This window comes from Dama dama, chromosome 30, assembly GCF_033118175.1.
Source record: "Dama dama isolate Ldn47 chromosome 30, ASM3311817v1, whole genome shotgun sequence".
Lineage (NCBI taxonomy): Eukaryota > Metazoa > Chordata > Mammalia > Artiodactyla > Cervidae > Dama > Dama dama.
In genome coordinates this window covers 21,699,837-21,771,925 of record NC_083710.1, presented here as the reverse complement: position 1 = coordinate 21,771,925, position 72,089 = coordinate 21,699,837, and the positions used below count along the sequence as shown (strand labels likewise).

At 39.2% G+C, this 72,089-nt stretch overlaps 1 protein-coding gene across 7 annotated transcripts; it reads left to right on the top strand.

Moving 5' to 3' along the window:
- The first annotated feature begins 23,570 nt into the window (after positions 1 to 23,570).
- On the top strand, positions 23,571 to 64,421 carry SUCLA2 (succinate-CoA ligase ADP-forming subunit beta). Of its 7 annotated transcripts, none has more exons than XR_009691408.1 (12): positions 23,571 to 23,724; positions 31,153 to 31,333; positions 37,869 to 37,968; positions 38,145 to 38,307; positions 45,798 to 45,926; positions 48,460 to 48,598; positions 56,022 to 56,183; positions 56,270 to 56,412; positions 57,910 to 58,030; positions 58,530 to 58,618; positions 62,353 to 62,582; positions 63,486 to 64,421. XR_009691408.1 is itself a non-coding variant. In XM_061133708.1 (12 exons), exons 1-12 carry the CDS (start codon positions 23,638 to 23,640, stop codon positions 63,558 to 63,560), a joined length of 1,446 nt encoding a protein of 481 aa, XP_060989691.1. In that variant the 5' UTR covers positions 23,571 to 23,637; the 3' UTR covers positions 63,561 to 64,421. The 7 variants fall into 7 exon arrangements, 6 of the variants coding, with proteins under 6 accessions (XP_060989691.1, XP_060989695.1, XP_060989692.1 ...); XM_061133708.1 differs by lacking the exon at positions 62,353 to 62,582 and adding an exon at positions 63,096 to 63,152; XM_061133712.1 differs by having other exon boundaries at positions 62,545 to 62,582.
- The last annotated feature ends 7,668 nt before the right edge of the window (positions 64,422 to 72,089 follow it).

The following is a 72,089-nucleotide window of genomic DNA, read 5'->3' as shown; positions in this document are numbered from 1 at the left end:
GAATGTCAGGTCCGGATAAAGACTATTCCTTCAGCGCAAGTCCTAGAGTGAGAGGCAAAATGGATGAGAGCCATAGCCGACCTGCAGCCCTTCGCATGTAATATGAATGAGAAATACACTTGTTGTAAGCCATTGAGACTTGCGGGGCTGTTTGTTACTGCAGCATGATCTAGTGAAATCAAGTACATATTTCTTGTTCTTAGTTGGAATAAAGGATGTAGCCTTGTAGCTACTTCAAGTAAGGAAAAATTTGATTTAATTTCAGAATTTCTTATCTAGTTTCAAACTTGTATCACTCAGACTATTTATAATAATAATTAATTTAGCTATTTTCCCTTGGGTAACTTGTCATTACCTGAGATTAACTAAAATGTGTCTTTCTCCCATTATAAGTAGCAAACTTTCTTGTAGCCTTGACTTTTCCTTCTTCTGTACTGTAGATCAATATCAATAGTAAGCCACACAGCTGGTGTTTTGCAAGTTGTTTACTTTTCTAACACATTTCATTTTATTAAATTGGTATCTATTGATTCTTCACATTTGCACCACTGCTGAAATGACTAGAGATTGTTTCATTTGAAGTCTTATAATCCCTTTAGCTTGCAGCCAATTTTGCCCTAAGAGTAGATAGTCTGAGCCTGTGAGAAATTTAGAAAAGACATAATATTTTTCTACAGTTTTTCTAAAAAAAAAAAATCAGTCAGGTATATTCAATATAGAAGATGTAGCCATGAAGAAATGTACAAAGAGGAAAACCAAGCCTACTGGCCAGAGATGACTGGAGTGAGCGTTTATGTCGTGTATCTCCAGTTCCTCTCCTAGGACACTGCTGCAAAATTAATAAGCATCTTATCTATCTATTCTCCTTCTTTCTTCATAGAAAACAGGGTAAGATCAATTGGGGCTTGAATCTCCACTTTTGAATTTACACCCTCTTCTAATAGAGACAACTCTCCTTTTCTCTCCACCCTCCCTCTCTCTCCCCCACTTTAGCTACCGCTCACCTCTACTGTAGTACTTGAAAACTCATCTTGGGTGGAGGTATCCGGGGTACAGCCTATTTCAGGAACAATGACTTTGGCCTGGAACAAGGGCACTTGCCAGAGCTTCTCTTGAGGGCAGAGACTTTCCATTTCCTTTGCACTCTATGTCCACACCTTATTTCTACTGATGGAGGTGTAACGTGTGTACCACTATTTTTGCTCACCCATTTCCCTTCCTTTTTAAAATTTTTATCTGTTTATTTGGCTGTGTGGGGTCTTCTTTGTGGCACAAGGGATCTTGAGCTGTGGCTCGTGAACTCTTAGTTGTGGCAGGTGGGAGCTAGTTTCCTGACCAGGGATCAAACCCCAGGCCTCCTGCACCAGGAGCTTGGAGTCTTGGCCACTGGACCACCAGGCGAGTGCCCCATTTCCTTCCATACTACAACTGTAGTAACAGGAAATTCATTCCTACTTTTAACAAACATATTTCAGGAACTTGCTATCTGCTCGAGATAGTGCTGGGCCCTGGGGTTAACAGGATGCAGCCTGTCCATCCAGGTTTCAATCGAGAGATAAAACCTTAGAGAGAGCTAGTCTTAAGTTTTCTCTTAAGTGAGTGAGTGACTATTTATTAGACTGTACCCTGGGCTAAACCCTAATCAGCGTTTCTCTGCCATCCCTTCCATCTCCTTGTCTTAACTGAAATCTGACTCTTCCTTAGGTCAGCACTTTCCCAGCCAAGGTCACAGTGAACCTGGAGGGTGCGTTTGGCAGACCTGAAAGGCATGCCTTTTGGGCTGATACAGTCCACTGGGTCACAGTTTAGGGAATGATTCTTCTCATGTGTCCCTTTGCCTAGATTAAATGTTGGCTGTTTATGCCTTATACTCCACTGGCCTCAGGAACCAGCATTCCCAGTGCTAAAGAATCCACCTGCCAATGCAGGAGACACCAGCTCAATCCCTGGTTCGATCCCTGGAGAACGAAATGGCACCCCACTCCAGGACTCTTGCCTGGAGAATCCCATGGGCAGAGGAGCCTGGCGGGCTACAGTTCATGGGGTTGCAAAGTTGGACCCACTGAGTGACTAAGTTTCTGTCTGTCTTCTGTTCACTGCCTCTTCCAGACCATTACTCCTTCACTCTCCTGCAAAAAAAATTTCTCCTTTACTAAGGTTCATGCCTTTTGATCTGCTCTCCCGTCTGTCTTCAAGTCCCTGTCATATGCCCACCTTGTAGTTGTACTCTGTCATTCACTGAAGACTTTGATGCTCAACTCACAGCCTTCTCTACCACATGTGCCATCACCCTCCATGGATGACCCTCCAAGACTCTGGCTTCCTCATTTTCAGTGGCCTTTTCTCCATTTATGTCACAAGCTCCTATAGCCACACCCCAAATCTTACCATCATTTGAAACTATTTCGAAAGTAACAAATTTAAGCACTGATAAATGTGTGTATGCTCAGTCACTTCAGTTGTGTCTGACACCAGGCTCCTCTGTCCATGGGATTCTCCAGGCAAGAATACTGGAGTGGGTTGCCATGCCCTCCTCCAGGGGATCTTCCTGACCCAGGGATTGAACTTGGGTTTCCTGCGAATCCTGCCTTGCAGGCAGATTCTTTACCACTGAGCCACCAGGGAAGCCCCCTGATAAATGTGTAAGGACCTGTAATTGTGTCCTTCCCTCTTCAACAGCCTAGTCAGGCTCAACACTGGGGAGAAGAAACCTGGGAGTGGGTAGTGTGTGAGCTGAGGTCTGGGGCTTATGCTCATGGTTGACAGAGAAGCAAAATCGAAGCTAAATAAGTACAACTCTTAACCACTTTATTGATATCTTGGCTCTCTGCCTTGTTTTCATGCTGTTTCCTCTAGTATTGTTTTATTATCTCTTAGTGACTATGTTTTGTGGAAGAGGTTCTATGTTTGGAGGATGTGATCAAGGGTAGCTCCCCCATCCCACCGTCTTCCAGGTCTGCCCCATCCTTCCTTCCAGCCTTCTGTTCAACCACTCTCACTGTAGTTGTTCTTCTTCCTCCTTGGGACCTCTGGTCCACTGACACCCCTCCCCCTTTCTAATCCACCAGGCTTCTCTTCTTGGATTCCATGGTTCCTTAGTTCCATAACATTCTTAACATTATACTAAACTCCCTTCACCCACTCGCACTTTCTCATCTCCACGTGGCAAAAACCCAACCTGGAGTGAAACCAACTGTATGCTGTCTCTGTGGTTGCCCCTGAGCCTCCATGTCTGCTGGAGAAAATGCCACAATAGGCAGCCTGTTGTCAGTGTCTAGTCACCATCGCCTCCTTCAGATGGGTTCTTCTTAACACAGCCCAGCCATCCTGAGGCTTCTCACTTGACTTGCTTTCCTACAGTCCATGATGAAAGCTTCAGACCCTCTCCAGTCTCTTCAGATCTCCGACTTTCTCACCTTCTGCCTTTTTTTTTTGTTTCCAGTAGACAACTGTGACTCCTCTCCCTCAGAAAATCCAAGCTTTTGGATCAAACCTCATTCAATTTTCTGGTACAAAACCTGCCACCCTGCTACTTCCGTATCCACTCTCAATGTTCTCTCTTGTGGCTTCAGAAGAGGCCAGTCCCTCCACGAGGGTTGTAAGATACCCTCTCCAGAAGTGTGATGTTATTGAATTGTCTTCTCTCCTGTATATTATTTAACCTCTTTCACTCAGCTGAATTGTTCCCATCCAATCTAAATATATTCACATCTTTTCCATCTAAAACCACACACACAAATATGAACAGAACATAAAAGACAAATAGTCTAGATCATGGTCCTTTTTAACTGCTCTCATTAAGCTGTGCTCCTCATCTTCAAAGCACACATTTTAGTTTCAGTTATTTATTCATTACTGTGGGTATTTAGCTCATGCCTGCTCCTCCAACAGAGTATAAGCCATATGAGAGGTGATGCCATGTTAATTTTTTGCTCTCCATTGTCTTCCCAGGTGCCCAGATCCACAGCTGCTTGAACAGAGTTGACATTCAATCAATAGTTATTTTGTGTTGAATTCCTTCATCCATTCAACACTTAATTTTTGACTAGCTGCCAGGCACTGAATGAAGCACCAAAGATAAAAATTTGCCTTGCCTCAAAGAATTCAAGTGCAGTGAGGAAAAAAGATCAAACCCTTGAGTGATTTCAGTATAATGTGATATGTACCATGAAGAGTCATACACAGCGCAGCAGCTGCAGCTTCAGCCTGGGTGGGAGTGGAGAGGGAGAAAAGGCAGGTAAAGGCAGTTGAGAAAGGGCTCCAAGAAGAGGTACCCACTCTACTGAGTTCTAAGGGCCAATGAGCAGGCAGTTGCCCAGTGAGTGATGAGTAAGACAGGGAACAGCATGTACACTGGCCCTGGTGCCATGACCTTTAATTGCAAAATACCTCTAACTGTAAGTAGTTCAGTGAGTCTCCAGAGTGTGTAAGAATGTGGAAGGAGCTGGGAGATGAAAAGGTTTGGAATGCCAAGGAACCACTGGTGGTCTTTATACTTGGAAACACAACCACACCCATAAAGCTTTTGTGATGCTGTATTTGCTGTATTTGGGCTTCCCAGGTGGCTCAGTGGTAAGGAATCTGCCTACCAAGCAGATTCGATCCCTGGGTTGGGAAGATCCCCTGGAGAGTGAAATGGCAACCCGCTTCAGTATTCTTGCCTGGGAAATCCCATGGACAGAGGAGCTTGTTGGGCTACAGTCCATGGCATCAAAAAAGAGTCAGGATGGACTGAAGAGTGACTGGGAGAATCTAGAGACACCTCTCGGGTTCCTCTTCCTTTTAAATTTATTTATGTATGTGACTGTGCTGGGTCTTAGCTGGTTGTGACATGAGAACTCAGTTGTGGCCTGTTCAATCTCTTAATCATTCCTTGACCAGAGATGGAACGCGGGTCCCCTGCTTTGGGAGCATGGAGTCTTAGCCACTGGACCACCAGGGAAGCCCTAAATTGATCTTTAACTGGCAACATCAGACTAGCTTCTTTCAGGGTCACAGTTAAATCTTCAGCTTGCCGTCTTTTAAAATTTATTAAAACCTTAAATGAGAGATAAATGATGTTCCAGGTCAAGAGATAAAAAGACCTATATTCAGTTCACCTCCTAATCCAGGCTCCAAAGTATATCTCTGTACTAGTCTGGGTATTTACATTATCAATGTATTATTCTCCCCACCTCTCCAATGTCTACTTATTTTTTGTTCTATTTTGTTTTTATTTCTTAAGCTAAATTGACCTTTGAATTGAGGGCTACATGAAACAGCTCTATGGGAGTATTAACACTATACTTACTTTAGTTCAGTTCAGTTCAGTTCAGTCACTCACTTGTGTCCCACTTTTTGCAACCGAATGGACTGCAGTATGCCAAGCCTCCCTGTCCATCATCAACTCCCAGAGTTTACTCAGACTCATGTCCGTTGAGTTGGTGATGCCATCCAACCATCTCATCCTCTGTTGTCCCCTTGTCCTCCTGCCTTCAATCTTTCCCAACATCAGGATCTTTTCAAATGAGTCAGTTCTTTGCATCAGGTGGCCAAAGTATTGGAGTTTCAGCTTCAGCATCAGTCCTTCCAGTGAATACTCAGGACTGGTTTCTGTTTGGATGGAGTGGTTGGATCTCCTTGCAGTCCAAGGGACTCTCAAGAGCCTTCTCCAACTCCACAGCTCAAAAGCATCAATTCTTTGGCACTCAGCTTTCTTTATAGTCCAACTCTCACATCCATACATGACTCCTGGAAAAACTAGCCTTGACCAGACGGACCTCTGTTGGCAAAGTAATGTCTCTGCTTTTTAATATGCTGTCTAGGTTGGTCATAACTTTCCTTCCAAGGAGTAAGCATCTTTTATTTTTATTTATTTTTTATTTTTTTTATTAGTTGGAAGCTAATTACTTCACAACATTTCAGTGGGTTTTGTCATACATTGATATGAATCAGCCATATTCCCCATCCCGATCCCCCCTCCCACCTCCCTCTCCACCCGATTCCTCTGGGTCTTCCCAGTGCACCAGGCCTGAGCACTTGTCTCATGCATCCCACGTGGGCTGGTGATCTGTTTCACCATAGATAATATACATGCTGTTCTTTCGAAACATCCCACCCTCACCTACTCCCACAGAATTCAAAAGTCTGTTCTGTACTTCTGTGTCTCTTTTTCTATTTTGTAAGCGTCTTTTAATTTCATGGCTGCAGTCACCATCTGCAGTGATTTTGGAGCCCCCCAAAATAAAGTCTGTCACTATTTGCATAGATTCCCCATCTATTTGCCATGAAGTGATGGGACCAGATGCCTTGATCTTAGTTTCCTGAATGTTGAGCTTTAAGCCAACTTTTTCACTCTGCTCTTTCACTTTCATCAAGAGGCTTTTTAGTTCTTCTTCACTTTCTGCCATAAGGGTGGTTTCATCTGCACATCCGAGGTTATTGATATTTCTCCCAGAAATCTTGATTCCACCTTGTGCTTCATCCAGCCCAGCATTTCTCATGATGTACTCTGCATAGAAGTTAAATAAGCAGGGTGACAATATACAGCCTTTCCCTATTTCGCTCATACTATATACTCCTATTCACCTATATACTCCTTTCCCTATTTCAAACCAGTCTGTTGTTCCATGTCTAGTTCTAACTGTTGCTTCTTGACCTGCATACAGATTTCTCAGGAGGCAGGTCAGGTGGTCTGGTATTCCCATCTCTTGAAGAACTTCCCACAGTTTGTGGTGGTCCACACAGTCAAAGGCTTTGGCATAATCAATAAAGCAGAAATAGATGTTTTTCTGAAACTCTCTTGCTTTTTCAATGATGCAACAGATGTTGGCAATTTGATCTCTGGTTCCTCTGCCTTTTCTAAATCCAGCTTGAATATCTGGAAGTTCATGGTTCATGTACTGTTGAAGCCTAGCTTGAAGAATTTTGAGCATTACTTTACTAGCGTGTGAGATGAGTGCAACTGTGTGGTAGTTTGAGCATTCTTTGGCATTGTCTTTCTTTGGGATTAGAATGAAAACTGACCTTTTCCAGTCCTGTGGCCACTGCTGAGTTTTTCCAAATTTGCTGGTATATTGAGTGCAGCACTTTCACAGCATCATCTTTCAGGATTTGAAATAGCTCAACTGGAATTCCATCACCTCCACTGGCTTTGTAGTGATGCTTCCTAAGGCCCACTTGATTTCGCATTCCAGGATGTCTGCCTCTAGGTGAGTGATCACACCATCATGATTATCTGGGTTGTGAAAATCTGTTTTGTATAGTTCTTCTGTGTATTCTTGCCACCTCTTCTTAATATCTTTTGCTTCTGTTAGGTCCATACCATTTCTGTCCTTTACTGAGCCCATCTTTGCATGAAATGTTCCCTTGGTATCTCTAATTTTCTTGAGGAGATCTCTAGTCTTTCCCATTCTGTGGTTTTCCTCTTATTTCTTTGCACTGATCGCTGAGGAAGGCTTTCTTATCTCTCCTTACTATTCTTTGGAACTCTGCATTCAAATGTGAATATCTTTCCTTTTCTCCTTTGCCTTTTGCTTCTCTGCTTTTCACAGCTATTTGTAAGGCCTCCTCAGACAGCCATTTTGCTTTTTTTTTACTTACTCTAAGGATATTGTAAAAAATGATTTTCAGAAACAAGCAACAACCAACCCCCACTTCACACACACATACACACCAAACTCATAGAAAAAGAGATCAGTTTTGTGATTTTCAGAGGTGAGCAGTGGGATAGGGCCGGGGTAGGGGGGATTGGAGGAAGGTGGTTGAAAGCTACAAACTTCCAGTTAATGTTAAATAAGTACTAGGGCTGTAATACACAATATGATGACTATAGTTAACCCTACTATATGGTATATCGGAAAGTCATTAAGAGGGTAGATCTTAAGGGTTCTCATTACAGGGAGTGTTTTTTCTTTTTATGGTATCTATATGAGATGATGGATGTTAGCTAGACCTTTTGTGATATCATTTCACAATATATGTAAATCAAACCATCATGCTCTACACTTAAACTTATACAGTGATGTATATCTATTTCTCAGTAGAACTGAAAAAATATGTTTTCCAGTATGTCCCATGTGACCTTACAGTGATCCCTGTAAGAAACTCTTGCCTGATCTTAATATCAGATATAAAGGCCCTGAGCAATGGCCTATTTATGTATCTGCAATCAAATTACATAACTCACTAGTTGCCTACAGAAAGGCTTATGGATCTGGTTTGGGTCCATTCTTAATAGGTATTATTATTGCCAACATACTTTCAGTGCTGTTCCTGACCCAAATGTTGACCTCTCCACTCCTCTTCTTACATTTCACTTTAAGGTGAGAGAGTGAGTCCGGCAGCTTATGGGTGGAGAGCACTCTCAGCGGAAGGAATGACAGGTGTCTAAAGCTCCAGGCGGAAACAAGCCTGATGTGGAGGCTGGCATGCTTGGAGTGGAAAAAACAAGGGAGAGGAACAGGAGATTCAGTCTTAGTGGTTAGTAGGTCTGGACCATGGCTTTGCAGGCCATTTCGAAGAACTCTGGCTTTTATTCTAAGATGCGCAAAGTGGCATGATCTAACTTGTATTTTAATAGGACCACTTTGGCTGCTGAGAACAAGGGTGGAGCTGGGTTATTAGTTAAGAGGCTGTTGCAATAATGCAGGTAAGAGATGATGGTGACTTAGACAACAGTGGTAGTTCTTTTTTTAATTTTAGCTATTTGTCTGTGCTGGGTCTTTGTGGCTGCATTGACTTTTCTCTAGTTGCAGCAAGTGGGGTATACTCTCTAGTTGCGGTGTGCAGACTCCTCATTGTGGTGGTGCTTTGTGGCCAAGCACAGGCTCTCAAGGAGTTGGGCTTCAGTAGCTGTGGCACTATGGACTCAGTAGTTGCGGCCCCCTGGGCTCTAAAGTGTAGGCTCAGTCGTTGTGGTTCACGGGCTTAGTTGCCCCATGGCATGTGGAATCTTTCTGGGCTGAGGGTTGAACCTGTGTCTCCTGCATTGGCAGGTAGATTCTTTATCACTTGACCCCAGAGAAGCCCAACAGTGGTATTAATGGAAGGATTGAGAAGTGGTGGGATTCTAGATGTATTTCAAAGCGGGGAGTCAACAGAATTTGCTGATGGATTGGATATGCAAGAAAATGTGGGATGTGAGCAACTAGAAGAGTATACTTGACATTAACTTTCAGGAGGAGCAGGCTTGGGAAAGAAACCCAGGAGTTAAGTTTTGAATGTGGCAAATGCTACATAACTTGGTGAACCAGTACTTTTTTTCAAATGGTCAATACATGCTGATACAAAATCATGCATAGGTAAAGATTCATTCAACATTCACAATAGATCAGTGGATTTCAAAATAACAGGCTGAGAAATTTACTGATACAGTTTCAGATTCTACATTACAGCACATCATTAAGGAACTATCATCCTTTGAGTTTCAGGGTAGTTTTAAAGACAAATATCCATAATTATTTGAAAATAATAAAAATAACAAAATATTCCCCTCCTTCCCCAATTACATATCTGTACATATTTTCTTCATACACTTGAACCAAAACACATATTGCAGTAGATTGAATCCAGAAATACATACGAGAATCTTACTGTTTAACATCTACTGTTAAGCCAGACATTAAAGAGATTTGCAAAAATGTAAAACATTGCCACTCTTCTCATTAATGCTTTTTGTTTTGGAAATAATTATTTTTCATAAAAGTATACTATTTATGTTAATATGTGATAGGTTATTTTAGTTATTTTTAAAGTAAATAAATCTAAATTTTCTCAATCCAAATTAAGATGGCACAGAACATTGAGAGATAAAACCACACAAACAAAAATTCTTTGGAATCCTCAACAAGTCTCAGGGTATAAAAGCATTTTGAGACCAGACAGTTTGAGAACTGCTGGTTTTGTCTGCTTTGCATAGCTAGCCTAGATTCTTACAATGATTGTAAACTTACCTCCTTTGGAATTCTTAGTTCTCATCAGGACCAGAGCCAAAGAGTTAGGGTTCACACCAGCTGGCTCTGTTACTATTCATAGGTGACAGAGTGGACGCCAGAGACTTTTCCTTCACTTTGGTATCCTTCACTTAGGGTGCAATGGAGCAAAGAATACAACAGCACTTGATCATGTCCAAGAGCCAAAGGGAAGCCGTTCTTCATGTTTATGAGATGGATTTCAAATATTCAAACTATTTGGAATTGTCTTATGAAGCAATTTTAGATAAAGTTTCCTAAACAGAATTAATTTAAAGGCTCATTTAGAATAGGATATAGGTACAATTTTAATATCCTATACTCCACTGAGAGTTAAGTAAACCTCTTTTGTCCACTTTTCAACTGAGCTGTCTTTTTCTTTTAGTGCATTAATTACCTATAATATTTGTAACTGTCACGTAAGTACCTTTATAGTTTGTAATATAAATGTGTTATGTTTCTACAGGTCAATCTACATAATTAAAGTTAAATTTAAGGTCTGAATGGGTTTATTTTCAAATGCTGGCTGATATCAACTGTACAGGAGACAATTCATTTATCAAGTTAGATACAACCTCAGAAAAGTAACACAGGAGATGCAACAATTAATGCAGGCATATACTATCTTGTGTAGATTTGTCATAGAAATGAGACTTCTGTTTCATTTGATGCATAAATTCTATGATCAGTTCTTGAGCAATATATAGGATGGCTGCAAACCATTTCTTATCAGTTTTCACAATGCTTGGATCACACTCTGAAATACTTTGGTTATAATGCACCTGCCCAAGATTTTGTAATTCCATGCTAAAAGTGAAAGTTGCTCAGTCATGTCTGACTCTTTGATCCCATGGACTATACAGTCCATGGAATTCTCCAGGCCAGAATGCTGGAGTGGGTAGCCGTTCCCTTCTCCAGGGGACCTTCCCAATCCAGGGATTGAACCCAGGTCTCCCACATTGCAGGCAGATTCTTTACCAGCTGAGCCACAAGGGAAGCCTAAGAATACTGGAGTGGGTAGCCTATCCCTTCTCCAGTGAATCTTCCCAACCCAGGAATTGAACCGGCATCTCCTGCATTGCAGGCAGATTTTTCACCAGCTGAGCTATCAGGTCAACATCCCCATGCCGAAATGTCCTGCTACTTACTAGAATAAGCTTTATAAACTTCTTGCTCAGATAATAAAAGGACAAGAAATTAAAATGACAAATTTCTGTTACCAGTTTCATGATAAAATTCTTAAACTCAAAATTGATATTTATGTTCAAATCAACAATCTGAAAATTACATGCAACCTGGCTAACCTGCTATTTAGATTAATTTCATTAATTAAGTCACTGACTTATTCAGTGAGCATTTATTGAGTGTCTAAAATATGTAATTGACAGTTAAAGGTCCTTTGTGCGGGCAGATGTGCTCAGTTGCTCAGTTGTGTCTGACTCTTCACTACCCCATGGACTGTAGCCTGCCAAGTTCCTCTGTCCATGGGGTTTCCCAAACAAGAATACTGGAGTGGGTAGCCATTTCCTTCTCCAGGGGATCTTCCCAACCCAAGGATCGAACCTGTGTCTCCTGCTTGGCAGGCAGTTTCTTTACCACTGCACAACTTGAGAAGCCCTGTTAAAGGTCTGAAATGAAAAAGCGTAATGAAAAAGACAAAATTCTTATGCTTATATTCTATATTCTAAGTATAATCATGTAATTCCTAAGTGGGGTATTTATTTGGAAACTGAAGAACTATAAATGAGAATAATGACAACAGCAATAAGTAATATATTTTGAGAGCCATGTACCAGGCACTGTTCTAAATGCTATGTATTTCTGACAAGGAAATTCTTCTAACACATCACTGCTCTCTCCTAGTTTCAGCCTCTTTCTAGAGTAACACCCTCATTAAGTTAGGGTGAGGAATGGAGGAAAGACAGTGACTTCTTGCTGCTCTTGTTCAGTTGCTAAGCTGTATCTGAGTCTGACCCTACCATTTACCTTGTTGTGTGTGTGTGTGTGTGTGTGTGTGTGTGTGTGTGTTGGGCAGGGGTTGGAGAGGAGGGAGACTAGACTTTCTTCTTGGTAATTTTTGGTATTGTATGTTTTTCACCACGAACTTACATTTCTGGTTTTACTAGTCACCTGGTTCCTTGGGCTTCTCTATTACAGGAAACCCCAAATTAAATTGCTCTTAACACTGCCTAGGGGAAGGGCAAAGAGCTCTCAAGACAATGGGAGTACAGTTGTTTGTAACAGGCAGCTCCACTTAATAACCAAACACAGAGAAACAACAGCATTGTTCAATCTTGTAGTATCCTGGTACCATACCAGTCTTCTGTTTTGGGGTAGGAACTAAAATATAATCAATTTTTCAGTGAAAACCATCCTAAATGAAATAAATCTGGATTCCAGAACTATTAACTTTATATTTTCTTTATGTTCCTTCACAATTTGGGCTAACATTTGTTGAGCACTTATTCCAGGCACTGTTTCAAGAACTTTTATACAGTTTCAACTCATTTTCTACGCATGATGACTTTAGGGTTGGTTTTGATGTACATCTATTTCAAAGGCAGAGAGATTGGACTTCCCTGGCAGTCCAGTGGTTAAGACTTCATGCGCCCATGCAGGACTCACAGGTTTAATTCCTGGTCAGGAAACTAGGATTCCACATGCCACATGGGCAGAATAAATGAATAAACAGTAGAGAAACTGAGGCATGAACAGTTGAAGAAATTTCTCAGAGTTACAGAGCACGCAAATCGTACAGCCAGGATTTGGGTCCAGGCAGTCTAGCTCTACATCCCATCCTTTTACCCACCTGATAGATGCACTGTATAATTGTGTTCTTTTCACACGTGTAATTAATGCACTGACAAAAGGTGCATGTTCAGAAGACAAACTGAAGTTATCATGGAGTAATCACAGAGTAGGCAGACAAAAATGGAGTGGGGAGGCCAGTTCTTCCAGTTCACAAAGTCTTTGTTCTGTTCCCATTCTGCTGTTGAGCCTACTGCCGAACTTCCTTATTTCAGTTACTGTATTTTTCATTCCTAAAATTTCCATTTGGTTCCTCCTTATATCTCCAATGGTTTGCTGAGGGTTTTGATTTTTTCATCTGTTTCAAGCATGTCTATAGTTGCTCACTGAAGCATTTTTTTATCATGGCCACTTTAAAATCTTTGTCAGGTAATCTGATGTCGGTATCATCTCTGTGTTGGCATGTATTAATTGTCTTTTATTCATTCAGTTTGAGACTGTGTGGTTCTTCATAGAATGGATGCCTTCATATGGGAATCTGGACATTTTGTATGATGTTATGAGATTCTGGATTTTATTAAAACCTTCTGTTCAGCTGTTTTTTTGACACTGCTCTGTCAAGGAAAGGGGGGTGCTGCCTAGATACAGCCAGATAAAGGGAGAAGCCGAGGTTCTCCTCTAGGCCCTCACTGACCCCCAAGGTGGGGGAGCTCCTTATTATTGCTGGGTGGGAATGGGAGTACTGAGCACCCACCAGCACCAGAGAGGAGGTGGTTTTGTTAGCACTCTACAAGGGTCAAAGTACTGGCTGTCTATCGGGTCTCTTCTGACGCCACCCCAGTGGGGAAGGAGGGAAGAAGCTCGTTACTTCTGGGTTGGGGCAGAAGACCAGGTTCCCCAGATGATCTCCACTAAAATTGAGGGCTGAGGGGTCTCACTGTCAGTCAGTGAGAATAAGGTTCTGTGTTCTTTTCTGACACCACCCTTAGTGGGGTGCTGGGGCACCCAGCTATAGGTTGCAAGGATGGAATCCTCCCCCCGCCCCCCCCCCCCCATATTTATTTATTTAGTTGGCTGCGCCAGGTGGGATCAAACCCAGTCCCCCTGCATTGGGAGCATGGTGGGGTCTTAGCCACTGGATGGCCAGGAAAGTCCCAAGGATGGAATCGTTGAAGCTCCACTCAGACTTTGTTGGCATTGGTGGACGTGGGGCCACAGTTTTTCTTGTGGTGTTTGGCCAGAGCAGAATGTTGTCTGAAAATTTTCTATCTTGTTAGGCTGTACATTGCCTTTTAGTTACAGGGAACAGATTTGATGGGGGTGCTTTTTTATTTTTGGTCTGTACCCAATGGCATTTCTGGCTTGCTAGCTTCTTTAGCACCAATTTGGGATATACAGGACAGAGAAGAAAATCCAGGGAACTCACAGTCATGTTGTTCCTTGGTTCTGGAGATCCCTGGTTGGTTTGTCTTCTTCTCTCCTGCTATCAGAGTCTTGTTTTGATTGTTTTATATATAATGCCTACAGTTTTTAGTCGAACTAATTGGGAAGAATAGGAAAAGTACTCGCCCTCCATATTCCCCACTGTTATTTATTTTGTTGTTCAAATTGTCTCATAACTGGCTACTGGGAGACTCTTCAAACTGGCTTCTGTATATTTCTAATGCATTTCCATCATTCTTTGAATACACCCTAACTTTCTGGGCTAACAGAATATTCCAGGCTCATCATATACTTTCACTGCTCAATCCTTAAGCAGCCATTTCTCTAAGAAATTCGAGTTCCTTCCAGTGGAGAAGGGCAGTTATACATGGGCACTAGATGGGCTTGCTGTTACTGGTGGTTGCTGCTCCCAGGCCTTCTCGGTGGACACAGCACACATACGTATTTATATCTGTGATGGTCAGTCTTATGTGTCAATTTGGCTGGGCAATGGTCCCCAGATACTTGGTCAACCACTATTCTAGATGTGTCTATGAGGGTGTTTTTGTATGAGATTTACATTTAACTCAGTGGACTTTGAGAAAAGCAGACTGTCCTCCATAGTGTGGGTGGGCCTTACCCCATCATCTAAAGGCGTGACTAGAACAAAAGACTCAACACTTACAAGAAAAAGGGAATTCTCCAACTTAATGGACTTTGGACTTGAATGAAACATTATCTCTTTCATGTGTCTGCTGTCTGATGGCCTTTGAACTTGAACCACCACATCAGCTCTTCCTAGGGTTTCCTGCCTCATGACTCACTCAGTAGATTCTGGTCAAATCCAGAATCTAGCTCCATTATTGAATGAGCCAGCTCCATTATTGAATGAGCTAGCTCAAATGGTAAAGAACCTGCCTTCAGTGCGGGAGACCTGGGTTCTATTCCTGTGTTGGGAAGATCCCCTGGAGAAGGGAAAGGCTACCCACTTCAGTATTCTTGCCTAGAGAATACCGTGGACAGAGGAGACTGGTGGGCTGCAGTCCATGGGGCTGCAGAGAGTCAGACACGACTGAGTGACTAACACTTTCAATTTACCAAAATGAATCTCTTGTTCTATATTCATATCCTATTGGTTCTGTTTCTCTGGAGACTCCTAACACTATATCTTTGGCGACTCCTAACACTATATACTCCTAACACAATATTTATACTTATTTATGTATCTATATATTGAAAATCATGAGTTTATGCTAACAGTTAATTCCAATTGAGAGAAAACTCTTTCCTTCTATATTTTAACTTTCTTCTTTGATAGAGAAAAACCTGGATCCTGCTATTTTTAATATATCCACTTATTTGCTTAATTCCTCTTACAAGTCTTTGAGAGATGGCGGGATAGAGAAAAACCTGGATCCTGCTATTTTTAATATATCCACTTATTTGCTTAATTCCTCTTACAAGTCTTTGAGAGATGGCGGTATGTATTTTGTTAATTTTCCAACAGGCAGAAGCGAAGTGTCCTGAGGATGGGGTCACTTTGCTTTCTAATTCTGCAGGAGACTATAGACATGGGGTGATGCTGGTTGGACCTCCAGGGAAGATGTCCCAGGAGAGGGGCTGGGAGATTGCCAGGGGCACAGCACACGTCCCTGGGGGTTTTAAAAGCCAAGTCATGGAAACTGGCAATAATGATTACAGGTTGTACAATATTTGTGTAACATTTTAAAGGAAATTTCACATATTTATTTTTAGTTTGCTCCTAACTGCCTTTACCTTACATATTTTTTTTTACCTTACATGGCAAAAAGTACTTGGCCAATATGATTAAACTAGGGTTTTGAGATGAGATCATCCTGGACTGTGGTTGATTTTCAATGTACCTGTGTCCTTGTAAGAAAAGAGCGGAAGGAGATTTGACACGGATTGAAGAGAGGGAGGCAGAGGTTGAAGTCAAGTGGCTACAGGCTAAGGAGAGCTAGCATCCACGGGAAGCTGGAAAAGGGTTCAGAAAGCCCTGGCAGACTCTCCCAAATACTGAGAATATGATTCAGCTCCATCTGCAGGGAGGCACCAGCCTGCCAGAGGTTCTCACCCTTGTGTTATCCCCGGAGTCAAGGATTCTCAGTCTCCCTCTAGTGCTCCTTGTTTCAGATTCCTGAATCTCTATGGGGGTAGAATTAAATTTTGGCCTGGAGATGATGGCCTTGGCAAGTACACAGCAAGGGGACCTTTCTTAAGGAACCACCAGAGAGTGTCTTTCTTTCCTTCTATGCTCGTCTCCATTTTCTTGGGGGGCAGGAGCCTTCCAATTCCATTTCTGAGGCATAAACTTTCCCTGAGTCCTACTGGACTTTGAGGTAAAGTTCAGTATTTTGCAGTTCAAAGCTCTTGAACTTGCAGTTCAAAACCTATCCTCTGCTGGTCTGCACTATCATGCTTTTCTTTAGATGATGAATACTTTTAGCTAAATGGTGTAAGTAGTAAAGGATTAAAGAAAATAGGAGGGTATAAATCCCAGTTGTTCTCTCAAATACTTACTCATCCTGCCACTGAGAATTGGGTTTGAATATTGTGCTGGAACAGCTGAGTAAAAGCTGAGACACTGGGCAAGTTACTTATTGTTTCTGAGCCTCAATTTTCCCTTCTGTAAAATGCAGGATTTGTTGTAAGGATTAATGTGCAAATGCTCTGTTGGCATTGCCATTCAAGGGTGGTCTAGATGAGTGTTCCTCCTTCTAACATTTCTGAGACTTCAAGAGAACTAAGAGAAACCTTGTGTAAACATCCAACTGTCTCATGTTGTGTTACTGATCTTCCTTCATCCCCAGACTTTGGTTCAAGAGACTGTATGTATCTGGTTAGTTTCTTTCTCTTGCAGAGGCTGGATGGGTAAATTGGAGTAAGATGAAAACCAGAGAATTCTGGAAATGTCTCATGGCAAAATGAAGGATAGGAGAAAAAAGAAAAGAGAAAATATATAAAAGAATCTGGCATTAGGGACTTACCTGGTGATCCCATGGTTAAGATTCCATGCTAACACTGTAGGGGCCATGGGTTCCATCTCTGGTCAGGGAACAACAACAAAAGATCTGGCTTTAAAACTAAGTGTTCAGTGAAAGTGAAGTCGCTCAGTCGTGTCCAACTCCTGTTTGTGACCCCATGGACTGTAGCTCCTCCATCCATGGGATTTTCCAGGCAAGAGTACTGGAGTGGGTTGCCATTTCCTTCTCCAGGGGATCTTCCTGACTTAGGGATCGAACTTGGATCTACCACATTGCAGGCAGACACTTTAACATCTAAGCCAAGTGTTCAGTAGATGGCTTTTATTCATCTCAGCCCTCAGAAGTTTAGGTTGAGGTAAGCAGATACATTGCAAGCTGTTTCTATGGCACTTTGTAATTCTATTACTTCTATAGTTAACATAGAACAGTTTAGCCAAAGCTTTGCTCTGGGCATCAAAATGTGGAGGGTATATAACTTTAATGTTTTTAAAGAAACTGTTAAAAAATTAAAGCCACTCTCTCTCTCAGGAAATTTCTTTACCCTTTTTTCCCCTGCATACCATCCTACCATTAATTTCCTAGTAGAAGAAAGAGACAGACAAATTAGGAAACTAAACGTTGAGGATTGGAATGCCACTGTACCTGAAGAACAATTCTTCCTTTCCCCGTTCCTCATATACTCTTCCTCCTACCTCCCCCAAGTTAAAAAAAAAAGCAAACCAAAACCCCTTAGTGTCTATTTTACTTAATCATATTCTGCTATCCTTTACTGCCCACTGCGTGCGTGCTAAGTCGCTTCAGTTGTGTCCAACTCTTTGTGACGCTATGGACTGTAGCCCACCAGGTTCCTCTGTCCATGGGATTCTCCAGGCAAAAATACTGGATTGCCATGCCTTCTTCTAGGGGATCTTCACCACCCAGGGATCAAACCTGTCTACTAGTTTCTAAAATCCTTGCAGATAAGGACTGCAAAAGTTTTTGCTGTGCAAAAAGTAGTTTCTTGATAAAGTGATTTCATTTTTTAAGGCTGGCTGTGTGGTGGTGAAGCACTTAGGTAGGAGGCCCACCATCACGCTACCTACTCAGTTCTTTAAGGAGGTATCCAGAGGTAGAGAGCTCTGAGCAGAGCCAGGAAGTGCTGTGGGAGGAATCTGCCCCTCTCCCCCTGTGCTGTGTAGGCTTCCAAAAGAGCTGGACCCCAGGGGGCCTGCATGTTCTCTTTCTCACTCCTGCTCCTATTGGGATACTTTTGCTGTTGCTGTTCTTGCTTCTGAGTCAGTATTGCAGAGGGCATGGCAGCGGAGATGTTTCCTTTAATGAATCAACTATGACCGACTTGAAGCTTGTAAAGCAAAGTTAACCCAGTCAGGATCCTAACAGGGTTATAGCATTAGATCTTATTTTAGTATGCTGACTTATTCTGCTTTTCCCCGGGTGCCCTTTAAATAACTGGCCTTGGGCTCAGATGGTGGGTGGTACTTGGTAGCTCAACTTCTGTGTCTACAAATAGTTAGAAAGAGCTGGTTTGACAATGTGCAAAGTCCCTTCGGTCATGTCCGACTCTTTGCGACCCTATGAACTGAAGCCCTCCAGGCTCCTCTGTCCATGGGATTCTCCAGGCAAGAATACTTGATTGGGTTGCCATGCCCTCCTCCAGGGCATCTTTCTGACCCAGGGATAGAACCTGTGTCTCCTGTGACTCCTGCACTGCAGGTGGATTCTTACTGCTGAGCCACCGGGGAAGCCCCAATAAGTATGTATTCATATCTAATGGGATATGTGTTCCTAACAGAAACTGGCAGGTCTCATTGCTAATTTTTGGGACTGATTATCCAGATTCATTTGATTTGTTAGATTGGGCAGTAGAAAGGTGGAGCAAGAGACATCTGAACTACTAATGTCTGTTTCCCACTTCCCTGTTTCTAATTGCAAAGAATGTCAATTAGTGCTGAGCCTTGAGGTCAGTGCCCCATGAGTGTCAATGAAAGAATAAAGTTCTTAAGACTGTCCTTGCCTTTAAGAACTTAAGAGCTTTGGGGGATGCAGAAAGCTCCTCTCCATTCTCTAAATCAATAGGCTCCTTGTTTTAGATTCACTTTTTCTTTGCATAGTGCCATTCAGTGGATTGGGTCACTACGCATCAGAGGTAGGTGCCAGAGCCTGGTAGATGCCTGTCAGCAGTGCCCACTTGCTCTTAGGTTAACATCTTGCCCACAGAAATCGCTTTGACATATTTCAAAGCTAGCTGCTCAGAGCAGAACAGACACCCAGTCATTTGTCAACTCTGGTGGGGCACATGTCCTCTCAGGGACATGTGTGCCTCCAATTCACCTACAGACTTCTAAGAAATACAGCTGTCCTGACCCCGCTCCATAGATGGGTTCTGGTGAAGGTGTTGGTCACAAAAGTCCCCAGGGACTTCCCTGGTGGTCCAGTGTTAGGACTTCACCTTCCAATGCATGGGGTGCAGATTCAATCCCTGGTCAGAAGCTAAGATCTCACATGCCTGGGGCCAAACAACCAAAACATAGAACAGAAGCAATACTGTAACAAATTCAATAAAGACTTTTAAAATGGTCCACATTAAAAAAAAAAAAAGAAAAGCTTTCCAGGTGATTCTGGTATGCCCTCTGGGTTGATCATGTGGAATGTCACCCCCTCATTCCACTTCTAAGGGATCAAGCTATCCTAAACCACTGCAGCCTCGCACAAGCACACACACCTCCTCTCCTTGGTGTGCGCTGAGGGGAAATCAGGATGGCAAAAAACAAAGCATTCCGTGCTCTGGATACTGGCTCTAGATAGTTAAGGGGCTTCCCTGATAGCTCAGTTGGTGAAGAATCCACCTGCAATGCAGGGGAATCCCTCCCACCTCCGCCCCCACCCCTTTCAGTTCCTGGGTTGGGAAGATCCCCTGGAGAAGGGATAGGCTACCCACTCCAGTATTCTTGGGCTTTCCTTGTGACTTAGCTAGTAAAGAATCTGCCTGCAATGTGGGAGACCTGGATTCGATCCCTGGGTCTGGAAGATTCCCCTGGAGAAGGGAAAGGCTACCCACTCCAGTATTCTGGCCTGGAAAATTCCATGGACTGAATGTACAGATAGTTAATATGCATTTCTGAGGCATAATTTCAATAAACTGAAATCCTTACATCTTCCTATACCTAGAAAAGCTCTAAAATCATTAACTTGAGATGTCTGCTCTTTAATTAGCAGTGACTGTTTTAAATTTGACCTTGGAGTATGGAATGAAGCAGGGCAAAGGCTAATAGAGTTTTGCCAAGAGAACGCAGTGGTCATAGCAAACACCCTCTTCCAACAACACAAGAGAAGACTCTACACATGGACATCACAAGATGGTCAACACCGAAATCAGATTGATTATATTCTTTGCAGCCAAAGATGGAGAAACTCTATACAGTCAGCAGAAACAAGACCGGGAGCTGACTGTGGCTCAGATCATGAACTCCTTATTGCCAAATTCAGACTTAAACTGAAGAAAGCAGGGATAACCACTAGACCATTCAGGTATGACCTAAATCAAATCCCTTATGACTACACAGTGGAAGTGACCAATAGATTTAAGGGACTAGATCTGATAGACGGCCTGATGAACTATGGACGGAGGTTCATGACATTGTACAGGAGACAGGGATCAAGACCATCCCCATGGAAAAGAAATGCAAAAAGGCAAAATGGCTGTCTGAGAAGGCCTTACAAATAGCTGTGAAACGAAGAGAAGCAAAAAGCAAAGGAGAAAAGGAAAGATATTCCCATTTGAATGCAGACTTCCCAAGAATAGCCAGGAGAGATAAGAAAGCCTTCCTCAGCAATCAATGCAAAGAAATAGAGGAAAACAACAGAATGGGAAAGACTAGAGATCTTGTCAAGAAAATTAGAGATACCAAGGGAATATTTCATGCAAAAATGGGCTCAATAAAGGACAGAAATGGTATGGACCTAACAGAAGCAGAAGATATTAAGAAGAGGTGTCAAGAATACACAGAAGAACTATACAAAAAAGATCTTCATGACCCAGATAATTACAATGATGTTATCACTCACCTAGAGCCAGACATCTTGGAATGTGAAGTTAAGTGGGCCTTAGAAAACATCACTAAGAACAAAGCTAGTGGATGTGATGGAATTCCAGTTGAGCTATTTCAAATCCTGAAAGATGATGCTGTGAAAGTGCTACACTCAATATGCTAGCAAATTTGAAAAACTCAGCAGTGGTCACAGGACTAGAAAGGGTCACTTTTCATTCCAATCCCAAAGAAAGGCAATCCCAAAGAATGCTCAAACTACCGCACAATTGCACTCATCTCACACGCTAGTAAGGTAATGCTCAAAATTCTCCAAACCAGGCTTCAGCAATATGTGAACTGAGAACTTCCAGATGTTCAAGCTGGTTTTAGAAAAGGCAGAGGAACCAGAGATCAAATTGCCAATATCCTCTGGATCATCGAAAAAGCCAGAGAGTTCCAGAAAAACATCTATTTCTGCTTTATTGACTACGCCAAAGCCTTGAACTGTGTGGATCACAATAAACTGTGGAAAATTCTGAAGGAGATGGGAATACCAGACCACCTGACCTGCCTCTTGAGAAACCTGTATGCAGGTCAAGAAGCAACAGTTAGAACTGGACAAGGAACAACAGACTGATTCCAAATAGGAAAAGTACGTCAAGGCTGTATATTGTCACCCTGCTTATTTAGCTTATATGCAGAGTACATCATGAGAAATGCTGGGCTGGAAGAAGCACAAGCTGGAATCAAGATTGCTGGGAGAAATATCAATAACCTCAGATATGCAGATGACACCACCCTTCTGGCAGAAAGTGAAGAGGAACTAAAAAGCCTCTTGATGAAAGTGAAAGAGGAGAGTGAAAAAGTTGGTTTAAAGCTTAACATTCAGGAAACTAAGATCAAGGCATCTGGTCCCATCACCTCATGGGAAATAGATGGGGAGACAGTGGAAACAGTGTCAGACTTTATTTTTTTGGGCTCCAAAATCACTGTAGATGGTGACTGCAGCCATGAAATTAAAAGACACTTACTCCTTGGAAGGAAAGTTATGACCAACCTAGACAGCATATTAAAAAGCAGAGACGTTACTTTGCCAACAAAGGTCTGTCTGGTCAAGGCTATGGTTTTTCTAGTGGTCATGTATGGATGTGAGAGTTGGACTGTGAAGAAAGCTGAGTGCTGAAAAATTGATGCTTTTGAACTGTGGTGTTGGAGAAGACTCTTGAGAGTCCCTTGGACTGCAAGGAGATCCAACCAGTCCATCCTAAAGGAGATCAGTCCTGGGTGTTCATTGGAAGGACTAATGCTGAAGCTGAAACTACAAGACTTTGGCCACCTCATGTGAAGAGTTGACTCATTGGAAAAGACCCTGATGCTGGGAGGGATTGGGGGCAGGAGGAGAAGGGGACGACAGAGGATGAGATGGCTGGATGGCATCACCGACTCGATGGGCATGGGTTTGAGTAAACTCCGGGAGTTTGTGATGGACAGGGAGGCCTGGCGTGCTGCGATTCATGGGGTCTCAAAGAGTCAGACACGACTGAGCGACTGAACTGAACTGAACTGGACTGAACTGTTTTATGTTTAACTATTCTTTTCCCCCAGCAAGAAAGTCTTGTACTTCCTGGCTCCTCTTTACCTTTTGGGAGCAGTTCCTCAGAGCTATCTGAGAAGTTATCTCCTGGCTAGGGTCCTCAGTAACTAGTGTTTGATCATCTTCCCTTTGAGGACAGAATCATTCTGTTGTAGGTATTCGGTCAGTTTAGTCGCTCAGCCCTGTTCTACCCTTTGCGACCCCGTGAACTGCAGCACGGCCAGGCTTCCAGGTCCATCACCAGCTCCGGAAGTTTACTCAAACTCATGTTCAGCCAGTCGGTGATGCCATCCAACCATCTCATCCTCTGTTATCCCCTTCTCCCGCCTTCGATCTTTCCCAGCATCGGGGTCTTTTCCAGAGTCAGTTCTCTGCATCAGGTGGCCAAAGTATTGGATACTTTGGGATACTGGACAAAGTGTGGGATATTTTGGGACAACGTATTGTATTTGGGATACTGCTGTATCCCAAAGGCAGTAGTTGGCACAAAAACAGGGATGCAAGTTCTTGTTTTCTGAACGAACCCCGTTTTACAGATGAGGCACCTGAGACTCGGAGATGTTAAGATCACACAGGTGGTGGCGTTGGTCATCTCTCCATTACATTTCGCTAGGAAAGCTTCGGGTTTCTGAGCGCCGACCGCAGGTCTGGTGTTCAGGCTGCGGTGTCCAGTTACAAAGGTTAAAGTCCGCTCTCTGTCCGCCTACGCGAGCCTGTCAGCAGTAACGCCTGCTGCCCTAGCCCGGGGCCACCACCGCAGAGTTAATCCGAAGCTCCGCCCCATGGGCGGGGCTAGGGGCGGTGCGCGCGTAGGGAGCCGCCGCGTCTCCGGCCGTCTCGAGGTTCTGCGCCTGCGCGCGGCGCCCAGGGGTACTTGGTCGGGCCGAGAAATGGCGGCCTCCGTGTTCTACAGCCGGCTCTTGGCTGCTGCCACGCTGAGGAGCCACCGACCCCGGACGGCTCTGCCGGCCGCCCAGGTATTGAGGCCCTGCCCGATCCCGCCTTGAGGGTTGGCAGGAGAAAGGGCGAGGTGGAGGGCTGGCTCCTGTGGGCGAGGTGCGAGGGGGCCCGGGGCCCGGCTCCGGTCACTCCGCAGTCGGTGACATTGGGTGACAGGGGGGGTGCCCCGCCGGAGTGGCGGGCGGCTTGCCCGGGAGTGCTGCCCGCCGGGCCTGCGAACGGGCTCATGTTTGCGCCTTTTTACTGCAGCCTAAAATCTGCGAGGAGCTCCAGCCATCTGGCCAGGGCTGCTCACCTTGTTACTGAGAGGGCGGCGGCGGGGAAGGCTCCGAAAGGAGAGGCGGGGGGCAGGACACCTTTTCCTGCTTGCTCCTGGCTTCGGCGCGGTGGGCCGAGGCTTCCGCGGCTCTTTGAGGAGGAGGGCATGCCCTTCAGATACACTTTTGTGTCTCTTGGATGCTTCGCAGAACCAGCACTGCTTGCTGACTGGCCTTTCCTGAGACGAGGCCGGGAAGCTTCCCGTTTCCCCCAGGTAGTTGTTTAATAGTGAGAATGAGATGATGTTCACCAACTTATCAATTGGGGAAATAAAATAATCTTTTGGATTACTTTTTTTTTTTTCTGCATACACAATAGCATCATAGCCTCAGAGTGTGTGTGTGTGTGTAAGTAAAAGTAACGGAGCCAAGGGCTTGTGTGTCCATGGCATAGAAAGCCAAATTCTGACAGGGGTTGTTTGCAGCAAAATAAGGGTTTATTTGCAGGGCGCCAGGCAAGAGAGTGGGAGACAAGTCATAGATCCACTGCAACTTGATCTTTCAGTTAGGAGTTCTTTTTTTTTTTTTTTAAAGGAGTTGTATTAAAGGGGGAGAACAAAGAAGCTGGGATTAATCATTGGCTTGTGTAATTTGTGTGACATTTCTGATTCTAGTGTCAGGGAGTTGAGTTGTCTATTATTTATGATTCTGTGATAAATGGTCTAAGGCTTGGGGCCTATTAGCTCATCTTGTCATGGAGAAGCAACCTGGGTTTGTTCTTTAATGATGGTATCTGCATTAGCAGTTTTAGGACATGAAGGATGTTATCAACACAGCAGTTTTAGTCATCAGACTCTGGTTGATTAGTGTTGAGATAGCACAGGATTGAGGTAGGAGGGGACAAGAAAGGGAATAAAGTTTTGGGTAAAGAGATTAATCATAAATTCAGTAAGGGAATTTGGTGGTAGGAGGCATTGGTTTCGTGTGTGTTGAAGCATTTGCTGTCTGCCAGGAACTGTGCCAAGGATTTTACATGTAGTCTTTCATTAGGCTTTTGGGCAACACTGTAAGGAAGTCATTAATCTCCATATCACTGATGGAGAAACTCTGGCTAAGAGAAGGAGTCATTTGGTCTAGATCACCAAGCTGATGAGATCAGAACTGGGCCTTCTTTCCGGAAGTGTGTAGCTCCAAAGTCTGTGTGTTTGAATCTGCTGTACGGTTTTTTCTAGAGCATGAGAATTAGACAATTCTTCCCAATATATGTTGACATGAACAAACTTGTGGAAGGGTATGATTAGCTTCATAAGTCATTTCTAGAGCTTTTGGTTGTGTTTTGGAAGTAACTTCAGACATGCTGTAAATGAATTTAGACTTTTTTTTTTCTTTTTAAAGCTATTCATCCTTTCAATCTAGTGAATTCTTTGAGTTTGCTTCCTAACAGGAGAAGTGATTTTTTTTTTTAGCCTTGAACTTCCTTCTTTTGGGTCTTAAAGGGTTTTTAGAAAATGAGACTTTGGTGAACAAATCTGTTTCCCTTCTAATCATCATCTTTATACTTTTGGAAATTCCTTTAAAAGTCTTTATTTCTCCTTATAGAGATGCCTAATATATTGTCTTAAACATCTCTTCCACCCTCACTTTAAGAAATACAGCTTTGGAGTTTGAAATCACCTTAGTCTAACCCCTTGCTTTTATTTTTAATTTAATCTTTAATTTGTATTGGAGTACAGTTAATCAATAATGTTGTGTTTCAGGTACAGTTTAGTGATTCAATTATATATATATTATACTCAATTATATTTATATCTATCAATTATATACAGAAATATATATGTGTGTGTGGTATACATATATATATATATTCATTCTTTTTCAGACTCTTTTTCCCATCTAGATTATTACAGAATATTGAGTAGAGTTTCTTGTGCTATAGAGTAGGTCCTTATTGATTATCTGTTTTATATATAGTAGTGTGTCAGAGAAGGCAGTGGCACCCCACTCCAGTACTCTTGCCTGGAAAATCCCGTGGATGGAGGAGCCTGGTGGGCTGCAGTCCATGGGATTGCTAAGAGTTGGACACACAGAGCGACTTCCCTTTCACTTTTCACTTTCACTCATTGGAGGAGGAAATGGCAACCCACTCCAGTGTTCTTGCCTGGAGAATCCCAGAGACGGGAGCCTGGTGGGCTGCCGTCTATGGGGTCACACAGAGTCGGACACGACTGCAATGACTTAGCAGCAGCAGCAGCAGCAGTGTGTATGTGTTAATCCCAACTCCTAATTAAGTGTTCCCCACCCTTTCTGGCACCAAGGACCAGTTTTGTGGAAGACAGTTTTTCCACGGGCTGGGGGGGCGGGGATGGTTTTGGGATTATTCAAGTGTATTATATTTATTGTATACTTTATTTCTATTATTATTACATCAGCTCCACCTCAGATCATCAGGCGTTAGATACCGGAGGTTGGAGACCCTTGTCCTAATTTATCCTTCCTCCCCAAGGTTCCCGTTTGATAACACTGTTTTTGAAGTCTGTGAGTCTGTTTCTGTTTTGTAAATAAGTTCGTTTGTATCTTTTTTTTTTATTCCACATGTAAGTGATATCATATATTTATCTTTCTCTGACTTAGTATGATGATCTTTAGATCCATCCATGTTCATGCAAATGGCATTATCTCATTCTTTTTATGACTGAGTAGTATTCTGTTGTTTAGATGTCCCACATCTTCTTTATCCAGTCCTCTGACAGTGGACATTTAGGTTGCTTCCATTATCTCGACTATTGTCAATAATACTATGAAGAATGTTGGGTCTAACCCCTTGCTTTAGTAGATGGGGACATAGAGGTGCAGAGCTTAAGCAGTCTTGTTCAGGGTCACCCATTGAGTTTAGCAGATTCTCTTAAACATTTTGTTTAGTGCTTTGAGTCTCTTCTTGTTTCTCTGTATCTTTTGTCCAGTGTATATTTGATAAAAATAGTTCAAGTTATGAGCATATTAAACAATTTTAGATATATTCTTATTTGTTGTGAATCATACTCCCTAGTAACTACACTTCCCCACTTTTGAATAAGTATTACTTAAACTCAGTATGGATTGGAGAGGTGGTGGTGTAGGAGTTTGGCCAGGAGTTGGTGGCTTTTTGGCAGTAGGAATCTTCTAAGTGATACATCAGGAAAGAAAAATGCATCAGTGTGGGGAATCTTTGTGATTATGCAGGGATTTGTATTACCATCATGATTCCTAGCTGATGATATTTCAAGTTACAGCTTCTAGTGGCACAAGGAAAGGATTATCAAAATATTTCTAATATTTTAAAAAAACCTTAATGTGGTCTGAAAAGCTATCAGCAACACCTTATGAGTACTACTAATTCTTTTAGACATTTGAAAGAAACCATAAAATTTTGTGTCATGAATTTATCATCATGCTTTTTGGGAAAAATTTCAAACTGATAGGTATGTTTCAACTATACAGTGAACACCCATATCATCCTCACCTTCATTTAACATTTTGCCACATTTTCTTTATCTTTAAAAATTTACATGTTATTCAGTTTATATAATTTATAATTTATATCATTTGAAATATTATATAAATTAAAATATTATGTATAATATATAATTTATGTACATATGCATGTATGTATAAATTACATTCATGTATTTTTGTTGAAGTATTTGAGAATAAGTTTCAGCTATCATGGCACTCCATCCTTAGATATTGCAACATATGTCTCTTAAGAATGAGAGACACAAATAACCACAATATAGTTATCATACTTTAGAAATATAAAATTGTCATAATACTAATATCTAATGTATAGGGCAGATTCGTATTTCCCCAGTTGTCCCTGAAATGTCCTTTTTAGCTGTTAGATTTTTTTTTTTTTAAAACTGGGATCAAGCCTCTGTAGTATTTTTTCTGGTCTGTCTGGATAATTACATTCCACCTGGTGATTATGCCCACTCTTACACGTGTTGCAGCTGTTTATTTACACATCTGTGAACTCTGTGGTTGGGACCAAGTTGATCTCATTCTTTTACTGTTCCTAGTACAGTGTCTGGTATATAGGCATCCAAAAAAATGTTTCAGTGCGTGACTATTTTTACCAAGCTTATGCTAGGTACTCCGCCTTGGCCCCCTTATTTTTTATTATTTTGAGGTATAATTTCTGTACAGCAAAGTACATAATTTATGTACAACTTCAGTTTTTGCTGTTGATTTGCTAAGTTGTATCCGACTCTGTGATCCCATATGGGTAGCTAGATTAATTTGTATGTATGGATCGATCTTTGTAGCTGCTGTTCAAATCGTGGTATATATATGTGTGTTTTTAGCCTTCAGAAGGCACTCTTTATCAGTACTCACCAACAGGTAACCCTCCACTTATTCTGACTTCCATCACTGTATGTTAATTCTGAGTTTGAACTACATTAAAAAAATTGTATAAGTATGTATTTTTGTGTCTGGCTTCTTTCCCTTAAAATTGTACTTGTGAGATGAATCCATTGTTGTGTGAGCAATACGTTTTTCCTTTTTTGCTCTGTACCCTTCTATTGATATAGTACATTTTACCCATTCTTCTATTTTTAAAATGATTTAAATTATTTGTTTTTCTATTTTGGCTGTGCTGGGTCTTCATTGTGGTGCTTAGTTGCCCCAAGGCATGTAGGATCTTATTTCTCCTACCAGAGATTAAAACCATGTTCCTTGCATTGAAGGGTGGATTCTTAACCACTGAACACCAAGGAAGTTCCTACCCCTTCTTCTGTTGATGAGCAGCTGGGTCGTTTCCATTTTTTTGTCTATTATGAATAAGCCTGCTATATATGCCTTGTGATAGACTAAACACTCATTTCTCTTGAGGCTTTACCCAAGGGTGGGATTTCACAAGGTAGATGTACACTGAAGTTTAGGAGGTTGTTAGTTTTTAATACTGAAGTGAAACTAAATCAGGGAATTGAGCTAACAAGAGAAATTTTATCCAGCATTTTAGCTTACCAAATGAATCAGAAATAGCTTGCTATTCTATGTGATTGATTTGTTAGACTATTCGTTCTCAAACTGTAGAGTGCTTAAGAATCAACTGAATAACTTTACAAATGCAGATTTTTTTGTGGCACAATTCAGAGATTCTGCTTTTATAGATGAGAGTAGGGCCTTGGAACCTGCATTTTGGAGGTATTCCTAGGGAATCTTGATGCAGGTGGTTCATGAACCCTCTCTAAGAAGCAGACTATTTTCTATGAGATTGTTTTAAATTCATTTTTTATGATACTCTGTGTTTCATGTGAACAATGTTTCAGCATTCTTTGTGGAGATAATAGGAATGTATGGATGGATAACATTTAAATGTGTGATTCCAACAGCACTTAATTTGTTCTGCATATTGCCATATAAAGTTGATAGAACTGAGGAGTCTGGAAAAAGGTTGAGAAGTGTTTCTGTGTGGTGTTAATGATGGTTTAAGACTAGGCTCTAACTTAGGGGGTAGTTTTGGGACCCATAGATGCTCGAGATCTTTCTGATTGCATCCTTCTTTCAGTACTTCTCATTGTTGTGGCCCTGCAACCAGACGCTGACAACTCTCATACTCCTTTGTCTTTCATCAATGACTTATTTAGTTTGTAGAGGGATATCTTGTTTCTGTTTCCTACTTATTTCTTTTTGAAAAAATAATTCTTAACTCAGCCCGCCCCCCCCCCGCCCCGCCCCCGCCCCGGACGGATGTTTTAGTGGAGAAAACTTCTGTAACTGTATAAAATAGCACTTCTTATTTTTTAATTTTCTATCTTTTTACTCTTATTGCTGTTTGGCATATTTTCTTTCTTTATTGTTTGTGCCTCCCCCAACCCCCGACATACAAATACATACTAAATTGTAAGCTTTAGGTGCAAGGATTTTGTTGGGTTGACCTGTCTATTTCCAGTGTCTAGGTGCTCAGTGAGTTTTTGAGTGATTGGATGTTTTGCATAGATTGAAAAAGGGAAGTTGGTGGGCGTTTCTTAGAAGCTTTCACAGTTTGTTTGTGAAGCACGTACACCTAAAGGGATTTATAAAAGAAATAGTTTAGAAGGAATGCAATAAAGATGATATTGCAGATTGTAATTTGCCAAGTATTCGATGGAGAGTTTCAGGAAGGAAGTTTATTGAAAAGTGATCTCAGGATCAGTACCTGTGGGAGAGTGAAGGAAGGAGGATTGACTGCAGCTCTAGTGTAGTGCAGTGGGACCTCTGCTCTTCTATGGGAGGTCTGCATCTAGGATGATCCTGAATTGTCCCAAATTGGGGTGAGGTGCCAGGTATTTGGACTTTCCCAGTGCCTTAGCAATAAAGAACCCACCTGCTAATGAAGGAGACGTGGATTCGATCCCTAGGTCGGGAAGATCCCCTGGAGAGGGCATGGCAACCCAGTTTTTCCAGTATTCTTGCCTGTAGAATCCCACGGACAGAGGAGCCTGGCGGCCTCAGTTCATAGGGTCACAAAGAGCTGGACACGACTGACTGAGCGACTGAGCATGCACACGCACACCAGGTTTTTACGTCCCTACCCTGACTCTCATTGGTCAGGCATTGGCTACAGAAAGGCTCCAGTGAGGGCACTCAGCTGAGGCCTGTCAGCTGCCAGCCCTCCCAGCAGCTGGGGCTATGAATGCCTTGGTCCTGAGGGGGGATCTGGGCGGCACACCACGATGTGCAGTGCTGATGAAGTCGGGGTTTGAATTTTGAATGTATGAAAGATTGATGGTACCACATCATACAGGTACCTCATGTCTCGTGTCAGGCAATTTGTTAGGTGCTGGAGAAATGATGGAGAGAAGAAAGATGGGAAGGATTTTTGATTTGGTGGAAATAGGGGATTGGTTTTAGATCTGCAGAATTTGGCTTTGAGGTAGAAATGCTCTGTAGATCATTAGGGATATGGAGGTATAGCTCAAATGAAAGTTAAAGACTAGCGATAATGAGTAAAAAGTTAAAACTATAAGGTTCACTTTTGACGTTTAGCTAGTAGATTAGCTGTTAGTTTTGTGCTGTAATTTACTCTGAATATGATATTTTGATGTTTTACTATGACAATTTTGTTATAGTTTTGAAGAATCAAGTACTCCAAAGTATTTTGAAGTGTTTTTAACAAGAATTTCTGCTAAATCACTCTTTATATAAATATGTCCCCAATTTCTCTAGGTCCTGGGAAGCTCCGGATTATTTAACAACCATGGAGTCCAAATACAGCATCAACAGCAAAGGAATCTCTCTCTGCATGAATACCTGAGTATGGAATTGTTGCAGGAAGCTGGCGTCTCCATTCCCAAAGGACACGTGGCTAAGTCACCAGATGAAGCTTATGCAATCGCCAAAAAATTAGGTACTAAATTAAGAAATAGGTTCTCAGATAAGATATGAACTTTACTTCTGGCTTAATAACAACTTTTGACTTTTCTTTTATATTTTTTAAAATAAGTTTTATTCATGTAAAAGAGAAGGTAAAACTTAGGATTGTTGACATGCTAAAATTATTGAGATTTTCTGAGCTCCCATAGTGCCCGTAACTTAAGAATCAAAGTTTCAAGAAGCTGAAGTCCTGTGTTTAGTCTTTTGAGCTGAAGTCCTTTAGGGAAGGAAATCTGGCTCTGTTGATTCTTCAGGGAATGGTGAAAGATGTTAGCTGTTTATGTATTTGTAAAGAGAAGTCTGGGGCTTCCCAGGTGGCATAGTGGTAAAGAATCTGCCTGCCAGTGCAGGAGACCCAAGAGACTCTGGGTTGAGAAGATCCCCTGGAGTAGGAAATGGCAACCGGCTCCAATATTCTTGCTTGGAAAATTCCCCAGACAGAGGAGCCTGGCGGGCTGCAGTCCGTGTGGTCACAGAGAGTCAGATATGACTGAGTGACTGAGAGCACAAGGAGAGGTACAGTGTTTCCCCGTCTGTTTTTTGGACATGAAAAATAGAGAATCAGAAGGAGAAAAAAAGAAGTTCAGCATTAGAATGTAAGCTCTATGAGAGCAGGGCTTCTTTGTCTTTTATTCACTGATAGACCCCGACTTCTTAGAAGAGGGCTTGACACTTAGGTAATCAATATTAATATAAATGTTAATCTTTTTAAATGAATTAAATAGTTGCCCATGTTTATTAGATTCTTTTACTGATAATAGAAACCTTAATAGCTTTGATTAATTTGAATTTATGTTAATCTCAATTAAAAAATAAATTTGGAGTTTGGAAAGTATGCTTCACTTTATATTTTTAAGGATCTAATAGGAGAGCATGTTAATGAGTAATGTACTAGCTATACACTGCATTTTCTTTTTAGCAGTATTTAAAATCACACCAATTTTATGTATTAATAATTATCATAATCTCTCTTGTATGTACATTTGACTAATATGCCTTTAAACGTGCTTTGGTGAAAATTTTGCTTTTATTATTTTTTTAGGAAAGATGTGGAACATTTTAAACTGTTGAAAATTGTAAAAGTTTTCGTCTCTATCTGTACTTACTTGTTTCTAGGGTGGGTTTTTGTTTCAAAAGTGAAAGCATGTAGAAGATCAGAAGGTTGTCATATATCATATGATATGTTTTTGAATGGCGGGCACTCTTGATTTCCTTGTCTTGGAAGTATGATTTTTAATTTACAGTTTTGTTTTCTTAATCAGAAAAACAGTTCTTTTTATTCAGATTACAAGCAAACTTCTTTTTATTCAGTAAAAATCTGATGCAAATTCATACTAATTTTGGTGAAATTTTTGTTAATTAATGGTAACCTGCAGTTTGAACTTGTCCATGGTAAAAGATGTACCTCATTTTAACCTTTAAAACATCATGTATATTAGGGGCTTTTAAGGGTCATGCCTTAAAGAAAACTCATGATTATATTTCTGTAGTATTTCTTGCAAAGGCACTTTTTAATAACTACCTTCTTGAGATTCAGTCTTAGATATATGACCTAGATGTTAATTTCTAAAGACCCAGATAACTAGGAAGCAAAAGGCTTTCTTATTCTACCCTTCTGTACTTAAGGATGAATTTCAGACATTTGACTTTCTTCTTTTAATTTTGTTAGTTTAATCTTTTGAGTGATTAATTTTTTCGTTTACTAGTTCTTTCCTTCTTCATAAAGCTGAAGGCATAAAGTGTTTTCCATACACTTTATGTGATAAAAGGGTCAGATTTAATGAAGTCAGTTAAAGCTAGTGTTTCTTTTTACGCTTCCAAATTATTATAATTGGTTTTCTTAGTTTTCCGTATATTTTCTCATTTAGTCAAATTTCACTATGTTGTCAAAAAAAAAAATAATTTGTGTACAAACTTTTTCATAAAACAGGCAGGATTTATTCAGATGCAAGTCTCTTGATTTATTTACTCACTGTAAAAATCTTTAATGATTTCTAGCTGTGAAAGAAAGAATAGTTAATGTTATAGGATATATTGTAGCTGTGAAATTTCTGACAAGTTCTCTGGATCCAGGACTTGGAAGTAGTAAGGAGCAGATAAGCAGCTCTGATTTTGAGGCCCTTGGAACTGAAGGCATCATGTTTATCTAGAAAGTGTGCTTTTGTCAAAGAAGGCTGCAAAATGATGATTGTCATAGGGAGTGGGATTAGTGACAGATAGGACCTTTAAATCTAAAGGATCAGAAACACTACATTTTAAAAGATGCATTTCATAACTACTTTAAGAATGTTGAAACAATTTTGTTTTTTGTGGTGAGTCATTAATATCAGAAGATACCGATTATGGGATGTAACTGTACAAGTTGTGTTATGAGGTGCCCTAGAAATACACCTGATTCTTTCCATTTAGCTAGCAATTTTCAGTGCTGATTTTGGCTAATTTTTGCTTCTCAGTTACTCCAAAATTCATAGAATGTTAATTCCCATTTAAAAAAAAAAAGTCTTACCTCACCAACTGATAAACTAGGGCAAAAATGTGTTACAGATGTGACAAAGTATTGCTTCCCTTCAGTCCTGTGGGTGGCAAGAGAAGTTTAGTTAGCATGAGGCCTGGGGCCACTGAGCCCTGTAGCTGGTAACTCCTTCCAAAAGAGCTCTGACCTCTTTCCCCAGTATTCCCTACAAATTCTATTATTTTCTGGCATTATCATCATCATGACATCTGTCCTGATGTGATAAAAGTTTGAAAACACTGCCCTAGGGGCAAGTTTTACCTATTGTGAATAATTGAAGTTAGGGATAGGAGAATGGTTGGAAAGAAATCTAATTCCGGTATTTTAAGACTCATAGGAGTCACACAATGAAGGGTGACGGAAGAAAATGGAATGGAATGGATTATCAAAGGGTTGTTAAGCACAGAGAAATGAAATAGTTATAATTTGGGGTCAGTTCTAAGAGCAGTTACTGCTTTAAGAAAACATGGTTTCACTAAGGCATTTGGTAGAATTCTTATGATTTCCCTGTTGATTTTAGAAATACAGTTTGGATTCTAGTATAGTTGAGATAGAATTTCTCTCTGGTTAAATAAACATGCAGAGGGTGCAGATTAGTGAATGTTAGCCTGGAGGCAGATTTCTATTGGCATACAACAGGACTTTGCCTCCTTTTCCTTTTTCTGATGTCTTATTAGATGACTGTGTATGAGGAGTGCTTAACTACATTTGTGAATGACTAAAGCTAGGAGGGATGGTGAATATACTTTAAAAATAATCTTGGTACCCACAAATTTTGCTCTTGTCTGACTAGAGAAAGGGCCAAATCCAGTAAGACTGAGCTCTCTGCTCATTGTTGTATCAAGAACTCTAGCATAGTATCTCCTATGTAGATGTAACTGTTGATTGAATTAATGGAATTGAATAAAATCTTTCTTTCAATCATTTGTCCTCAGATTTATCTTCTAATACTCCCTGTTTTGCTAGCTGATGAGATTGTATGTCATTACTTGTGTTTCTTTTTTTGCTCTTCTTTTGTTGTGAAAGACTTTTTTAGAAGGAACTTTTGAAGAATCTTTTGTGCCCTTAAGGAGTTTATTTTCCTAAGAAAAAGAAAATTGACACTGGGGGAAGAGCTTTCTGTTTTGTAAAATGTTTTTGAAGAAATAGAACTTCATTACTCTTACTTAATAGATCAGTATGTTAAGTTCCCAGCTTGATGAATAGGAATGTTTGAATTTAGCCCAGCAAAGCACCAGTTTAACTGTTGTCCATTTTTATATTACATTTATACTGTTTGGATTACAGATATCCTCTTTGGATTTAAATGAATATTTAAGTACTGGAAAACTGACGCGACAGGTAACCAGAAACAGGTAAAATGACTAGTGGCTGCTGCTTTTGTCAATAATTTGGGCATGAACTCTAATTTGCCGTAGTCCCTGAGGCTGCCTGGTGTCTTCTCAATAAGGAAATTATTGTCAGTTTTAAGGAAATTTCTAAACTTTCTCTAATCTTTATCTAAAATTAGTTGTTACATTTGAGAATGGTGGGGACTGTGGCAAATTGAAATAATGTCTTGTGTAAACAAAACACTTTTTAGTCATTTCTGGTTGTAGGGCCCAAGATTTCCAATTCAGATTTTTCAAGAGCAGTGGAAAATCTGGATTCGTAAGAATTCTCTTGGCTTGTAAATGTTCTTTTATTCATCATTCAGAATATATTGTGTACTAGGAACTCTCCCAGGACCTTGTAAATATCACTGAGCAAGATTCTGCCCTTCTGGAGTCTATATTTAGTGGGGGAGCAAAACAAAAATGATAAACATGAGAAAATTATGTTTGAAGGTGATGACTTCTATTAAAAAAAGAACAGGGTAAGGTGGATTGGTCACAGGTGGGCAGTCGCAGTGTTAAGTAGAGTGATCAGGGTAAACCTCATGGACAATTTAGACTTAAAGAAAAACTGAAAAGGAATGGGTACCTTTCCTAAATGGATACCTGTATGCAGAGTATTCCAGGGAGAGAGGTTGCTGGGAGCCAGATCCTGAAGGAAGACAGGACATGCCCAGGACCAGAGAGACCAGAGTAGCTGGTGTGTGAACAGTGAGGAGGACGTGATACAAGGGCAAGGATTCTGGGGGATTACACGGAGCCTTGAGGCCATTGTAGGGACTCTGCCTGTAACTCCCGGGCAAGTGGGCATTCAGTGCAAGGTTTTAGGTAGAGGAGTTTCATGCTCACTTTGGCTGCTGCCAAGAATATCCTCTTGGGGATGAGAGTAATCTAGGTGAGAGGTCCTGGTGGCTGGGATCAGGGCCGAAACTCGAGGTGATGACAAGTTGTCCAGAGACTGGATATATTTTGAAGGTGGAACCAGTATGATTTCCTGACTGAATGTTTGATGGAGTGTGAGAAAGGACTTTTTTAAAAAACACTGCCTGAACTGACTCACAGGGTTGTCTTCTGACTTGTGTACATTTCCAGTGTGAACACATTCATATCATTAGTGAAAGTTGCTCAGTCGTGTCTGACTCTTTGCAATCCCATGGACTATACGGACCATGGAATTCTTCAGGCTGGAATACTGGCGTGGGTAGCTGTTCCCTTCTCCAGGGGACTTCCTGACCCAGGAATTGAACTGAGGTCTCCTGCATTGCAGGCGGATTCTTTACCAGCTGAGCTAACAGGGAAGTCTAAACATTTTGTAGTAATTGTTCCAGTGTAAACTTTTGATCATTTCTTATTTGATCATAATCTGTATTTGTTACCTCCTTGATTAGGTGAGGGTGCCCTCTCATCTGGCTTGGTATATGCATGTTAGAGACTGGCCTTTCCTGGCGGTAGAATTCCCACCTTTAGCCTATTCAGATACACATTTATGGAGTGGTCGTTACCTCCCAGGGACCTCTTTGTGCTGGGGATACAGCAAATAAGATGACAGTGTCCTTAATCCTGACCTCAAAGGTTAATTGTTTTTCATAATGTAATAGTGGTGTTGCGCTGCTGTAACTGTGACTGAGCACACATCTGTGCTCAGGCATGACTGACTTTGAGACCCTGTGGACTGTAGCCCACCGGGTTCCTCTGTCCATGGATTTTTCCTGGCAAGAATACTGGAGTGGTTGCCATCTCCTCCTCCAGGGGCTCTTCCCCACCCAGGGATCAAACCCTTGTCTTCTGCAGTGGCAGGTGGATTCTGTAGATTCAGGCGGTAACACTGCACCACCTGAGTATGGGCAAAATACTATGAGAAGCAAAATGAGGAGGCTCTGAAATTCTGCCTGTCTCGGGAGACAGAATGTTCCTTTAAAAAGTGTTGCTCAGGATTGTGAAGAGTAGTACCTAAGCTAAACAACTAGTTTGATAATTTTCTTCATCATGTTAGAAAAGGAAGGAAAAGAGATCAGTTTACCTGTTAAAGAAGAAAAATTCAGATTATTTTCTGAAAAAATGTCTTAAAGACTTGGAAGCATAACATTCCGGAATCTTTGAATAAACATACCTTAATTCCTGTCATCCCTCTCACAGCAGTACAGCTGGAGAGTGTACGTGGGACAGCGTGAACTGGTATCAGGAGTGGAACTTCCCCTGAAAGTCACGGTACATTTCTACTCAAAGCAGCATTTATACCTCAGATTTTCATAGGATAGCAAGTTTACATATCAATAGGGAGGGAGGAAACTGTTAGGAAGGTATTTGACTCTCAATTTTGTAAATTTCGTACCTTGCAGAGTAATTAATGTTTAAAGTACCAAATAAAGGTAAACTTATTTTCAGTATGCTTAAGAAATGGTTTAATATGAGTGGCTGATTTTTTTAAGTTTGTGAATCTGTAGGTGGTGAATATTTTAGTGTCCTAATCTAGAAAATCTGTGTACATGGAGTGCCTCATTTTTCAACATTGTGGGTAAATGGATCTTTAATTTACTACATTTAGTAAGATTGCTAAATATGTATGTTTAATAGCAAAGTATTGTGTGTTGTGTGCTGCTCCCATAGGAGTGCTTTTCTTCTAGGTTCAAAAGATGTTGTGATAAAGGCGCAAGTTTTGGCTGGTGGCAGAGGAAAAGGAACATTTGAAAGTGGCCTCAAAGGAGGAGTGAAGATAGTTTTCTCGTAAGTTTTTTTTTTAAATCATCACTATTAAAGAAATAATGAATATTATAAAAGATGCCCTTATTGATAAAAATACTGAGATTTAAGTAGTAGGTGAGATAAGGTTTTGGCTGTCATATGCTTATATTTATCTCACTTGGAGGAGAAAAGAGTTTGAGTTCTTTTTCTTATTTTAGTCCAGAAGAAGCAAAAGCTGTTTCCTCACAAATGATTGGGAAAAAGTTGTTTACCAAGCAAACAGGAGAAAAGGGCAGGATATGCAATCAAGTATTGGTTTGTGAACGAAGATATCCCAGGAGAGAATACTACTTTGCAATTACAATGGAAAGGTCATTTCAAGTGAGTAATTGTAGACATGATGCATTTAGGATGATCTTATTACACTCAGTTTCATAAGTTGATTATTATTTCTATTTGTATGGGAAAGATTAAAAAGGTATAGTCCATAATCTATTTGTATATGTCAGGAGAACAATGTTTTTGTTTAAAGAAAACAACATGATTAGTGCCGTAAAACTTAATAGAATCCTGTGTAATAAAAACTATAGGTAAAACCATGCTGAAATAAAACCCACAGAATTTCTAAATTGTTAATTTGCTAAGAGCAGCTTAATTCATCTTTGATTCACCTTTAGATTCCATAAACTGAGAAAACAACTTCTAGCACAGTAAAATAGTCTAACCAAAGAGAAAGTTTCTGGAACCACTAAGAGAATGTGTACCCCTGGCTTCATCTTTGTCTTTTTCAACTTCTTGGAATTTTTATACTTTGATGTTTGTTTCATAATGACCTGCTACTGGGTAAGTTCAAGGAAGACATTCAGTAGCAAACAATATGCTTCTATGAAACATAACCTTATTCTGCCTTGCTTTCTTTATGGAACTTAATATGCTAGCAATGAATTTAAGACATCACAGGAAGAGAAATTTCTTTCGTAGACCTTGTGCTTGGAGAGGGTGTTGACAGTCATTTTATAGTATAATTATGTGGCTTTTTGAGTGCATTGGTTAAGTTTTATGAGCTGAATCTGTATGCTAACTAGCTTGTCTTTTGAAGCAGACTGGGTTCATATTTGGTAGCCCTGGTCAAGATTTGATGTAAAGCATCACTAAATTATATAATTGGTAATATGACAGAAATTTTAAGAGTCATGAAACTCTTTTCTTATATAAAACATCTTTTAAAAAAATAGCTGTTTTCCATACTGTGTTTTTTTTTTAACATTTAATTAAGTCTTCTAATAATTTTTGAGTGATATTATAAAATGTCTTTTGTAACTTTTAATTTTTATCAGAAAGTATTTCTTAAGGTATAACACTAGATGGTAGTAAAAACCTACCCAGGATATAAGATAAAAAGCATTGTTTTGTTTGGAAGTGATGTCTTTACCTCTAGGTTTCTTCATGTGACACAATTTACTTTTGTAAGTTGCTTTAGAAATGCCATGACAGTAATCTTGTATATTACAAACATTTATAAAAACTATGTTTTTACAAATTCATTTATGTTTTTCTACATTTTCTTTTCCTTTTCAGTGATGTTATATATAAACATCTATCATTCTGTTAGTTATTATGTTTTTACTTTTTGTTATAGCCAGAAACAGGATACATGTGCCTAAACAGTTTGAGGTAATGAGTCCTGTTATATTGCACATTCAGAGTAGCTCATTTTGATGGGAATAAATGTAGCAAACTGAATATGTTTTAAAGATACAGCTATAACACTGTGAATGTGTTTTATTAAAGATATGTTAAAGCAATAGAGAAAATGATCAAATTTGAATTCATTTTAAGAACTTGAATTTTCAGAGAATTTAGAGTCTTATTAAGGAAAACTGTTTTTATTTCATTTGTACAAGTAATATATAGTTGTAGTAATTCATGCTAAAAATTCAGTAGTACTAGTTGAACCATTCAGCTAAAGACATTATAATGTACTTTGATACTATCATGTTAGACCATTGTGGAGTTGGTTGGTGTTACTTTTGGGGGTAAGATGAACTATTTTGGGAATCCCTATTAAACAACAAAAAATAAGTCAGCCATTTAAATTAAAAAGAAAAGCACATTTTGATTGAATTAAAGTCATCTGCTTCTGAGTCAGTAGGTCTTTAAAAGTTGATTTGGTTGCTTATCTGTTTTCAGGAGATGAACCATAAGCTCTACTGGTCTTTAGTGTGTATCACATAAGGAAGCCTGAGCAGATATGTACCGTAGGGTTGATGTGCCCCCAAAAATTGATTTTAAGTTCCTCTTCAATATTTTGGCACTTTAAAAAAATCAGCTTTTTTAACATTTGCCTAGTGCCTGTTGGGTACTTTTGGGCTGAGACAAATCTAATTCAACAAATCATATTTGCTACTTAATTTTTCTAGTAAAACACTGCAGGCTGCTGTAAATGAATGGTACATTTAACTCTGTCAGTTTTTGTTTTTTTTTTTACTTTCTTGGATTAGATTTAAAATGTGCTGCAAGAATTCCAAATGTTAATTTTCCATACTTTTATTTCTTTAAAAAGAGATATATAAAGTGGCTTCTTTGTCATATAATTTTAAATTCAGTCCCATTTTAAGGCAAAACCTTTCATAAGACCAACAAGAAAAGAGAAATTTAGGCTAAGAATGTGAAAATAGCATTATTAATTTATTTGAAATTACAATTCTTTGCCAGAACTTACTGTTCTGAAAATATATCACTGAAATTTCAGAGTTAAAAAGCAGATTATTTGAGTTACCAGTTCATTCAACAGGCATGACCACATGCAAAACTACAGCCATTGTTTTAACAGATCTCTTTCTTATTTTCCTATGTAAGCTTTCTTCTGAATAGTTGGCTACAGATTTGAGGGTTTCTGTCTAATTAATTAGTCAGGGAATTAGTACAAAGAGCAGTTAACTTTCTGTTATATATTTAATTTCATATGTATTTTTTTAGATTTTTCTCTAACTTACAGCCAACTCTTAGAGATCTAATCATTACTTTAATGAGAATTTAATAGTAACTATTTTCCCCCAGTAGTGCTGCCTTTTATGTGGCTCTTCACTTCTCTTATTAGTAGATATGAGAAGAAAAGGACAGTAAAACTAAAATAAAATGTTCAAATAAACTCTAAAAAGTTTATTCATTCTACCTCTTCTTTTGAATAAAATCATATTTGGGAGTTATCTGTAGATTAATTCATCTATATTATACTTCAGTAGCATGACAGTAATAGATAGACTCTTAAATCTGAACTTTTCCCTCTTGCTTTAGATCTTTTAAAAGCTTATAATTATGAATTGCCTTTCTAGGGAGGAAATGAAGAATGCCTTTTCATTTGAAGTTTGTAGAGAAAGTAAAAATTATCCTTTTAATTTCAAACATTTCCCTTTACTTGAGCTTGCTTCTGTTTTCTTCTTTAGTTTCAGAAAGGCGCAGTGAATTTTTTTGTTAAACTGTGTGTGTGTGTGTGTGTGTGTGTGTGTGTGTGTGTGTGTTGCAGTGAGTTCTGACACCAGGGTACCCAGAGTTGAGCCAGACTTCACAGGTTAAGGGCTCATTCCTCTGCATGACTGACCTCACTTCAGACATCAGTTGCAAATTTAGCTTTCCCAGGTCACCCTCACTTCTGACTAACTGGCAACAAATTTAGGGATTCCTAGTATCCCTCATTCTGTCATTTTTGAGATTGCATCCAAGTACTGCATTTCGGACTCTTTTGTTGACCATGATGGCTACTCCATTTCTTCTAAGGGATTCCTGCCCACAGTAGTAGATATAATGGTCATCTGAATTAAATTCACCCATTCCAGTCCATTTTAGTTCGATGATTTCTAGAATGTTGACATTCACTCTTACCACCTCCCTTTTGACCACTTCCAATTTACCTTGATTCATGGACCTAACACTCCAGGTTCCTATGCAGTATTGCTCTTTACAGCATCGGACCTTGCTTCTATCACCAGTCACACCACAACTGGGTATTGTTTTTGCTTTGGCTCCATCCCTTCATTCTTTCTGGAGTTATTTCTCCACTGATCTCCAGTAGCATATTGGGCACCTACTGACTTAGGGAGTTCCTCTTTCAGTATCCTATCATTTTGCCTTTTCATACTGTTCATGACCAACAGACTGGTTCCAAATAGGAAAAGGAGTACGTCAAGGCCGTATATTGTCACCCTGCTTATTTAACTTATATGCAGAGTACATCATGAGAAACGCTGGGCTGGAAGAAGCACAAGCTGGAATCAAGATTGCCGGGAGAAATATCAATAACCTCAGATATGCAGATGACACCACCCTTCTGGCAGAAAGCCTCTTGATGAAAGTGAAGGAGGAGAGTGAAAAAGTTGGCTTAAAGCTCAGCATTCAGAAAACTAAGATCATGGCATCTGGTCCCATCACCTCATGGGAAATAGATGGGGAAACAGTGGAAGTCGTGTCAGACTTTATTTTCTTGGACTCCAAAATCACTGCAGATGGTGATTGCAGCCATGAAATTAAAAGACACTTACTCCTTGGAAGGAAAGTTTTGACAAACCTAGATAGCATATTAAAAAGCAGAGATATTACTTTGCCAACAATGGTCCGTCTAGTCAAGGCTATGGTTTTTCCAGTGGTCATGTATGGATGTGAGAGTTGGACTGTGAAAAAAGCTGAGCACCAAAAAATTGATGCTTTTGAACTGTGGGGTTGGAGAAGACTCGAAAGTCCTTTGGACTGCAAGGAGATCCAACCAGTCCATCCTAAAGGAGATCAGTCCTGGGTGTTCATTGGAAGGACTGATGTTGAAGCTGAAACTCCAATACTTTGGCCACCTGATGTGAAGAGTTGACTCATTGGAAAAGACCCTGATGCTGGGAGGGATTGGGGACAGGAGGAGAAGGGGACGACAGAGGATGAGATGGTTGCATGGCATCACCGACTCGATGGACATGAGTTTGAGTAAACTCCGGGAGTTTGTGATGGACAGGGAGGCCTGGCGTGCTGCGATTCATGGGGTCTCAAAGAGTCAGACACGACTGAGCGACTGAACTGGACTGAAGTATCCCTCAGGTTCATAATTTGCTAGAATGACTCACAGACCTTAGGAAAATACTGGATTTGTGATTACAGTTTTATTATAGCCAAAGGATAAAAGCCAGAACCAGCCAAATGGAGATGCACAGGGCACAGTCTGGGAGAGTCCCACACATAAAGTTTCTGTTTGCTTCAGGGTTCTGTCACCTTCCTCACATACTTGATATGTGATATGTTGATACGTCACTTGTTGAAATGTGACAACACACAGAGTATTGTGCAACCTCAGAAGCTCACTGAGCTTGTGGTCTAGAGCTGTCATTTTTTTAAGTTGTGGTCAGAAACATAGAATATGAAATTTACTGTCTTCAGCTGCTTTTATGTGTATCATAACTAAGATCATGGCATCTGGTCCTATGACTTCATGGCAAATAAATAGGGGAAAAATGGAAACAATGACAGACTTTATTTTCTTGGGCTGCAAAACGCTATGGATGGTGGCTGCAGCCTTGAAATGAAGACTCATGCTCTTTGGAAGAAAAGCAATGACAAACCTAGACAGTGTATTAAAAAGCAGAGACATCACTTTTTTTTCCGACAAAGGTCCATATTGTCAAAGCTATGGTTTTTCCAGTATTCATATATGGATGTGAGAGTTGGACTATAAAGAAGGCTGAGCACAGAAGAATTGGTGCTTTTGAATTGTGGTGTTGGAGAAGACTCTTGTGAGTCCCTTGCACAGAAAGGAGATCAAACCAGTCAATCATGAAGGGAATCAACCCTGGATATTCATTGGAAGGACTGATGCTGAAGCTGAAGCTCCAGTACTTTGGACACCTGATGCAGAGAACCGACTTATTGGAAAAGACCTTGATGCTGGAAAAGATTGAGGGCATGAGGAGGAGGGGACGACAAGCAATGAGATGGTTGGATGGCATCATCAACTCAGTAGACATGAACTTGAGCAACCTCCTGGAGATAGTGAAAACAGGGAAGCCTGGCATGCTGCAGTCCATGGGGTCACAAAGAGTTGGAGACAACTTAGCCACTCAACAGTAACAACAATATTGAAATCTAGTCATGTAATATTACATTTAAAAGGTACAAAGATGTACAGAGAAGTATAGATCTTCCACCCACACAGTTTTTTTTCCTTGAAGACTGATACTTTTTAAAAATCTTTTTTTGCCTAGGTATAATAACTCTCTTTTAAAAAAATAATAAATACTCCCAGCCGCATCTCTTTGGCTATTGCTGTATTTTGAGGATTTGAAACACTGTATTGTTTTCCAAACAGTAATGAATATTTTGGTTTGGCCAAGAGGTTCAGTTTTTTCCATTAAGACCGCTGTAGTAGTGCTTAGTTGTTTTTAACTTCATTTGAAACACTTTTGTTAGATTGTGTTGTCACAGTCTAACTGCTGTCAGATCAGTGAGCTTTAAAAAAAAAACATCACAATTGGTGAGTTTTTGTATAGCCATTTTTATATTGAAGATGGAAGAAAAAAGCAATGTTTTTGGCATATTATGCTTTATTGTGTCAAGAAAGTAAAAATGCAACTGAAATACACAAAAAAGATTTGTGCAGTGTATGCATAAGGTGCTGTGACTGAGTGACTTTGTAAGAATTGGTTTGTGAAGTTTTGTGCTGGATATTTTTCACTGGACAATGCTGCTTGGTCGAGTAGACCAGTTGAAGTTGATAGAGATCAAATGTGCCTTTTATTTTTACTTAAAAACCGGACGAAGATTTTGGCCAACCCAATAATATTATTTCTTTACCTTATATCTTGAAATGAATTTGTTACTGAAACATTTAAATGCTGGGGTAGAAAAGTGAAATTAGTCTTTAGGTTTGTTTTTCTTTCCTGAATTAAGAATTGTATATTCACTGTAGAAATTTTCTTTTTTTAGAAAATGTTGTTGTTCAGTCGCCAAATAGTGACACAAATAACAAAATAAAATAACAGAAGCCTTATTTAATGTTTTATTTCTTATCTTTCTGTTTGTCTGTGAATAGTGGGAGGGTGCACATTTAAGCACACTCTATGTTAAAAAAAATTGAGTATAGAATCTAGGGTTTTGTACCTTTTTTCCCCCCAGATAATACTACTGAATCATTTTCCTTTCCAGAAGCATTAAATAATCTTCAGTAGAATGTTTTTACCATTTCCTATTTTTGCATGTTAAGATTATTTCCAGTTTTGTGCATAGTTTGGCAAATCTATTAGATAATTTTGCTTCAGGTTTTTTCCTTAACTGATCTTAGGAGACTCAAAAGTTAACTTAATTGGCTAGTATTTATGTCTTACCTTATTATATTCTTCATGATAATAGCCAGAGCTCTTCTTTGAAGGTAGATAGCTTTCTTTTTCACTGACCTCCTGTAGCCTAGAGATTATAAATCGGAAGGTTTGTTCATTAGACTTTCCCTTTTAAATATCAGTAAACTGTTTCTATTATTTTTTTAAATGTTGTTTAAACAATACTTTAATGTTCCTTCAGTTCTTGTGAGAAATGTAGAGGTTATATTTTGCATATATGTGTATGTTTATATTGTTTGGTATACATTTTGTGTATATTTTTAATCCTTTTCCCCTCACAGGTAAGATAGTGTCTTCCTCCTCCTTTTCATTTCTTGTCCATTATTTCAATTGAACGTTTAAAAGAGCACTATAGGAGATGCAAGGATAAATTCTCAAGGGGGTTTAAATATAGTGGGGAGTGACAGATGTATAAGTTCGATAGTATGCATAAATAGATTTTAAGATTTTATTGATGGGTCCAAAATAAAATCTAACTGTTTTTTCTGTTTCCCTTCCTGCTAGGGTCCTGTATTAATAGGAAGTTCTCACGGTGGTGTCAATATTGAAGACGTTGCTGCTGAGACTCCCGAGGCCATAGTTAAAGAGCCTATTGATATTGTAGAAGGCATCAAAAAGGAACAAGCTGTCCGGGTATGTTGTGTTTTGAAATATTTCTAGGTTTTATTTGGATAATTGGAACACTTAAAGAGAATTAACTTTATGTAAGTGAAGTGCTTGATAAAACTTCTGAAAACTTTTTTTTTTGAGTGTCAGAGTATGTTAAATCTTATTTGAAATGGAAACTTTTTAGAAGTATCTACAGCATTTTACTTCATGTCCTCCATAAGTATTTTAATATGTATTTTTAAAAGATAAGGATTCTTTTAAAAGAGTCACTATATGTACCATAGCCATACCTAGTAAAATCAGTATCTTCACTTACCCAGTCATTCCAGTTCCCTAGTTGTCTCATGTTTTTTTTCCCCTTAGAATCTGTTTGAGTTGGGATCCATGTAAGTTCCTTCATTGCAGTTGGTTAATAGGTCTCATAGGTCTTCTGTTAATAGCTTATAGATTTCCTTTTTTTCATTTTCTTCATCCATTTTCTTTCATTTGTTGGAGAACCTGGAGTGATAATGCTTTGTTTTTCATACTTTGGATTTTCATCTGCATGGTGGCATTTAATATGTTCCTGTCCCCCCCCTTTATATCCTATACACTGAATGGAATGGTAGGGACACTGTCTCATATATCTTGGGGATTTTATGGGTGCTTTTAAGAATGCGATTAAAGCTGTGGGCTTTCTCTCAGTGTATTCACATGCACAATAAATTTTGCTTGCAATTTCACTAGTTTTCTATACCATCCTTCTTGTGTGCCTCTTCCTCTCATTACATTCCCCCTCAAAAAAGAGCTCTCCAAGACAAAAACTTAAGTATGAAGTTAATTATGGTGTGTGAGAGTGGCTTGGTAATGTTTGTAATATTGCTATTAAATTGTTTACTTTATATATAAAAAATAAGTGACCCATCTTAAAAAGAAATTTGAGTATTAAAGTTTGAATGAAATTAACATCTCTTATCAGGAAACTGTCAGATGAAGCTAATGGTATTGAAGTACAGTAGAGCAGGAATTGTGACTGATACAGAGAACTCCCTGATAAAGCGTGAAGCAAGTCCTTTAGGCAAGTGAGTGGTGTAAATGTTTAAAGGGGACAGAGATTTGACTCATTAGATAGTTATATGAGAGTGGTAACTGGAGTCTTGAATTGAGATGAGAGGGAAAACACTTGGTTTACAACAATATTTGAAGGAATAATCTAAGTTTGTAGCTTTCTGAGTGATGGATGAATGGAAGTACTATTCAGTATAATGTGAGACAAACTGATGTCATACTGTTCTGATCAGAATTTTTTTGCAATTCTCAGATGTTTAAATTTAAAACAGTAGATTGTGACCTCTGAAACTTTTCTAAATGAAATGGTACTTTTAATTTTCTTATTCTTTTATTTTTTTGAAATGTCTTAACCCCAAATGGCAGTTCTCAATTAGATCATCCACTTTATTTTATTTGTATTTAATTGTTTGCATTTGTCTTCTTGGAAGAATCATATTCACTTTCAAAGAATTTAATATTTTCTATTAAAAGTTAAATGTAGCTTTAGATAACAATTGGAAAATAGGAGAAAACTCCTCCAGAGGGTTCCTGAGCAGCTGTGGCAGTTAGGATGAAAAAAAAAGAGACATGTAACTTCCATACATGTAGCTTCTTCTGTAGGTTCAAAATTGCTTATAAAACTTTAAAAAATTATAGATCTTTGATAGCCTATAGAACTTGTGAACCACAGCCTCTGGGTTGAGATCTTGGTGTATGTATTTTTTAAAAAGCTCTTCAGGTATATTTAGCAAGAAATCTTTGCTCAAGACTGGGAACTCTTCTCCTAGATTAGAAGCTTGAAAGTAAACGTCACTCAGTCATGTCTGACTCTTTGTGACCCCATGGACTATATAGTCCATGGAATTCTCCAGGCCAGAATACTGGCGTGGGTAATATTTCCCTTCTCCAGGGGATCTTCCCAAACCCAGGTCTCCCACATTGCAGACAGATTCTTTATTAGCTGAGCCACCAGGGAAGTTTAAGTACTTTTGAATCTAGCATTTATTAGGTGCTCAGTAGATTTTTTAATGAATAGGATAATACTCATTTTACTAGTCATTTTACTGAATGTGTCTTCATTGGTTGGTAGACACTCTTCATAAATTACCTAAAAGGTAAAATAGGGTTAGTATTTTGGCCATTGTTTTGAGACCAGTGGGATTAGTAGTCTACCTTTTATATGTAGTTTTAATAAAATATAAGCCTCTTTTTTCAGTTTAGGTTGGCTGTAAGGCTCAGTGGCAGTATGGAGGCCATGAGATAAATACGAGAACAGGAATTGAGGTGAATGGCAAGTCATTTGACCTCTCAGAATCTCTTTCTTTTTAAAATGGGCATACTGCCTGCTTTGTGAGGATTTTGCATAGTTTTGTTTAACTATTTATAGATAGTAGTGATTAATATTTGACCATAAATGATTTGTGCTTATTATTTAAATGATAAACTACAAGGTAATTTATTTGCAACAATTTAATGTTCATTGGATGTTATGCAGCATTCCTATAATAAAGAGACATATTGCTTTCAGCTTGCACAGAAGATGGGATTTCCAGCCAGTATTGTGGATTCTGCAGCAGAAAACATGATCAAACTTTATGACCTTTTTCTGAAATATGATGCAACCATGGTAGAAATAAATCCAATGGTAGAGGATTCAGATGGAGCTGGTAAAGTATCTTCTTTCATCAAACATTGATTATATATTTAGCCCCTATCATATGCTTCACTGAGGAATTGAACTCATTCCTATGTAGAAGCTTGTTTTATAATGAAAACAGTGAATGTGAACATTTGAAAAGAATGAATGTGAACAAAGAGACACATTAAACAAACACTTTATATATTTACACACAGAGGGATTAAAGCTGAGCTGTGTGGCAGCTAATAGTCACATGTGGCAGTTAAAATGAATTGAAGTGGTATAAGATGAAAATATTTCTCAATTGCACTGGTTACATTTCAGGTGCTCTTTAGCTCCATGTGGTTAGTGCATTAGCACACATACAGAACAATTTCATTCTTGCAAAAAGTTCTGTTGGGCAGTGTTGGATCAGAGTATTTAGCGTGGTAGTGGATAAATAGTTGTAGTTTGGGGGAATTAGCCATTTTAATCTTCCCAGGTTTCAGACTTCAGAGACATGATTGTTTTTATACAAAAAGTATATTTTGATACTGGAGTCCTTTTAATATTAAGGAAAAAAGGTTGGCTTATTACTTTGACAGCTTTCCTTTTATATGTGTTTAAAAAGGTAAGTCAGATTTTGAATTATCATCCCTTCCCTGTATAGATATTCCAAAAATATAAGCTGCTTTATTGTAGCCTGTTTTTCTTGATATTTCACGTTAATTGCTTCTCTTGCTGTGATTTGTTAGATTTTGTTTCACATTTCTTTGGACATTTCTAATCTCCTTAAGCATTTGTAGAACTCTTTCACTTTTGTACTTCTAATGAGTTCTGTTTATTATTGTAGAAATCAATTTTTAGGTGATCATTTATATGGTTGTATAAAGACAAAGGAGTAAATTCTCTTGTGATTATAGAGCTAGTTTATAAAACTAAAATTACTTAAATTTTTTAAAGAGTGAGGGCAGATACACATTTTAAAAATGAAATTTTAATAATTTTTGTAGGAGAATTAATCTGTATAAAACTTTTTTTTTCCTTTTTTTTTTTAGGGAGGCAGTTCTTAACCTATTTATTCTTTTAGATTGGCATTACTTAACCTGTTGTGGGTCAAGGACAAATTTTAAGAAATGCAGTGAAAATTGTATGAAAGCAAGTAACAGTCACCAAGGAATCTGAACCAGTGTTCCCATGGGTGTGTGTGCATATGCACTGTAGAAGTCTAAACTTTCATGCGGTTTAGAAATTCTCAGATCCTTAAAGCCTTTAGTCCTGCATTTGGTACTTGGATGTCAAATTACTAATTCTTATTGCTAGGCAACCTTTAGAATCTTTTTTTCATGTTTCAAAACCAGTCATGCTGGAATTTTATTGGAATTGTATCATCCCTATAAATTGTTGAGGAAAATTGACATCTTCCTAGAAGTCAGTTTTTCCAACTAGAAATACAGTTTTTTTCCATTTTTATTTTTTTTTAAATAAGGCATCTTTTGGAAGGTATTTGTTTTTGGACTTATTTGTAGAAATATATTTTTTGTTGCTATTTTGAATAGGATTTTTTCTGCCATTGTATTTTCTTACTGTTTGTTGCTGCTCTGCAGAGACTTTTGATTTTGTTCTTCATTTGTTGATTTTAATTCTGTCATATTTGTTTTCCTTAGTCTGTGAAAAATATCTCTACTGTGTTTCAGCTTGTCTCTCATGTTTTGGTTTGTTTTCAGTTTCTTCTTTCTACTTAGTTTTGAATTTTGACCATACAAAAGAGACATTTTAAGTATACTTTGGTTTCCTACAGTAAAGTTTTTTCTTTTTTAAAAAATATTTTCCCTCTATTTAACAAAAACATAGCAAATACTTTGTGCCAGGCACTGTTGTAAGAGCTTTTCAAATATAGACCCTGTAGTTCATTAGATGTTTATAACAGTTCTGTGAGGGTAGGTACTATTACTATCCTAACTTTATAGGGTAGGAGACTGAGTTATCAAAAGGTTTACGTGACTTACCCAGGGACACATGGCTAATGATAGAGCTGGACTGCAGAATTTTTACTCTTACATATGACATAGTTGTATGACAGGGATATTTTGGGTAGAGAGTAGTATATCAGCATTGGAGTAGTGAGGGATTAGCTGTTAGGGTAATCTTTTAGGCTGGGACTTTCTGGTGCCTCAGTTGTAAAGAATCTGCCTACCAATGCAGGAGATATGTGTGCTGTGTGCTCAGTCCAATTCTTTGTGAACCCATGGACTGTAGCCCACCAGGCTTTCCTATCCATGGGATTTCCCAGGCAAGAATACTGGAGTGGGTTGCCATTTCCTTCTCCAGGGGATCTTCTTGACCAAGGGATTGAACCTGCATCTCCTGAGTCTCCTGCATTGGCAGGCAGATTTTTTACCACTGAGCCACCTGGGAGGCCAGGTTCAATTCCTGGGTCAGAAAGATCCCCTGGAGAAGGAAATGGCAATACACTCCAGTATTCTTGCCTGGGAAATTACATGGACAGAGGAGCCTGACAGGCTGCAATCCCTGGGGTTGCATGACCTATCGACTAAACAGCAGCAGTCTTTTAGGCTAAGAAGCTTAGTAGTAGTCCAAACAGAAGGTAACAGAGGCAGTGGGAGTGGAGAGGAGAAGGGTTTATTTTACGGACGAGTTCACGCTCAGGCTCTGGTAACACATCTACATTTCTCACAGTACCTTCTTTTATGTATTCTGAATGGAAGCTTTGGATCAGTGTATTCTGGGTAGTTCTTAACATCTACAGATTGATATGTTTTATTTATGAGGTACATATTGAGTTTTGAAAGTAATATTTTAAAAAATAGGAAATGCAGATATTTGTCTGCTTTTGTACTAAGTTACCATATGACAAGATAGTATGTACATTTGGGGAAATTATTATAGTAGTCCTTAAAATAGTAGTTTAAGGACATTTTGAATAAGACTAAATTTCGAATTATTTCCTTTGTGCACAGTTCTTTTGGAACATATCTGCTGCATAGAATTGAAGTATACCTGTTAATTTCTACAGGTTTAATTGTTTGAATAATTTTAAGAGGCAAGCTTGTAGACTGTAGACTTGCTTTCCTAGTAATGCTCTGAAAACTTAGGGTAATATAAAAATATACATATTTATTTGAATAGAATTGCTTAAATAGCTTGTCATACCATTGCTATCATTGGGGTTTCTGAGAGATCTTCCAGTGACTGCCCGTCTTCCCTGCCTGAGTTCTAATTAAAATGGATCTGACAGCTAAATTACAATTAGACAGACTTAATAACTATTCACATATGAGGCTTTAACAGGGCAGTACTTTCAGGGATAGGCTATGCCTTGGGAATAGCAGTTGGAAATCCTTGTTCCCTGTGGGAAGCTTACTCCCAAAATGAAGAAAGATTGAGCTAAATTATGCATGTCTGGTTTTATAATATCTAGATTAAGTAGACAGTTAATTTACTTCCTTTCCTCTGGGAAGAAGTAAGTAAAGAGACAGTGACGGGACAGATGTTACACTAAGTGAGCCCTTTGAATGTGAAAGGAAACATCCAGAGTGGGGGATTTGCTCACCTGCTCGCAAACATTCCACGTATTTTCTTTACCCACTGAACTCAGCCATTAAACCTGTGATCTATCAGGATGGATGTGGAAGTTTTGAGGGACAGCGATTAGCTGTCTGTTTGCATAGTCTTGTTCTGATTTTGAGGCTGTCATTCCAGTCCCAGCCATGTTCCTTTGGATGTTATGGGAGCACCTATAGGTAGTTTGAATTTTTACCCCCAGAAATTTCCAAAATGGGTCAAAACAGTATACCAGTATCAGCCGTTTAAGAAAGTGTTAGGCTTAATTCTGAAAATTTACTCTTTTCTGTTTCTGACTCCAGATTATGTCCAGTTGTCTATTGGAGTATCAGAAGTTCATGGGTAAGATTAGATTCAGTTCAGTTCAGTTCAGTCACTCAGTTGTGTCCAACTCTTTGCAACCCCATGAACCTCAGCACGCCATCACCTATCCCTGTCCATCACCAACTCCCGGAGTTTACCCAAACCCATGTCCGTTGAGTCAGTGATGCCATCCAACCATCTCATCCTCTGTCGTCCCCTTCTCCTCCTGCCCTCAACCCTTCCTAGCATCAGGGTCTTTTCAAATGAGTCAGCACTTCGCATCAGGTGGCCAAAGTATTGGAGTTTCAGCTTCAACATTAGTCCTTCCAGTGAATATTCAGGATTGATTTCCTTTAGGATGGACTGGTTGGATCTCCTTGCAGTCCTAGGGACTCTCAAGAGTCTTCTCCAACACCACAGTTCAAAAGCATCAATTCTTTGGCACTCAGCTTTCTTTGTAGTCCAACTCTCACATCCATACCTGACCACTGGAGAACCATAGCCTTGACTAGACAGACCTTTATTGACAAAGTAATGTCTCTGCTTTTTAATATGCTGTCTAGGTTGGTCATAACTTTCCTTCCAAGGAGTAAGCGTCTTTTAATTTCATGGCTGCAGTCACCATCTGCAGTGATTTTGATTGCAGAGATTAGATTATATAGCATTAAAATTCTCTGAAATACTTTAATAGTAAACTGCATAAAGACACACCTGAGACATAAGACACAAATGTGATAAAGTCCAAAGGACGTAGAGAACTGAAGTCCCAAGTCAGATTCTTTTATCTGAGTTAGAAATTCAAAGAAATTAATGTTCTTGCTAATTTCTTGACTATTTTCATTGAACAAGAGGTTGTGAATTCTAGATACAGTTTAAATTCTTTCAGCCAGGGCAGTTTGGATTTTTTTTTCATAGGAACAGGTAGAGTTTCTCTGTAGTCTCAGAAGTTGCATTATTTGAATTTCAGATCTCTTATGAGCCTCAATTCTAATGGTGTACAAAAGGTTAATAATACATGTAAGTTTATCACAGCTTTGACCCTCTATTACCAAATTTGGCGGTGGGGGGCGGGGGGAGACCCAAACCCAGGCCATTCCCACTGCCAGGAACAGTGATCTCAGGCACAATTATTTCTCAGAACCATGTACGTCATTTTATGAAGGGTCATGGCAGAAACTCAGGCTTCCCTGTGGCTCAGACAGTAAAGAATCTGCCTGTAATGCAGAGAGACCTGGGTTCAATCCCTGGGTTGGGAAGATTCCCTGAAGGAGGGCATGGCAACCTACTCTGGTATTCATGCCTGGAAAATCCACATGGACAAAGGAACCTGGTTGGCTACAGTCCATGGGGTTGCAGAGAGTGGACACGACTAAGTGACTAAGCACAGCACAGCACATGGCAGAAACTCAGTGAAACCTGAATAAAGGAGAGTGGATTGATTTTAGTCTCACCAGGATGCCGGGTGATTATTTTACCTGTGCACTTTAAATCAGTTGAAAGAAATCTCTGAGCAGAAAATTAATTTTGGCCTAGTGATTTTGGCAATTAATTTGGCATTTGTGATTTCTAGGGGGAAAAACCAAATATGTACATCTCTTAAAAGCTTTTCCTCTTTTGAACACTATGAATTGGGTGTGGGCTCTGTTTACTGGTATTACACATACCCTTGCTTAGTTAGCAGAGTTGTCAGTGGCTGGTTCTACTGACTGTTACAGAGCTCAGGCCTAGGAAATGTGCTTCCTAGGTATTTCACCTCAGGTTGTTTTTATTGGAGAATCACCCTCAGCTGAGTGAACCTGTCTTGATCTTCTTGAGTCTGTATGCCTCGGAGGCCTACTAAGGATTAGTTACTTGGCCATGTCATCCTCATTAAAAAAAAAAAATAGATACACAGTTGATCATTGAAAAACATGCGTTTGAACTGTGAGGGTCCACTTATATGAAGATTTTTTTTTCCCAGTAACTAATACAACAGTACTACACAGTCTGTAGTTGGTTGAATCTATGGATGCAAAGCTGTAGATATGGAGGGCTGACTATAAAGTTATATGCAGATTTTTTTGCTGACGTATCTTGAGCACTTTTTGTGTTTACTGAAATATTCTTCTAAAACATTTACTTTGATGTTTGTAATCCTGGCATATATAGATATGCCACAATTTGTAAATTTGTAAGTGATTATGAAAATACAAGGGATCTGAATGAAGCATTACAGTCTAAGAAACATACATATTATCATTCACCAGTGATTTCACATATTGTACTTTTCAGTTTAGATTTTCAATATGGTTCATTTCATAGTTTTATTTTCTGCTGATATTTTTACCTAGTGCTTTATTATGAACATATTTTCCTTTAGGTCATTTTAAATGTGTTTAAAAATGCTGTTTCACAGTTCTCTGATAATTTAAAATTTGGGTCATCTTGGGTTTTGTTTCTTTTGACGCTTTTCCTTTTTACCATTGCTTACATTTTCCTGTTTCTTCAGAGATCTAGCAGTTTTTATACTGGACATTTTGGGACGCTGAATTCTGTCTTCTTCTTCTGAAAGAATGCTTGGCTTTTGTTGTTAGTTAACTTGGCTGACTCCGAACTTTGTCTCTTGTTTTGGGCAGCAGCTGAAACTGCTTGGTTCTTTTCACCTCTATCCATTCAGGAGTAAGGAGAATGTTGTAGTTAGATTGGAGCAAGGAAGGGATAAAATACTGAAAGATGAAGTCAGACAATTAGCCTTCATAAGGACCATTTTGGTAGAGTGCTGCAGGTAAAAGCCTGATTAGAGTGAATTTAAGAGAGAATGGCAGCAGGAAAACTTGGTACAGTGAGTTAAGCAGAGGTATTGGCAGATAATAACTATTTCAGGCTTTGTGGGCCATGTATAGTCTCAGTTGCTGCTGTTTTTCTCCTTCTTCCTTTACCCTTCCTTTTTATTCTTTTTAACTTTTTATTCATAAAAATGTTAAACCCTTTGTTAGCTCACAGGCCATTAAAAAACCAGCAGAGGCTGAATCTGGCCCATGGACCATAGTTTGCTGACCCCAGGTTTAAATAGACAACTTTTTCTGTGAATAATGCTGTATAGGAAGAGGAGAGTAAGTGGGGAGGTAGCGGGTAAAAGAGTTTCTTCTTTCTATTAGGTGGGGGAAGAGAATGGCTTTTTTTGCAAGCCAGTTTAATTTAGCCCATGGAAAAGTAGAGTGGAATTTATGGTGCTGGAAAAGCAGAATTGCTGTGACAGTGCCCTTGAGTTGGGACCCAGAACCCAAGCAATGGAGTTAGCTAAGAGCATGGACTGTTATTTCTTGGTAATTAAAAAGAACATTAAATGCTTTTGAGGTTTTTCTTTCTTCTTTATCTGTTGCTTAGGACAGATGTAGAAGCAGTAACTTTGATGGGATAGTTTTAAATTCTGACATATTCTTATTCAGGCGATAGTTTGAATCAGTTGTGAACATGAGTTGAAATACTTTCAGTAAGTAACAAAATGTGTTTTTCCCCTAAAGTAAAAAAATATTTGATTATTATATAGTTTTTTTTTTTTGTCTATCTTGAAATTAAAATCACTTTCTTTTTTTCCTTTAAAGTGCTGTGTATGGATGCAAAGATCAATTTTGATTCTAATTCAGCTTATCGTCAGAAGAAAATCTTTGATCTGCAGGACTGGACCCAGGAAGATGAAAGGGACAAAGATGCAGCTAAGGCAGATCTCAACTACATTGGCCTTGATGGAAATATAGGCTGTCTAGGTACCATGTGTTCTTATGTTAGAGTTGGATTGGTTAATCTTATTTTCTTTATGTTGCTTATACACATCATTTTCCTCTCTTGATAGTGAATGGTGCTGGTTTGGCTATGGCTACAATGGATATAATAAAACTTCATGGAGGGACTCCAGCCAACTTTCTTGATGTTGGTGGTGGTGCCACAGTCCATCAAGTAACAGAAGCGTTTAAACTTATCACTTCAGATAAAAAGGTAAGGGCAGAACCTATGTTTTAGATTTGAATGGTAAGAAATAACTTGATTAATTAGTAGAGTACATAGTTTTACTTGTTGAGCATACATAGGTCATTAATAAATGTTTGTTATTGATAGGGCTGTGTATTTTTTCTTGGTGTTAGATTCTAGAATTGTTTAATAAAATTGTTTTTTTTTTAATTGCTCTTTCCCTTTGAGTCTATGGACTTATTTGCCATATTCAACTTTATAAAGAGCATTAAACTAAAACGAGATACAAAATGTGCTTTGTTTCTTTAGTTTTATAATTATTTTTTAAAAAATAAATTTTATTAGAACTATATTCCTATAGCTTCCTTTGGCAAAAACTCTAAAAGCAGAGCATTATCTAATTACCTAACTGTTGACTACTTCTCTGAGCCACCAGGGAATCCCAGTAATGTGAACTAGAATTCTAATTATATTTCTAAGCATGGCTTTTTAGGCCTGTGTACAAGAATGGAGAAAAGCATATGAAGAGTTCCTGTGCTGGGGCATTGGAGTTGGAAGCAGGCCAGGAGCTCAGGGTGACAATGTGGACAGCACTGAAGTAGCTGTATACATATGTCCCTTTGTATTGGACACTGTGCTTGGATTTAGGAACACATGGTTTTTTCCTTTAAGGCCTTTTATAGTGTGATGAGGCTGATGAATTGAATGTAGTGCTATAAAAGAACAGAAGACAGAGCTGATAAACTGGGAGTATCAGAGTGGCCTGACTATCCGTGTGATAATGAAAGAATGCTGACCCAAATAAGCCCTGAGGTTTGGATGTGACATGTATTCAGGAGTGGCCACACTTTTTGACTGCTTTGGAGGACCTGGTGTTTGTGAAAAGTTGGTAGAGTTGATGGGGAAAAAGGAAGAGATGATAATGAGGACTAAGTTGGAGATCTTGCATATAATGTTGTCTTACCACATGGCCTGGGCTAGTCATGTTGCTAATGGCTATGCTTAATAGGAAACAAGTAAATGGAATCAGGAGGTCTTGTTAATGTGGAGCAGGGGAGAAGAAACTATGGACTAGGTGTTGAAATTACCCAAGGAGGGGAAGGAAATTTTGGTGGGTGGTGGACTGCCAGACTTCAGTGATGAGAGCTGCATGCAGAGAGTATGGCTCTTTGGTCTGAAAATGTTTCCGTGGAGTTAACTTCTATAAGGCACAGATAGGGCTTCCCCAGTGGCTCAGCGGTAAAGGATCTGCCTGCGATGCAGAAGACATAGGAGACGCAGGTCCGATCTCTGGGTCGGGAAGATCCCCTGGAGAAGGAAATGGCAACCCAGTCCAGTATTCATGTCTGGAGAATCCCATGGACAGAGAAGCCTGTGGGCTGTAGTCCCAGGGCCTCAAAGAATCAGACACGACTGAAGTGACTGAGCACACACATAAGGCACAGATATGAGTGTGTTCTTGAGAAGGAAGGAAAAATAGTCATTCCTTTAAAATTTTAACCTCCCCAAACATTTTATTGACAGGTACTGTCTATTTTGGTCAACATTTTTGGAGGAATCATGCGGTGTGATGTTATTGCACAGGGTATAGTCATGGCAGTGAAGGATTTGGAAATTAAAATACCTATTGTGGTACGGTTACAAGGTGAGTGTAAAAGGTATCTTGTAATTGTTTCACTAACTCTAAAAGTTAAAAGTTCATAAGTAAACTTTTATTTAAACTTTTAAAAGTTCATTATTAAAAGTTCATAATTCCAAGGAGTTTAGTTCATTTAAATTTTAGTTTTAAATAGCTGTATTTTTAAAATGAGAGTGTATAATAGAGAATTTTTTAAATGTGAGTTTAAAAAAAATCTAACATTGGGACAAAATTGTTGATAGTTTTGTTTGGTATAAGTTGATACATTATTTGCTATGCATTGTCTTGAGTTCTGACTTGTCTGAATTGCCATTAATGTGATAAGGCAAAGTATTTTACAAGATAGCTCCAGATTTTTTACAGTATTTTCTTTGGTTTAGAAGCATTTGTATTAAATGACAGAAGTTGGTTGAAATTTTATATTTTTAGTATATTGTGACAAACATTTTAAATGATTTTGTGTATGTTTTTAAAGCATCTTTATATTTGTGTAAATCATTTCCAGGTACACGAGTCGATGATGCTAAGGCACTGATAGCAGACAGTGGACTTAAAATTCTTGCTTGTGATGACTTGGACGAAGCTGCTAAAATGGTAAACGGGTTGTGTTGATCTAAGGAAAAATTTGCAGTGTCTGAAAGGTTTATAAGCATTGAGATTCTAAAGTGAACAGCTAATACTGCTAATAATTAGTTTTTCACTTAAATTTTGGGAGTATTAAATCCCATATACCTATCATATCCCATATGCCAACATCCTAAACAGTTACCAACTCATGCCCAACCTTGTCTCATCTAATTTTTACCTACTTCCTTCCTTGCCCATGATTTTTTTGAAGCAAATCTCAGACACTGTATCATTTCATACATACCATCATGTACCTATAAAGACAAAAGTATTGATGATACAAAGGAATTATTGTTATTTATTTCAGATGGGATAGTGGTATCATGTTTATATTTTATAAAAAAGAACCAAGTCAGTGTTGAAACGTCTCTGATTTTCTTAAATATATTTTGCCTACGTTCTTTGTTAGATTTAGGATCAAAATAAATCTATGCTTGCAATTGGTTAATATATCACTACATTTCTCCTTATGGATTCTCCCTTGCCCCCCCCCCCCCCCTCCTTTTTTGAAGTTTATTTGTTGAAGGAAAACAGGCTGATGGGCTAGTCGTGTTTCCTATAGTCTGGATTTTAATGATTGTGTCTATGGGGTGTCATTTAACAGTTTTTTGACCAGAGGTGTGTTAATACATTGTTACCTGAGCATTATTTGCTGGAATGTTTCAGTATTAACATACCTAACATATTGCTGGCCACAGGCATTAGTTTCTGCAAAAAATCCCCTGGTCAGTAATGTGTTAACACGTTTCTTTGCTCCTATACTTCCTGTAAACTGGTAGTTCAGTCTATAGGCTTGATCGTATATGTATTTGATTTTGAGGAGCGGGGAGCAAGAATATTTTATTGGTGATTTTGTATAATTCCATAAAGAGGTATATAAATGTCAAGTAACTTATCAGATAATACTAGCAGTCCTTGACACTCATAACTTAGATGCAGCATTTTGTGCAAAAGTGGTGATTTTCTAATTCTGTGATTATTTGTTATATAGAATACATATAAAAAGTGAAACTTTCTTGTATCAGTTATTTTATTGTCATGGTGCACATTTTGCCTAGAAAAAGCTGGATACTTACTTGATTCTTTGCTTTTATTGATAAGTAAATTTTAAATGATTTTGCGTAGATATTTAAAACATCTTTGAATTTGTATAAATCGTTTGAGGTATATGAGTTGATGATGCTAAGGCACTGATAGTATCAGTGCTTCCATTATGGCCTATAAAAGTGACCCAGGCTTTTTTGTTTCTTAGTGTTTGTTTTTAGGTGTGTGTTGTGTGTTACATGGCATGCATGCATACACATCCTGTTTTGAACTCATGGATTTAAATACATTTGACGTGGTTCAGTGCATTTTAGTTATTTTTACTGATTCTTAGATTATCCCATCTGTGGTCAGTGAGAACCTCTTCACGTTGACTCCTGAGTCCTCATGTGTCCTATGATGTGCTTTCTGGTGTAATGAGATGTTTCAGGCTCATCTTTACATTTCTTCCTGCTGACCTGAAATCAGCCAAATGGTGTTTAGACATCACAATTTAAACCTTAAGGGTACTTATAACTTTTGGGTTGTTCATGGTTTCTAGATTTTTTTAAGTTACAAGTCTAGAAAAATATGTGTTTTTTAAAGAGAGAAATACATGAGTACATACTGGTATTTCCAAATCCAGGAGTACAGTTTTTTTTTTTTTTTTCTTATCTGATATGTTTCTTTTTTTTTTTTTCCATTCCATGCTAACAAATATTTATTGCTTTGTCCCTCAACACAAACAAAACAGTTTTAGAATAACAATACCAACAATACTGAAAGTAGAGTAGTAGATTTGTATCTACAGTTCTTTTTGTCCTTTGAAGTATTTCCCATAATTTGCTGGATTCTAAAATTCCTGTGAAATAGTTCTTTGTTTTATCCCACTCTGAAGCAGTTTCATTTCTTTATTTTAAAGTAATTGCTTAATTTTTTTTGTTATAAATACTTGCATGGTTCCAAAATCAAACTATAAAACAAGATATATTCAGAGAAGCTAGCCTTTATAACTATTACTGTTTCTTCCTTCCCCATAGGTAATCAGTTTTTTTTTTTTTTAATTAGAATTTCTTAGTTCATCTTTTCACTTTCTTTAAAAACACAAATACGGTATGTATGTATGTGTATGCATATATCTCTCCACTTTCCCACATTACATCATGGTAACATGTATTTTACCTAATTTCTTTCATTTAACACTCTATCTTTCTTGGTGAATACTCTGTGGTGGAAACAGAGATGTTTCTAAATGAGAACTTTTGATTCTTTATCTGAAGTTCACAGACAGTTCATTGTGAACTTATACACAATCCTGAGTTTAAATTAAGATTTTGAGTAAGGGTCTGGTAGGGAGAAAGTGTTTCAGAAAGCCTGTTTTGACATTGAGATGTGGAATCAATTGCTGAAGGAAAGAGTGAGGGATAGTAGGAGTCTGGCTAGTTCAGTAATTAGATATGAGGTGAGGTGAAGGGAATGAATAGGTTAGAACTTTTCTCTGAAAATATGCTTGTTTGCAGTGAGAGCCTGAATTAGGAAAAGCTTTTTGGACATGGAGAGGAAGGATAAGTATCAGTAGGAGCTTGATCAAATAGACTGTGAAAGATCAAAGTGAACAGTTGATTTAAGTTGTGTCTGTAGTGTTTTTCTAGTGAGTAGGAGGTTATGGACGTCATGACAGTATTAATAATATGATAATGTCAGCAATCGCTACCTTTTATAATTTATTATGCATGCAATGCTAGGCCTTTTTTTCCCCTTCCCCTATTACCTGACTTAATATAAGTTTGGTGATACAATATCCACTTTTATAGATAAAGAAACAAAAGCTCGATACATTAATCTTATTTAGGATCACATGTTGTAAACATCAGAGTGGGATCTGAACTCAAGGTGTTTAACTTTAAAACCTTCTCTTAACTATTCTGCTGGAGAGGAGAGAAGCTAAATTTGTTGTTTGGTTTTAGATATGTTTAATTTGTACATTTTGTATGGTACCAGCTGAATATTCTCAGATACATTTATATAGAGAATATTGGAATTCAGGTTGATAATTGTTAACTTACTGACAGAAAGTAAAATAGTAACTTCCAGATTCAAGCTCCTATCCCACCATTCTAGGATTATATACATATTTTTAAAATAAGCTTTTATTTATTTATTTATGACCATGCTATGTGGCTTGCAGGATCTTAGTTCTCTGACCAGGGATTGAACTTGGGCCCTGGCAGTGAAAGTCCTAACCACTGAACCACCAGGGAATTCCCCAAACTTTTATTTAAATGTGCTTTGCGTTGTGTAGTATCCAGCTAAGACAGTCACTATTTCTATCGTCAAAGATAGTTAAGGGCAGCAGATGGAAATAGACATTTCTCCAAAGAAGATATACAGATTGATGGCTAACATGCACATGAAAAATTGCTCAACATCGCTAATTATTAGAGAAATGCAAAACTACAATGAGGTGTTACCTCACACCAGTCAGAATGGCCATCACTAAAAAGTCTATAAATAACAAATGCTGAAGAAGGCGTGGAGAGAAGGGAAATGTCCCACATTTTTTCGGTGGGAATGTAAATTGGTGAAATCACTATGGAAAACAGTATGGAGGTTCCTCAAAAAAGTAAAAATAGAACTACCGTATGATCCAGCAGTCCTACTCTTGGATATATCTGCAGAAAACTGTAATTGGAAGAGATAAATGCACCTCTGTGTTCATAGCAGCAAATTTACAATAGCCAAGACATGGAAGCAACCTAAATGTCCATCAACACATGAATGGATAAAGAAGATGTAGTATATATATATATACATATATTCAATTGAATACTACTCAGCTATAAAAAAGAATGAAATAATGCCATTTGCAGCAACATGGATGGACCTAGAGATCATCGTACTAAGTGAAGTAAGTCAGAAAGAGAAAGACAAATACCATATGATATCACTTGTATGTGGAGTTTAAAATATGACACAAATGAACTTATTTACAAAAGAGAAACAGACACAGATATAGAAAACAAGCTTAGGGTTATCGAAGGTGAAACGAGGGGGAGAGGAATAAATTATGAGTTTGGGATTAACATATATCCACTATTATATATAAAATAGATAATCAGCAAGGACCTGCTGTATCACACAGGGAGCTATATTCAATATCTATAAGGGAAAAGAATTTGGGAAAGAATCTATGTATGAATAACTGAATCACTTTGCTGTATACCTGAAACTAATACAACTAAACTTCAATTTAAAAAGAGGAAAAAATTAAGATAGATATAATTTGGGCAGTGAAAAAGAGGTAGATACATATATCAGATATGTATCTATTTAATATCTTCTGATTTTATATACGTGAATAAAATCTAGTGTGGGTTATAATATGCAGGTTATGAAGTGTTAGATTTGACTATCCTCCTAGGAGTGGGCTTCCCATGTGGCACTAGTGGTAAAGAACCCGCCTGTCAGCACAGGAGAGGTAAGAGATCCCTGGGTTGGGAAGATCCCCTGGAAGAGGGCACAGCAGCCCACTCCAGTATTCTTGCTTGCAGAATCCCACAGAGGGGGGAGCCTGGCGGGGTGCAGTCCATAGGGTCGCAAAGCGTTGGACATGACAGAAGCAACCTAGCATGGATGCATGCCAGCGTGGCAAATGCTTCTGAGACTGTGACATGGTTTATAACAATGTCAGAATAGCCCAGATGTTTTAAATGAAAAGGATTGAAGATGCAGTTAATTTCGCATTGACCAATTGTCCTGATTCTGTGTTTTTGTGAAAATAGAGACAAAGATTGTTTTCTTTTCCTTTCAGGTTGTGAAGCTCTCTGAGATAGTGACCTTAGCCAAGCAAGCCCAGGTGGATGTGAAATTTCAGTTGCCAATCTGATCTGAGAATCCAGTGGTTGACTGAGGATGTTAAATGTGTTATAATTGTTAAAAATACTGTGTTCTGTATTACTATTGTTCCTTTTCTCTTCAGCGTGTGAAGCTTTGTAATTACCACCTAGGCATAAAAACTAAAAGCGTTTGGTCTGCGTTTATTTCTGTTCTAAAGGGGCTGTTTGTATAAAGAATGTGTAAGGCAGTTATCTAGTTTGTTCTGTTGCAGCTTTTCTTTTTCACTTTTACAGAATATGCCAGTTTATTATTGCAGTATGCCAGTTTATTATTGTTGGGTACAACATTCTTCATTGATAAGAGTCTTATGAATAAAATAAATATGAAGATAAAGCTTTATTCTTTAGTGTTAGAAATGTATTATATCTAATAAACTAGTTTCATCAGTAGAGCAATGTATTAAAACAATGTTTTATATAAGAAGTGTTTATCTTCAGCACCAAATACTTAACTAAATATATCAGTCACTATTTATAAGCAGATCTTTCAAGCACTCCCCAGAATATTTTAAGTATTTCGGTGAAGTAACTTGTGAATTATTTGAACATTATTTTAATCATTACAATACTCTTGATAACTTCTAGTCATCATGATGATCCTGTTATTGAGAGCCTGTAAGTTTGTATGAAATAAGGGTATGTTTACTAAGGACTTGGCAGACAAAATTAACAATGTCAATTTAAATTAATAAAGATCTCCCAATGTGATTTGGATTAATTTTTTTTTTCTTTTTTAAGTAAACACAGTAAAAAGTGATGTGTTTATCATTGCGCTAAATACCTCTGAGGAACTGATTTGTAGATTGTGTACTAGGCATGATATTTGCATATAATAAAGCGATCTAAAGATATTTCACTTGAATTCCACTGTTTATGTGTGTGCCATCTGGTACTCTTCTTCAGAAAAGCCTACACTGTCCTTTGTGTCCCAGTTCATATATGTGTGTGTGTGTAGATGTCCATCTTCATTGCATAGAACAGTTGATAATTTAACTATTAACAGGTTAAGTGCCATGGGAGGAAATATCAGCCAAGGAGTAGACTATGTATGTAAACATACTGGTGAATTTGAGAACTTCTGCCTGTTTCTTAAAATGTGATCACACACACACAGACTCCGAGGGGCAGCATAGCAGAATGATTATGAGCACAGAATTTGAAAGTAGACTGTCTGGTTTGAATCTTGCTTCCACTCCTTACTAGTTATATAAGCTGATCAAGTTTCTAAATTTCAGTGTACCTCAGTTTCCTTAGCCCCTTTCTCATCCTCGCTAGAATTACTTAGTGGGAAGAGGGAGATAGAGGCAGAGCGAGAGGGAGGAAAGGCAATTATATAGACAGAACACATGCAATATTCACACATTCAAACCGCCTATATCATATGATCTGTCTTCCCAGCCTATACATTAAAAAGACTAAATCAGAGCCATTAAACCATTTAGAATTGTGATAAAGTTATAATTAAGAGTCCAAAGCCTTTAGCTTTTAATTAAAAAAAAGAAATTTCAAAGAGTGCCAGCCAGTGATTAGCTCAGAAAATACTGGCGTCTGTTTTGGTTAGGTCTAGTCAGGAATTAAAGACTGCTCATATTTCAGAGAGGAGGTAAAACAGGCTCTGTTTTTCCTTATCTATTCTTGCATAATAGATCATCCCCAAACTAGTGATTTTCAAATAACAAAATTGTGACCTCACAGTTTGTATGTGTCAGAAATTTGGAAGTAGTTTATCTGGGTGGTGGTCCTGGTGATACACTTGCAGGTTTGAGGACTGCTTCCACAATGGCCTCCATGCATGGCTGCTGGCCTCCACTTCTCCCCGTGTGGACTGTCCTCGGGGCTGCTTGAGGGTGCTTGTGACAGGGCAGCTGGCCGCCTCCAGAGCATGTGATCCAAGGGAACAAGAAGGAAGTCGCACTGCTTCTTGTGTCCTCACCTCAGATATTTGTGTTCTGATCTCATTGTCCCTTCTGTGACACACTATTAGAAACGAATCAGTAAGTCCAGGGACTTCCCTCGTGGTCCAGTGGCTAAGACTCCGAGCTCCCAACACAGGGGCCCCAGGTTCCACCCCTGGTAAGGGAACTAGATCCCATGCACAATTAAGTTCTCATGCCGCACGCAACTAAAGATCTCGCATGTTGCAACAGAGATTAAAAGATTCTGGGTGCTGCAACTAACACCCAGCACAGCTAAATAAATAATTTTTTTTTTTTTTAAAGCCCTTAAGAAAAAAAAGAATCACTAAGTTCAGTCTACAAGAAGGGAATTCATCTCCATTCTTGAAGAGGGAAGTATCAAGGAGTTTGTTGACATATTTTAAAACCATCACAATACGTGCTGGGTACTGAAAGCAAACCGTGCATGCTGAGTTCAGAGATCCGTAGCTGCTCAGACTGAGATGTAATGAGCATCTAGGGTCTTTTTTTTTTTTTTTTGATAGGTAAGAAGTGGATTTATTCAGAGAGAAACACTCCACAGACAGTGTGGGCCATCACAGAAGGCGAGTGCGGCCAGCATCTAGGATCTTGGAAGAGTTCTGAGGCTTGGAGCACTGAGAGGAGAGTGTCTTGGCTGCTAATGTTCAAACCCTGCTTGAATGGTGGACCCTGATAGTATCAGTTACAGCTGAGAAGTCAGGTAACAGGACAAAAACTAGTGGAATTGAAGCAGCAGGCTATAACTAATCTTGGTAAGAATGATTATAATGTAATGGTGGGGGAGGAGGTCAGTTCTGTGGAGAAGAGAGAGTGGAAATAACTGACTGGTGCTTACTTATACACCCTCCTTCCTCATCCCCCAAGCACACATACAGGCACACCTTGGAGATAATGTGGGTTTGGTTCTAGAATACTGCAATAAAGCCAAAATCCAATAAAGGGAGTCATACCAATTTTTTGTTTTCCCAAGATATCTTTATACTGTGGTTTGTTAGGTGTGCAATAACATTATGTCTAAAAACCAACGTACATACCTTCATTTAAAAGACTTGTATTGCAGGGACTTCCCTGGTGGTCCAGCAGTTAAGACTTCACCTTCCATTTCAGGGGGTGTGGGTTTGATCTGAAACTCCAATACTTTGGCCACCTAATGCAAAGAGCTGACTCATTTGGAAAGACCCTGATGTTGGGAAAGATTGAGGGCAGGAGGAGAAGGGGGTGACAGAGGATGAAGTGGTTGGATGGCATCACCAACTCAATGGACATGGGTTTGGGTGGACTCCGGGAGTTGGTGATGGACAGGGAGGCTTGGCGTGCTGTGGTTCATGGGGTTGCAGAGTCGGACATGACTGAGCGACTGAACTGAACTGGGGAGCTAAGATTCCACATGCCTTGTGGCCAAAAAGCCAAAACATAAAACAGAAGCAATATTGCAACAAATTCAATAAGGACTTTAAAAAGGGTCCACATCAAAAAATTAATGAAAATAACAAATTTTTATTGCTAAAAATACCATTATCTGAGCCCTCCATGAGTCATATTAGTGACTTCAAAGATCACTGATCACAGATCAAAGACAAATATAATAAAAATGAAAGAGTTCAAAGTATTGCAAGAATTCCATAATGTGACACAGAGATTCTAAGGTAGCAAATGCTGTTGGAAAAATGGCACCCATAGACACGGATGCCACAAACCTTAAACTTGTAAAAATCATGGAATCTGCAAAACACAATGAAGTCAAGTATAGTTAAGTGTGGTGCGCTTGTGAAACTCATGAATGTTCTCTACTCAGTCTTGAGGCTTCCTTCCTTACAGCCCTACTTGCTTCATGTGGAAAGAAAACCTACCTTAATATCTGAATTCTCTAAGTTACAATTGAGTAGATCCATTTAAACTTCTCCAGTTTCTACATAGAATATAGCCAATTTTGACTATTATATCAACTTTACAGCTACAGAACCTGGGGCAGTAGGCTTGATAGATACTGGTGCTTTGTAGCAGATGGGATTTTAAAAACCCACACATGTTAATGGAGAAAGCAAGCAAAACCCAAAAAGAAGTGACAGTCACAACTCCAGCAGGACATTGAAGCTATTCACACTTTAGTGAGTTGTTTAGTGAGTCCTTTGCCTGGCAGAGAATTCTATTTAAAGAAAAGTTAAAAATGATGGGCGTAAATGTTAGCAAGCTGTGGGTCAGGTGTGCAGGGCTGTAATTAGAATCATGCTCTTTGGTCATGTTGAAACGTAAAGGGTGAGAGAAGACCTTTGGAAAAATCAATTTTCAGGTGTATGTAATTTATCGTGTGGTGATAACCTGAAATGAGATTTAGAGGTTTGCAATATAAAATGAGGAAGGATGAAAGGTTGGGAAATCAATTTTTGTTTCACGTTTGATTTAAAGTGAAGTGGTGAACGTGAAGGGATAAAATAATGATGTAAAAGTTGGTGTCTGAGTCACAGCCTGGAGAGGAGAGAACTGGTCTGTGAAGGCTTTTCTGCAGTGATGTAGGAGACACGAGAGAAAGCTGAGTGTCCTTGGGCACCAGGATTTGACCTACTGTCTGAATGTTCTCGCAATCAAGGTTGTGGCGGTCTTTGTTCTCCTTCTCAAGCAGCCAGCTCTGACAGCATCTTTTTCTGCTCTGAAGTCTTTGGAGGACTTTCTTACTCAGAACTTTGCCTCATAAGGAGGTAAGATCATGGAAAACTCTGTTTGCTCACACATAACCAGCTTCTTTCCATTTTCCACTTCTCTCAGTTGTGTGTGTACATTGCTGTGTTCCTGCGTCTTGCCTGCCCTTCCGGTAGTCAGGGGAGCCACCCCCATTTGCCTTCCTTCACTCAACGGTTCCACTGCTGGTGCAGCGGCAGCAAACTGCTCAGTAAGCAGCGATCTTGGAAACACAAGACTGCTAGCGTCCACCTTGTCAGGGTCCGGTCAGTCAGCGTCCTGTAGCAGTTTGATGTGTCCTCCACAGTCACCTCCACTGTTGGTCATTCCTTCATTAGAGTTTATTCCTTTCACTTCAGCCTTTCGGTTCTCTGCTTGAAGAACAAATTTGTGAGGTCTCTTGGACTTCACCTTGCCCTGTCTATGTCAGCAGAATAATAGCCCCTCGCAGATGTCCACATCCTAATCCCGCTAACCTGTGTCTATGTTACATTACAAAAGGACTTTGCAGATGAGATTAAGGCTGTGGCTTTTAAAAGAGGAAGATTATCCAGGATTATCCCTGTGGGCCTCTTTTAGTCCATTTAGGCTTCTATAGTGAAATGCCATGGGCCAGGTGGCTTATAAACAACAGAAAAGTGTTTCTCACAGCTCTAGAGGCTGGGAAGTCTAAGATCAAGGCACCAGTAAATTCAGTGTCTGGAGAGAGCCTGTTTCCTGGTTCATAGTTGATACCTTCTCCCCATGTCCTCACATGTTGGAAGGGGTGAGGGAGCTCCGTGGGGTTCCTTTTATAAGAGCACTAATCCCTTAGTTCCTGGGGGCTCTCTACTGATGACCTGAGCACTTCCTAAAGACCCCACTTCCTAAGACTATCACATTGAGCATTAAGTTTCAGTATGCGAATTTTGGGGGAAACAGATACTCAGTCTGTAGCAAGGCCTAGTCAGTCAAGCCCTTAAAAGCAGAGAATGGCCTCCAACTGGAAGCAAGAGAGATGCATTCAAAGGGGAAGCTGAGAGATTCTAGGCATGAGAATAATTCAGGGCACAAGGACCAGAGAGGAGCCTTTAACTGAAGATGGCCCTTGGCTGACAATCAGTGAGGAAAGGAACTGGATTTTGCTAATAGTTGAATGCATTCCTAATGAAAGTGTACATAGCTGGCTGGAACCTTAATTTTGGTTTTGTGAGGCTGAGCAGAGAAACCAGAAAAGCCCGTAGAACTGGGAGATAATAAATTTGTGTTGTTTTAAGCTGCTAAAATTGGTGGTCATTTGTTATGGCAGCAATGGGAAACTTAATATGCTAATATATTCAGACTGCTGGAAATGAGTTTCACCCCTGAAACTGAGGTGAAGGAGCTTTCTTTAAAAATTAGAAATTTATAACTTTCAAATCTATCATGGACTGATTCTTTTATAACACACTATTAATAATAAAAACTATTACTGGAGAAATAAAATTTTAAAAGCATACAAAATATAAGCCCTGATTCTTTTACTTACTTATTTTTTATTCAACAGCATAAAATTGCTCTTTCAAATCGCTGTAAGGGTTTCTCAATGCTTACTCTATAATATCTGCTTCTGTCTTTGAGGTTTGTGAACTGTTCATGGATCAGCATTAGTTCACACAGATCACATTTTCAGTAGGACCGAGAAAAGCTCCATCACATCCAGTTTGTGAGGATGTAAACACACGAGCTGAAAGTAGGATGTTAACAAACATCTAGGGTTGAGAGGCTTAACACTGAATAGTTTCTAGTGAACATTATGATACTCACAGCTTTGAAAATCTCTGAAGCAATTGCAATTCATCAAAAAAGCCATGTGACTTCTTTATGCCCTAGAATCTAGTTGAATTTTATGTAGAAATTGATCTGTTTAGTGCATTAGAGGGGAATGCAATGAAAGGGCCAGGAGTATCCTGAGTTTCGTGATGCTAACTGAGCCCTGACATTATCAACATCTTTGGTAGGAGTTACTTGACCACCAGTTGAGATCGTGCATGTTCAGGCAACATGCTCCGGGTTGATGGGGTAGACATTTCATAAGAAGGAACCTGGAGACAAACCTTGAATACTGCATGATTTCTCTGATGAACTCCAAAAGCAGAAAGCATCCTTTCATTCTGTTTTTGATATTATGTGCTTGATGAAAGTAGCATTTTCTTACAAAAAGAGACCTTTGGTTTAGTGAAAATGATACACACTCATTGTAAAAACAAAAACCCCCAACAATACAGAAAGTACAAGACAAGCAAAAACTTAATGACAAAGCCAGATCCCAGAGACGACTTGTTAACAGTTTGGCAAACACACCTCTGGTCTTCTCTACATATGAACATTTGTGCACACACACACACTTTTACATAAATGGGATCAAATTATATATAATGTTCTACAATTTGCTTTTCTTCAGTAAAACACTTGGGCCACTTTCCCTGGTGCCCGATATAGGTCTGCATCACTTTCAATGGCTACACACACAAAAAAATGCACATACTATCGTTTTACATAACCTAGTCTTGTATTATTGACATTTACTTTCTACATTTAAAAAATAATTTTATTTATTTATTTATGACTCTGCTGGGTCTTCATTGTTGCACAAGCTTTTCTCTAGCTGTGGTGTGTGGGCTTCTCTTTGCGGTAGCTTCTCTTGTTTCAGAGCATGGACCCTAGGGTGCTCGGGCTTTCAGTAGTTGTAGTTCCCAGGCTCTAGAGTTCTGGCTCAGAAGTTGGACACATGGGCTTAGTTGCTCCACAGCACATGGGATTTTCCCATACCAGGAATGGAACCTGTGTTTCCTGCATTGGCAGGTGGATTCTTTACCACTGAGCCACCAGGGAAATCCAGTTTTTGCATTTTTAACATTTAAATAACAGACGCTAATGCTCTGGTGCATATGTTCATCACGTGGTTAATTCCAATAAAAACCTGTAGGTAGAATAACTATGTAAAAGCATAACTGGTGGTGGTTTAGTGGCTCAGTCATGTCCAACTCTTGCCACCCTTTGGACTGTAGCCCACCAGGCTCCTCTGTCCATGGGATTCTCCAGGCAAGAATACTGGAGTGGGTTGCCATTTCCTTCTCTAGGGATCTTCCCATCCAGGGATCAAGCCCGGATCTGGTGCCTTGGAGACAGATTCTTTACTGACTGAGCCACCAAGGAAGCCCCAAAGCATAACTATATGTAATATTTTCATGGCAGTTACTGAGCTGCTTTGCAGAAAATCTGTACTGGTTACTCTCCCATTTGCAGTGCATATGGTTTTTCCAAGGTTTTGATAACAGTGCATCCCTAATTCCAAATGGGCAAAAAACAGATTCTTCCTGTTTATTTTTTAAAATTTTTTATTTTTTCCTTTTTTTTTTTATTAGTTGGAGGCTAATTACTTCACAACATTGCAGTGGGTTTTGTCATACATTGATATGAATCAGCTGTAGATTTACACGTATTCCCCATCCCGATCCCCCCTCCCACCTCCCTCTCCACCCGATTCCTCTGGGTCTTCCCAGTGCACCAGGCCCGAGCACTTGTCTCATGCATCCCACCTGGGCTGGTGACCTGTTTCACCATAGATAATATACATGCTGTTCTTTCGAAACATCCCACCCTCACCTTCTCCCACAGAGTCCAAAAGTCTGTTCTGTACTTCTGTGTCTCTTTTTCTGTTTTGCATATAGGGTTATTGTTACCATCTTTCTAAATTCCATATATATGTGTTAGTATGCTGTAATGTTCTTTATCTTTCTGGCTTACTTCACTCTGTATAATGGGCTCCAGTTTCATCCATCTCATTAGAACTGATTCAAATGAATTCTTTTTAATGGCTGAGTAATATTCCATGGTGTATATGTACCACAGTTTCCTTACCCATTCATCTGCTGATGGGCATCT

Coding starts and splice junctions, on each gene's coding strand:
- SUCLA2 (XM_061133707.1), top strand. CDS start 23,638: ATGGCGGCCTCCGTGTTCTACAGCCGGCTCTTGGCTGCTGCCACGCTG. Junction 48,599..56,021: donor AGAGGATTCAGATGGAGCTG/GTAAAGTATCTT, acceptor TTTCCTTTAAAG/TGCTGTGTATGGATGCAAAG. Junction 56,413..57,909: donor TTATCACTTCAGATAAAAAG/GTAAGGGCAGAA, acceptor TTTTATTGACAG/GTACTGTCTATTTTGGTCAA.